This window comes from Netta rufina, assembly GCF_964035555.1.
Source record: "Netta rufina genome assembly, chromosome: 11".
Taxonomy (NCBI): Eukaryota; Metazoa; Chordata; class Aves; order Anseriformes; family Anatidae; genus Netta; species Netta rufina.
In genome coordinates, this window is record NC_140134.1 from 13,922,476 (window position 1) to 13,978,105 (window position 55,630).

Sequence of the window (55,630 nt, forward strand, 5' to 3'; positions counted from 1 at the left end):
GGCGCGCAGGGGCCGGCTGCGGGCAGCTCCATGCCGCGGGCAGCGCCGCCCGGCCCCGCTGCGAGCCCGCCTCCCAGCCAGCGGGGGGGATTAATTTTTTTATTTTTTTTTTCTTGCTGGGGGCAAGAATCAGCCGTGTCCGGAGCTGGCTCAAACGCTTCAACTTTTTTGGGGAGCAGGGGCTTTGGAAAAGAGAGGAAAAGGAGGTAATGCTGCAAGCACGGCGCGCACTGCTTGCTCCCCGGCCAGCCTGCAGGATGGCAGAGCTCAGCTGCACCCCCCTCGCAGCCTGCCCTCCTGAAACCCCAAAGATGCACATTTACCTTTGGAGGAAGCAGAAAACAATGTAAAGTTAAGACCTCGAAGAGGTGAGGGCTTGGTTTTGTTTGTTTTGAGAGAGAGGCAGCATGCACGATACTCTAACTTTCCGCAGAATTAATTTGGTTACTGCTGGAACCCAGCCACGAAACCAGGCACTGGGGAAACAAAGCAGCACTCACTCTGATGCTCCGAGTTTGTCCTTTTCACTGTCATAATGAAGTTCTGAGACCCAAATATTACACATCTGAGATATGATGAAATTCACTTTGAAATTCATCCTGATTTGACCTAACAATTACTGCAGGACTTTGAGAGCCATGAAGTAGGTAGGTTTGGGGCTTGACCTCGTTCCCAGCAGCAGTGTGCCCACCACCAAAGAGCTGTCCTACACTTAGTGTTGGGAGGACAAAATGACTGCAGTTGCAAAACAACAAATTTCAGAGCTAACACAGATGGTGAATCCACAAAGAAGGGAGGTTGGATATGGAGAAGTTAAATTGATTTAAATAAGATCATTGATTTACATTCATGAGAATGGACCTAGGGAAAAAAGGATTTGCCAGATGAGAACAATCAAGTAACCGCAGGAGGAGAGGGGACTGGTTTTCTATTTCTATATTTAGCATTATTTAGAAAAAGCAAATGTGATACAGGATTTATAAATGAAGCGCACAATACTGAAGTGAATTTACACTGAAGTGTAAATACAGGTTTGGGCATTCAGAAATCTGACAGGTCAGTGCCCTGTGCAGAGCTGCCACACACTGCAGGAATGACAAAGAACTGGAGGAAAAAAAAAAAATGTAGCAGAAGCAACAAGGGTAACACATCTCTGTGTGAACAAATACAGGCTAAATTTATAACAGTTACATAAATTTTAAAAAGATGCGCAAACTCCTTCGAAAATGTCACCTTTAAAGTCGTAACAAATGTTTTCCTCGGGCTTTTTCAAGTACAAACGTTAGACAACTGCTGATTTAAGACCAGACGCTCCACAACTTACCTTCCTGAAAAGAAGCTGTACGTCAGGTACTGCTGCACTGTATAAACAAAGTTAGCAAGTCACACAGGAAAAGCAGTGGAAAAAAAGTTATTTACACTCTTGGAAGACCCATTGCATAACTTATCCAGGCATATACAGCCACTCTCACAGTGACACCTTGGTAGCTCTAAAATATGCATAACAAGTTCTTGTAAAGGCCCACATTATACATTTAAATGAGTGAATGTTAGCAGTTTGCTGGAACAAGCTACTTTTTTAGTCCAATCCAAAGTTTCTCTTTCATAACCTCACATCATCCCCTTTTCCACCACCTAAAACTTCTGTTCCAACCTTTTTTTTTTTCTTTAAACAAATGGGGACCTGAAACCTACTGTCTTATAAACAGTTTCATGAGTTGGCCAGAGATTTTTTAACTAATAATTCTAATGCTGGCAGGCACTAGTACTATGAAATGCCTGAAACAGTGATACCTTGATACAGGGGATCACTTCAGCTAAAAGAGCATAAAGAAGCTCACTACTATTTGTTTTCCTTAAAGGACGTGCCAGGAAATTATATAAAAAAATTCACAACTCATCCAAGAACTATTCAATGGGAACAGGGCTACAACAAAAATTGTTTAAGGAACCAAACAGGTCAACAGATAATTGAATTAAAAGAAAATGAAAAGCCCAGTGAATCATTGATAAGTCATTAATTAACATTCTAATTAACAGTCAAATATTTGTATTAGTTCAATATAGACAAACTTTGCAGAGCAAAACAGGCAATGCAGAAGCCAGAAGTATAGGAAGGCGTCTGTGAGCACTAGTTATGCAGAAATATGAACAAATAAAGGACAGTAGAAGGGGAAATTCACATACAGTCAGCACACTGAACTTGGGCTGCACATGCAGTGACCCTGGGACCAGTGTAACAATGTTGAATTCAGATTTGGGGATCCCAGTAACAGAGGAATACTGTCAAAAACAAAGCAGATTCAAGGACAAGTCACAAAATTAGTACTTCTTTAATTCCCGCAGTCATAAAAGAAACAATAGGGAAGAGAATTTAAGTACCAGTTCCTTGAATCAAAAGGGGTCCTGAGGAGAACAACATTGTAGCCTGAAGTTTTCAGAGCAACCCAAAGTTCAATTGAGGTATCAAAACAACATTGCCCAGTAGGTAGAAATTCCCCAGGTCACTACGTGGGGAGGCTTACACTTGAAGAGCAACCTGGAGCACCTCCCTATACCATGGCCATCAGATTTGCTTCCACTGAGCTCAGCAAGAAACAAACACATGTAGAAATGGAGAAAACAACACACCCACCTCGGATTTACAAAGGTGCACAAATAAAAAACAGACAAATGAGATGTAATTGAATATTTACTTAAAATACAGGAAGAGAACAGCCGGGTACCCTGGTGCTTGGGGAATTTAAAACTGACTGGACAGCGCAGGTGCAAGCACCCAGAGTAACAAGCCAAATGATGTGCAGAAGTGACAGGTGTCCTCATTTCTCCCCTACTCCCCACACCACTACAAACAAAAACACCCTTCTCCCTCCCCCCTTTTACAGTAATAGGGCCAAGCCAATAGCCAAAGACACCAGACACACTTGCAGTGCTGACAATTAACTGCAGGCCTGTTGCAAGGTCTCATGACAACGACGCTCAGACATTTCTTCTCAGCCATGACTCATGTATTTTTGTTATTTAAAAACAGCTGGACATCATTTAAAAATAATCTTTTAAAGATTTGATCTACATACCATACTGTGTGGAAATGAGGCTTTCTACTTTAGGATAGCTTTTCCTTGGAAAAAAAAAAGGAACTAAGTAATGACATTTAAGTACATTTTGTTCTTTTTTTTGTATGAAAATAAGATTCAAAAAATGCAGCAAGATCTAATCCATGCATCCTTTATTCCATTACAACCACTGTGTTGCATTCTAGCAACAGGACACAAACTGCAATCAATCGCGATCAATTTATACAACAATCTGAGGCTTACAGTACATTTAAGGCCTTTAAATTTGGAAAAATTAGACCTATGCTAGTAGTGTAACAATTACATGTTTTGCATTTCTGATGCATAATCTGTGCGATTCCAGTGTCAAAGAATCAAATTACTCCTAAACTAAAAAGATCAGCTCAATGAAAATTTAGTTACATAAATTCATCAAAACATAAATGTGTAAATTTTTTGTCCTGGAAACTTTATAAAACTTTAATAGCAAAATAATATAGGGATAAAAACATATTTTAACAAAATGTATTCAATCATATACAAACCAGAATTTTGCAGTTTATTGTAGCTAGACTTAAATTAAAACTACCAATTAAGAATCTATGCACAATGTAAATTCAAATATGTACAGTACTTTTAAAAAGTCTACAGGAATGCTTTACAGAAGGAAATGTCTGTTATGGCTATTATTCAGACCATCTGAATATTAAAATGAGTTTTCTAGTAGTAAATTTACACATTTATTTTTAAACAAAAGCAATTTTGTCCATAGTTCCTTTGAGAATATTCCAGTTATGTTTATACAAGGTAATGGAGAAGTCATTACAGAGTTTAGCCCCATATAGTAGTTTGTTTATTATCAGGAAAAAGTATATTTAAATAATTTACTTGGGAAGATCAGTAAGTTAACAAAAGAACACTAAAAGGGAGGAGGAGGAACTTCATCACAATAACTTTCCAGTTACAATACCACAGCTAGAAACTTTACAAAGAAAGTACTCCCTTAGATTTAACCCATGGCTGATTGTTTAGAAGAAGCTGTAGCTCATAACAGTTATGTTCTACACACTGAGAACATTGAAAAAAAAAAGTCTTTGTAGGACAGAACTATAAACGATCAGAAGTGAGACAGAGAAAACTGATCTTCAATGAATACAGCACTAGGTAAAAAGTGTCCCCATAAGCAGCTAGTATTCCCCACTTCCTTCAGGGCAATGAAGCTAAAAATTGTTGGAATTACAGTAGTTGACCATATTGTGTGCATTAGTAGAATAGTTTCCAGATATAAAAGACAAATTTCATCAGATGTTTGATTAGAACACCCTAAATACAGGGCATTTCTTCATAGTATAAAGCTATTACAGCTATCCAGTTAAAGCATGTGCAAAAACAGGTAATTTCTTCCGTTCACAGTAACTGAGGTAAAATCAGGTAGGCTTCTTCAGGAGTTGGGAAGTTCATGAGATATGAACTGTTTTAGTCTCTCTAAGTACTGTGCATAAAGCTCTATGTCATTATGCCCAGCCCCTTCTACCCAGAGGGGCTCTACTGCTCGTGGACATCGCTCGTACATTGCCAGGCCGTGGGAGAAATCGATCACCTCGTCTTCGGTACCATGGATTACCAACACAGGAGAGGTTACCTTAGATATCTTGTCAATGCTGAGGGATGGAAAAGGAAAACAGTGCTCAGTTTGTGGCTTTAATTTTCACACAGTTAAAGAAAGCTAGCTTAACTACTAGTACACACCCTGCTTGCCACTGCACGCTTTAAATGGCTACAAAACCTTGAAAATGGGAACAAACGATATGGAACAAGGCTTACTCCCAAAATGCATGTGCAAACTGCAGCCTGTGCTACCATTATGCTGCCAGTTCTGATGGCAAGAGGCTTGAATGGGCAGCAGTGCAAATAAAGTTTGGCACCTGAAACACCAGCCAGTGGCGTACCTATCAAAGAAACCACTGCAGAAAGCTGGTGTATGGCAAATCAGATTCTATGAGACGTTACCACTGTGGACTCTTTGTATTACACATTATCACCTTCCCATGTAGCAGATTAGCAACCAGTTAACTGCATTCCAGTCACACAGACTTCATGCAAAGAGTCAGCTCATGAGGTTTGAACCTGTCTTTAACCCCCCGAACGAGGGGGGAATGAGATAAAGTAAAATAACCCATTCTTTGTACTGATTGTCTGAGTTCAAACGGCAACAGAGAAAACTGTGGGAAAACAGCAAGACACAAGGACATTTAACTGCAAACCAAACGAAACTCACACAGGATTTTGCTTCATGTCACTGATTTCTTGTCCCACTCCAAAAAGTGGCCTTAAAAGCAAGCTGTTTGAGCCACATTTTGCAGGCCAATGCACCTATTGACTGCCTGGCACAGGAGAACAAGGGCAGAGGAAAGGGAAGGGCGACAAAGACACCCCCACACCTTTGAGTTCTGACTTGAAAACACCAATTATGAAGCATACTGGTAGCACATCAGCTTCAAGGTGGTGAACAGCAGCTTCTGCCTGCCTTCTCCCAGGCATCAACCCGTACTTTCAGACAGCTGTTCCACATTGGTAGCTACCTGTAACTCCAGTCTGTATAGGCACCATGTGCTAATGTGCTCAGCTCCCCACTACTTCCACTTCTATCAACAAAAGGAGGAACTGGCCAATAATGAGACTATGCTTTGGCTCAGGACAGGGGATGAGCTGGGGGGAAAAATGAGTATCAGTAATATTTGAATTGACAGGAAGAAAATGTTATTTCTTTACACTATCTAATAACTGTTTGGATTTTTCTGTCCTGAAGAAAGAATGTGATATTAGTAAGACTAGGAACTTTACAAAGTGACCAGACTAATTGCTTAGGATGATAACAAATACAGATGCCAGCATATGCTGATTTAAAAACAGGTTTAAAGAAGATTTATCAAAATATAGTTAATTAAAAATTAAGATGTAAACTGAAGCACTAAACCTCATACAAACATCTCAGCATTCAGTACTCTACAGAACAGCCACTGGTATTCCAGTAAACAGCTGAGTGTAAACACATTTTAGTCTCTGTATCAATACTTCCTCGAAAAACAGATTTCATGTTATTTAAAATTAAAATGCAGCCTATTTCACTCCTCCTGTCTGGAATCTGAATTGTGTGCAACTGTGCTGAATACCGAAAAATATCCCAAGAACTTGGGAGATAGAACAATGCAGATTTCCTCCCCCAGTTATCATCCCCAAATTAGTACAATACCCAAATGTAATACTTCATCATGAAAATGCTACATAAACTGAAGTCTTAAGCCCATGCAGGGTCTGTCCCTGAGTTCCATGATGTGACAATACAGGTCAGCCACATACACTTACAGAGATATTTATGTATTGTTTTAGTGGCTACAAACCAAGATCTCATTTATTGTACGAAGCCAGGAAACCCCTTTCCCTGCAGTATTTAGATACTGAAACTCTTTTTCCCCACACATATTCACAGACCATTAAGCTAGATATTTGTATTTTGCAGAAAATTGGAAAGTGTCCCGTTGCCAACTCAGCAACTCATAAGGCAGCATTTACACTGCACGTTGGACTTGCTTAGTATTCTCGGCCATACCACTCTGCAGCTAGAAAAATCTACAGAGACCACATTCTCACGGAGTCCCAACATAAAATGCACATAATAGCAATTCACTGGAGGTGCACACAGAACTATTTTGTTTCCTGCTGTGAAGACAGACAGTTGAGCTGTACACATACAGAAAAACACACTGCTGTTTATTTTCACTGCTTACAGTGCAAGTGAAGTCAGACTGACAGCAATGAGCAGCTCAGTAGGTTAAGAACAAAATTCTCAAGAGCTACAGTGCATCTGTAGTCAGTGTCCCCCCCCCCCCCCTTTTTTTTTTTTAAATTGATCTGGCTGCTATCAGCTAATCACTACTAGTTTTGCGATCACAGCTATTATTAAGGTGCTGTTGTTTTCTCTAGCAGAAGCATTTGGAAATACTGGGTTTAAGGTTTGAGGATGATAAACAAGTTTGCATAAAACAATTTCAAATTCTGATTGCACCTTCAGCAATTTACATTTTTATCTTATTTGGAAGAATGCAAAACTTAGGGACTGGACAGATACTGTGACAGCTACTGTTACTTCTGGCTGTTCAGGCGTGGGTTTACAGCTATGGTTTTCACCCTCCCCCACAGTCTAATTTTAATCTGTTGTAACTGGAATAAAACAAACATGACAAATGCTACGAGCATCTCCTACTACACTCATTGCAAACATGACCTTCTGAAGCAAAGTCAGGTTTGCACAAGATTTCAGTGAATCCTCTGCTTCTTCTTCGCCCTTCCATGGACCACTTTGCTTTTTATCTGTCCTTCTCCTTACTCCCCCCAAGTCTGTATACACTGCTATAGAGACTGGCTCCCCTCTCACATTCCCAAACGTCTAACTCCCACAGATAGCTTTGTCATTGTCTTGATGCAGGACAATACTCACATAAATATCTCAATTTTCTAAACAGCAGTCCACTTCTGGCAATACTTGAAGTGTAAGTGTTCAAAGCCACAACGACAAAACATCTGTAGGAAATTAGTAAGGCTAAGCTCAAATGCTAAGATGTGCGATGTAGAATTTACCAAAGTCTTAGAAAGTCATTGGACAGTCACTTAGGCAGTTACTAGATATACATTGGCCTGCAACATGTGGCTTATTTACTGGTTGTGAGGGGAAAAAAAAGTTATGAAATCAAGAAAATATGTTTTGTCCTATCGACATTACAAAAAATGATTTTGTAAGTTTCCATGCAATAAAAGCTAAGCCCTTTCAGCAGATCAAAAAAAAAAAAAAAAAAGAAAAAAGCATTAGAATGGAATCTTTGCATCCCTGCAAACATGCAGAAATACTAAGAAAATTCCTAAAATGCCTGTTATTCCTAGAACATCTACTATTCCCAAATATTGAGATACTCCTTAACTTGGAACTGTTGCAATTTCAAGAGAGACACTAGGCTCTAAAGGCAAGTGTTTTATCTTGAAACCAATTGTACATGCTTTTCTATATGTAAAATACTCCAGAGCTTCTAAATCAAAACTGACTAAGATTTTAAGAGTGTACATTAATAATTTGTTAGTCATTAGTCTGAAGGACTTAATAGGACATTATCAGTTATTAAGGTACCTATCCAAACTTGAAGGTATAAAAATTCTGATTTTAACAACCCACAAAAAAAAAGAAAAAGAAGAGTTGTAAACACTAAGACTTATTTATGTGTTATCATGTCAGTTTGAGACTTAGAGCAGCCTGTTCACGTGGTGAATCTCTACTTTGATTTAGAAGTACGTCTCTACTTTGATTTAGAATGTGAGGTTTAAAATACAGGTCACAATTCAATAAAGTTCCCCAGAAAGTTACATGGCTAGTCCTTTTTAAACACCTAAAGAGCACTTTCAGTATAGAGCAATTATCTTTGCATCATTTATACATACCTTGGAAAAGCATCAAAACAATAGGTTTTCCTAGTGTCAGGAAAAGCTACCCGTAATCCAGACATCAAAGGAGAATGAAGGATTACTGCTGCACACTCGTACCGAGATGCCAGGTCTACTGTAGGGACAGTACCAATACTCTGACCGTACAGAATAATGTTCTCAGGACTAACGCCATACCTGCAGAGAAAATAAATATCAATTTAAAAAACATATTTTGCATCATAAAGGCAAAAGACAGAAAAAAGGTGGAGGGTGTAAAACAGATTAAAAAGAACCACAAAGCACCCCTTCCATCCATTGAACTTTAAAATCCACTCCTAAGAGACATGAGTTTACAAGCCTAAACTCTAAAATAGAACAGTGAAGTAAATATTCAGTGTATTGTACAGGCTGAAGAAAGCTATCCTCAAAGGAGGAATGTCAGTTTGTTGATCTGCACCATTTTCATGAACACCTCTTATCTTTCCATTCTGCAGCACAGCGAATTATAAATTAGACTTCTCCCTACCTAGAGTCACTTCCAGGAATCTAAATTAGGTATTCTGGAGGCTGACAACCTTTCCACCATTAAACAAAATAGTTACTCCTTTGACACTCCTTTTTTTCAACACTGCTGAAACAAAAAGACCAAATTGCCTTATTAGTGTAGCTAAAGATGCCAAAAAGCATAAGAACTTGAGAGAATAGTTTGGTTCATTTTTCAATTGATGATTGGTATGAGTAACTCATCATTTTTATTTTCCTGTTTAAAATATGATGTGGAGCTTATTTTGCAATTATAAAGATGTCGTTCCATAATTCCATCATTCCATAAAATTCAGGGTTCAAAGGGAGACTTGGACGGCTCCCAAATATTTCTATCTAGCCTGTAAGTTGTCCTAGTGTGTGTGCTCTTTCGCAGAAGCAACTAAGAAAAAGCTAAATTAATAACATCACCAATTTTAAGTATGCAAAATTTAAAGGAATTTGGAAGTAGCACAGGAGGAGGTAACAGGGTAGGGTAGGAGGAACAGTACAGTAGTATTTGGTCACTACAACTTTTAAGAAAGCTACAAATCAAAGCTATTTCTCAGCTGGTTGCAGATTATTTATCCAGGTTTCTAACTCAATTTTCTATTGCAAGCTATATAAAGAATAATTGATCGGGAAGAGAACACATTTCTATTTGAAGATAATTTGCACCGAACACATCTTTTTGCCAGTCTACACTGTCCTGCTGCCACTGCTGTGACAATGAAAATCAAAACCTACAGTTTGGCCTATAACCAATGTACCCCTGGGAAGCTTTGACAAGCTGATAAACATGTTTGACAGGGCTTGATAGTACCTGACTTTCAAGCAGTCAAATGATTGGGTACTTGCAAAAGAGAAAATAAAAATTACAGTAGAAGAATAATCCAGCCCTGACCATCTAAGTACAAACTGGCAAGATTGCCTGTTTTTATCATGAAGTAAAATGAGGCTGGATTGTAGATTCTGTGCAAGTAGAATTTTCTTAATATTTCCATGCTGCTGAGCATAAGGGTGCTTTTGGCATCTACTGTAATATGAATAAGCATCTGTATAAAAATATCTCCCTGGAGTAAAATTTTATCCTCTTGGTAACCAAGCAGCAGCTCACGTTGGTGGTCTATCACCACAGCCATGGCCTGATGTTTTTAAAGAGATGCTGTAAAGCTCTTTTAGGAGAATTTTTCCTTCTTACTGTTAGAAACAGCCCAGCACACAGTAGAGCCTGGCTGGTTTTGGTATGCATGTTAGCAGAATCTCAGAGCAAAGCCTTGTCCTCACAGACATCATTCCAGCTGCTGGGTAGTGAGCGGGTCAGAGGCATGTACCTTTGAAGGCTGAATATGGAAACTGTGCATCCAATCCGCTGACCTACCAGCTGTTGCATCACATTAAAGAGGGGCAGAAATGCATCAACATCAGGAAATAAAACAAAATGTGACCTCAACAAGAAGTAGCACTTAAGTAGGGAAAGAACAGCATTAATACTGGTAGGTTTTGCAGTACCATCTTGTGCTCCAATATCATGTTAAATCCTATTTTTAAAGGAGTCACAATCTATGGAAAGTAGAGAAAAAGATGTTTGAATGATAATCACAGGATAATAGGACAGCATAAGGTAGCCAGAGAATTCCTTTAACACAATTGCCTCAGCATTGCAATTTTCTTCAATTCTCTTTCTTTCTAGCATACCTATTGCCATAACAGCAAGCTGCTCAACCTGCAGTATAAGCTGTTTTCAGAAACAAAACACCAAAAGCAATGAATACAAAGAAAATCAATCTTACTGGCATAATACGAAATTGGAAGACAGATACCGTCTATAGCGTCACTAACAAAATCAGAGCTCTCTAAACTTACAGAAGCCTTTCTTCATCGAAGCACTACAACTAGTCAGTATTTAACTCTTCAGAAAGGCAACACGGTAATGTTAACAAAATAATTCTTAAAAGTATTAGGACTTTGAGTGGGTGCGTGTTGCAGCCTGTCATTAAGTCAAACATCTTTTCTATTTTGTACTCCTGCTAACGGACAACTAAAGGAATCTCTTGGACTGTTTCAGTCAGGGACAGTCCAACTTTCCAAGCCAGGAGAGTTCCTGTTACAGATTTATCTTTCTAAGCCCTTTCCCATTAGGCCATCGATCAGAAGGTGACACATCAAACTTCCCACAAACATCAGCAGAAACATCTACATGTAAAATTTATTGCAAGGCCAGAGGACAGCCGACAACTCGCAAGGAAGGGTCATGAATAATTGACACACGCAAGGCCCTGGGAGCTGAAGGCCGCGGCCTGGCACCGGGGCGCTTGAGGCCTCACGGAGGCTGCCCAGCCGGCAGTGACTCAGCAAGGAGGGCTTAGCTGAGGAACCAAACAGCCCAGGGATTTTGTCCTTAAAGTACAATATTCTTCTGAGAGGAGGCTGGGCTTCCCCTCGCTCCGCAAGCTCCTTTGTGATGTTCAAAGATTATTGCTGCTGGGAACAGTGATACCGAAAGTGAAATGGAAGAAAGGAGGAAGAGGAGACACAGATAAGAAGAAAGCAGCGAAACGGGGACTAAGTGACATACAAGGCAGAAAGTGAAAACAGCGAAAGCACAAAGCAGAAGACACCCTGAGCAGAGAGGAACTCTGTTAGTCTGCTCGCCTATTAAGGAAAAAGTCTTTCCAGAAGCTAAACAGCAGCTCCTAAAAATATCCTTCTGGAAAGGAGGGAGTGTTGGTCTCTGTGGAAACTGTGCTCAAGCGGAGGGATGGCGAGGCCCCAGCCGAACTGCGGGGCCCGGCACAGGCACGGCGAGGTGCCACGTGGAGATGGCCTCCCAGCAATGCCAGCACCTGCACATGCAAAACAGCCATTTGACAAGAAAATGAGGGAAAGAAAAAGAAGAAGTGAAAGTCGCTGAAGAGTGTGAAGCTACTGTCATTTAAAAGGTGTGCCTCTGCTTCCCCAGCCCGCAAACTTTTATCAGGTGGCGAAGTTCTCCAGTGCAGCCTGCTCCCAAGAACCCACACGAGTAGATTATCTGGATTACGGATTACATTTCCTAGGTGTACCAGAAAAAGAAAACAGCCATCTTCACAAGCAGCACAGCTCCAGGCACCTACAACTCGCCAGCTCAAGCCAGGTCAAGCTACTGCATCAACACACCCCACAGTTAATAGTGACACTGTTTGCTTTGTTCCCTTCCCTCCCTTTATTCCCTCAATTTATATAAATAGGCTAAAAATAAACCATTTACAGCAATTCTGGTTCCTCTCTGCTGGCATGAACCATATTCACTTAAACTGGCCATTAAGAATCCATACCCCTGACTTTTCCACTTACTCCTGCGCAGCCTAATATGAGATTCCAGTCACAGCAACAGGACTTCAGCTTTGAGTGATGCTGACAGACAGTTTACCACTGCTATTTTCACTCTGTTGCAAGAGTTAGTGGCATGCTGCTGCAGGGACTACAGAAGTGCCATACACCCCAACCCTGCCGTGCTTGTGGCCAAAGCTACAGTATCCCTGCCAGTCCTCCAAGGCACTAAATACATATTCATTAATGAGGGCAGTTCTTTTTTTTTTCAGGCTGAATCAGTGAAGTTAACCACACCTCATATTTTCAGTTTTGAAATTTTATGGTATTTGCTGTCCCAATATCCCTTACCTAAACTGGAAAGCACATAGAGCGGCGTGGATATAGCAACAGCAGCAAATCCAAGTTTTCATGCTATTAAAAACCAGTCGCAGTAGCTCCATCTAGACAGAGAACACCACAGAAGTGTTTTGACGACACAAAACCCATTCCTAATGCTGTTGAGACTTACTGTTTCACCGCTACCAGACTACGGCAGCTACTGGTGATCAAGTTCTTCCTCACAGAGTTTTTAAAGAGAAAGGGCCAGACAAAACAAGGTAATTTGCTTGTGTTCTATAAGACAGAGTATAAAACTGGGCATAAAAACCCTCTCAAGGGAAACAGCACAATGAAATAATTCACTTTAAAAACATGGAAAGGGAAACCAACATATACCAGGAGCAACAAAACTTCATGCCACACTTGGAAACAATAGTCACTTCAAGTATTTTTTTTTTCTAGAACATACATACGCTTAGATACAAGGTCTTTATAGGCTTCACTGCAAGCCTGTTCCTCTGTCTTTATACAAATCCTTTCAATTTCCCCCCAAATTAATATTTTAAACATGTACTTTCAAATGATTGTAGTGCCCCATTTTGCAAAGAACAAAGAACACACTACAAATTACTCTTACAAATTTAAATTGAAGAAATCTTTTTAAAAGAATAAGTTATCACTACAAGCTATTAAATACGAGGAAAAACTACATATGTGGCATATTTTCATTTGTCATGATGTACTTTCATTTATTTTTCAAAACACATTATCTCTAAATTGCATAATTCAGAGAAGTTTAGATTGCTTGCTAGGAAACACAAATAGGTTTTTCTTCAGCATCACTATACACTTCCATAAGATCTACAGTTTCAGAAATAAGTTTTTGTTTGATTGTTTTTTAATAATCTGGTATGAATCTGAAAATCTAATTTGGAGTACTGAAAGAAAAATTAAAAAATAAAAACCCCACATGCAGATTGCATGTCAAATATGAGATTAAACTGTGGGATATTTATGTTTAAAAACAATCAACAAGAGAGGTTTGGTCACTAAGTACTCCAGGTATTCATGTTATCAGAACAAAACACTGAATTTCACATCCTGGTTCAGCAAGTGCCACTCCTGCATCTCAGCCAAAACACCACAGAAATCATAGCAGATTTTGAGCCTAAATGCCAGCGCTGAATTGAAAAACAAAACTTTAGATCAAGGATTTTTGTGTCAACCATAACATCAACTGCAAAATGAGAAAATCAGAATTAATTCACAATTCACATGAAGCCCTGGCACACAGCTAGAGCCCCTTTGCCAATTTCTCACTCAATTTTCCTTGAATTCACATGAACATAGGTCTAAAATTCCTCACTGTTTTCATAAGCACAATAGACACTGACACTGACTCTTTAAATTATGTGATGTCTCTCTCCTCTACCTTTTTCCTGCTTGATTCTAAGCACAATGTGATCCAAGTTCACATGTAGGAGACTTTGAGTTCACGTTTTCATTGTAGTAGAAGCCAGAAAGAGTTTGGATAGTATTCTGGCTTATGAAACTGCAAGAAAGAGACAATTTGTTTTGGCATATTTCCCAGCACACTGTCACAGGAGCAGACAAGTAATTCCACAAATGTGTTCACACTCAAAATAATTTCAATGGCTGCCAGAAAAATTTAATCGAGGAATATGCCACTGTTTTATATCACTATTATTTTACTGCCACACCACAGAGTCATTTGCTTATGCTGTGGAGAAACCCCAGCACTGATCAATACACGCTAACTAATACTGGAGTTACAGGACAAGCCTACAACACCTGAAAATGCCCTCTTTAAATGTTATTTTAGAAGCTCACTACTTGCAAACACCACAGCGTAGCAGGCAACTGTGGCGCTAATCCAGTCATACAGCAGCTCTTTTTTTTTTTTTTTTTTTTTTTTTTCTTTTCTCTCCATATAAATCAGTCAACCACACAGAAGCAACTTGGCTTCCTCCAGCCACTTCCGTAGGATGATCAGCTGTGCTGCAGTAACCTACATCAAAGCATGAACTGCTACATCTGCCTCCTGGTTACTGCCCTGTGGTAATCGGCTGGTTTTAAATATTGAGAACCATGCCCACATCAAGTGCATCGGCTATGACAAACCCAGGGGATCTGCACAGTGCTGAGTGGTGAAGCCACAGCAGGTTCAGCCCTGAACAGCTAGGGCAGGTGAAGAAAGGCGATTTCATGGCATTCTCTGGCACAAGCTGTAATGAAATCACACGTTTATTGAGTTACACTGAATTGTTTGTTACCAGATCTACTTGGAGAGGAGCCCGCAACTGTAAAATTAGGGGCAAAATGTTTCAGTAGTGTCTAATCATTAACCAGATGTATTTCTAACAGCATAGTCTCAACAAGCCTGACGGCAGCAGCAGTGTAACCGCTCCCCACCTCCCAGCCTCCATCCAGCACTTCCCCACTTCCCAAGCACTGTACTGCCACAAGTGCTCGCACTGAACTGACAGAGCTGAAAATCTCTTTTTGCAGAGCTTTCCTTGCCCAGGTTAGTTCAAGTATGACATAGGATGTGGAAATGAGCACCTACACTCAAGTCAGACACAAGGATGGCTAACAACTTCCATTTATTAAGCAAATAGCTTTTGTTAGACCAACAGAAGGTGGAGGGGAGAAACAGGTGAGCTTTTTCAGCAAATGCTGCTCTTCAGGTGCTGTGTGTCATCCTCCTCTTGCCCCGTAGTACTAATTGCTCTAAAGATCACTGTTACCTCTACCAACTAACCTGCCTAACGTCCTCACACCCATATGGCAGTAGCAGCACTAGCAGAAAATCTGCTTATGCAGTACCACCGCACAGCCACAGCTTAATCCAGAGGCTAGCTCATTCCTTGACAGGGTATAATTGGTTAAACCAGTTCTGTGCAGAAAGAAAGAGAATTATGGTAGATCCCAAGTTCAACACAAGCCCATGTCATACTGTAAACACGGGACTTAAACATGCCAGATGTTCAGATAAGAGATTATTCCTGGTTCACTCAGAACCAGGGGGTTCTGGTTCTCAGCCAAATTACTGTATCTTATCTCCAGCATCTCATGGCAGAAGAGATGTGGAGAGTTCAGAGAGGAGCAGCAAGAACAACCAGGTATATAGGGGGGAAAAAAAAAAAGGCATTTGAAAAATTTAGAGAAAAAAAGATTTGTTTATTCCAAAGGAAAGAAGGCTTCAGAAATGCATGACAACAGGTTTCACATACTGAGGAGGCAGCTGCAGAGATGAAGAGGGGACCCACTCTGCCTAGTTTGAGTAGAACAAGATGGAAAGGGCAAAAAAAGTGCAGCAAAGAGGTTTAGGTTAGTTCCCCCCACACTCCCATTCCCCTTTTATATGAAGAAGCACTGTAACAGACTGCCAATGAGACAGCAGAATTTTCGTGATTTAATGTTTGCGAAAACAGGTCAACCATCCACCTACCAGGAATAGGTCAGACAATTAGTCATGGCTTGGGAATGAATGGGACACTTAAGGACTCCTCACCTCCATTTCCTGCACTTCAGTGCTCAGTGGGGTTTCCCACTAAAGATAAGACTGACGTGTTTTTTGTAAAAAAGTACAGATTACTGCATAAACCGAACGAATTTATAAAGCTCTACACAGAGTAGCTTCGGGGTGGGGGTTGATATACTATTTTGAAATAAATTCCTTAGTATGACAGTTCTCTAAATTTCTTTTTATTTTACTTCCAAATACATGAAGTTACTTTGCATTCATCTGGCTTAAGCATAGGCCCCTGAATATGTCATGTTTTGAAGTGGGAAACGCCTTCCCCTCGTTTTTTCCAGCTTCACCAGCACAAGTATGTTCCTTCTTCCCCTTTGCCACCCGTATGGTTGGAGAATTTCATACCACACCATGGCAGCACTTCCACAGGCTCGTCTTGCACCACATTTTTGAGCCATCTTCCCACCATCCTGCTGCCAGCCCAGCCACAGCTCTGCACCCTGGCAGGCAGCAGGTCCTGTCTGCAGCCCGTCTGCTGTTACTCGTAAATCAGGCTCTGTCCTCACACCCATGTATAGCTCATGATCTCACAGCAGAGACCATTTAACAAATGCAGTAAGACTGCGTCTATCCACTTGAATTTTTGGAGCGTTTTTCAGACAGAGTCAAAAGAGAAATGAATGAGAGAAAGAAATAGCTGGTGGCATGCCTCATCAACTAGGAAAGACTTCTGCAAATCTGGATTCTGGAAGAAGTCTCCTCCAAGCTAGCTGAGCAGTAGCAAGTGGGATACAGAAGACAGAATGGACAGAAAATACACACTCTGTGCTTCCTGATTTATTTATTTATTAAGGAGCTACCACGTAAGAACCCCTTTGTCTTCTCTTGCACTGAGAACTCAATTGTATTTATGACACGACACCCCCCAGTAACCTAGAATACTGAGCTGCTGTTCCATTTGTTAGGATGCTTGTTTGTCTCCACATGAACTAGCTGCTGTGTACAAACAAGGCACAGATTTGAAACTGCTGCTTCTACAGGACTGAGATTTTTTTTCCCTCCCGATAACAACTTAAGGTATGAGGAAATAAGAGTTTTCAGTAAATATACTTTGAAATTTAAGCAGAAACTCATGTAGTGGATACAGTGACGTGAGAGAACAGAGTAACTTTACGATCATTTCATATTGAAAGTTAGCAAGAAGGCCACTGATGATCAAAGCCAGACTTTTCCAGAACATCCAAAAACCATGAGCAGTGACATGACCAAGCCGTTTACTTGAACTTCTACCTTTATCATTCCACTATTTTATGACAGTAAGATAAGGCTCCAATATCAGTGTGTGTACATACAATGAGAGGGAAGGATCACCCTCCTGTCAAGCCCCATGGTTTCTTTTCTTCAGTTTGACTAGTCAAGGTCTTTATCAGTAGACAAGAGAGCAGAAGAGAACAGCAACCTGGGAAGTCAAGAACAAACTACTGCGATTCCCAGGGCACACAGTGACGTCTTCTGCTCACAGGGAAACCGTGACATAGCTTTAACTTAAAAAGACTTATTATTATACACATACTCCACACAGAACAAAAAGAGAAGCAAAAGCTAACCTACCAAACTGCTAGAGAAAGGCACAATAGCTCTGGCAGAAGAACCTAAGCCTGCTACATGTGGTATTACGACAGTTTTCTTGTTTCTCAGCCTTGTGTTTTTAAATGAGTTTGAACAATTAACAGAGCTTTCTGACCATGGTGCTCTGCAACTGAAGAGTGACTTCAAAACACTTCAAAGATCTCAACCGACCTCTCATGTGTACTCATTGTGAGGGCAGAGAGGCTAATAGCTTAGTGTGGAAGTAACTGTAAAATTTAAAAAAAAAAAACACCTTCCTCGCAGGAGGTAACAGTATTTAGGCACGAGGCATCACCCTCTGGCTTCTTAAAGAAGCCTATGAACTAGAACACAGATGTGTTTTATTCTTCTTTTAACTTGTGCCTGAGTAAAAAGGGACACACCTTGACACCCTCGTAGTACTCCTGATTTCTGAGACTGTCCTTTTTGGTGTTTATTTTATCTCCCTATGCACAGGTGCAATACAATCAAATCACTATAAACTGAAAGTCCAGTATCTAGTAATGATTAAAGTAAGAGTTAAACACATACATACAGGTGAACTTATCCTTGAACAACTTGAGAAGCCAATTATAGCTCTGAAACCAGCACTGTCTCACAAGGCAAAGGTTCTGCAGACACACACATACTGTCTACTATACTTAGTTTCTTGCTTCTCCCAAATTATTTTCTAACAGCAGTCTCGATTTACACCATTTAGTCACAAGACAGAATGGGTAGATGGCATACTAAAGTCAATCTCTCAGTCCAGTTAGTTTAAAAATAGAGTTGGAGTTACTTCAACTAAGTATTTTGCATTTAATTAAGATGCTTCATAGCAAATAAACGTGCAAGAGAGAAGTATTAAGTTTTATTTATCAAAGACAGGGAACCTTTACTGGCCACTAAAAACTATCTCCATTGACCACAGCATGAATAATTCACAAAAACTCAGCCAGCCACGTTCCATTATATACTCTTTACTGTAACCAGTGTACAAAATCTATACAGCCAGTCTCGGAGGTGCATTTAAATAACCTGATACAGCAGAGAAAATTCTGTTACCTTCTCAGAGAAAGCCAGTCTATAGCATCTTCTGGAGTGAGGAATTCATTATCCTCATCCCCAGCTTCTCTTTCTCTCATCTCTATCTTGCTATGGTATTTTTATTTCAGCCACATACTGCATACAGTATGTTTTATAGTACAGCAATACTCAAAAGCTGAAAACAGGCTGAAACAATGCAGTAAAATGCTCCCTAAAATTGTATCTTACAAGGGCTGTTGCAGAACAACTCCTTGTTGTTGTAAGAAAAAGAAAAAAAAGATTGTATCTGTGTACCTAGACACAGTATCTTTTTATATAAAGATTCCAGGTAAACCAAGTTATGTGGCAACTAACACAGAAACTGCTCTTGGAGAAGAAGTCTCCTCCGATTCCCTAGGAAACATTAAAAAAAAAAAAAAAAAAAAAAAACAAGTACAAATATTAACACTGGTTCTGTGGTCCCACAAGTTCTGTGCTTTCCTAACTGTTTCTTACATTTCAGCTGCTTCCAAACCAGAGAGCCTTGCCTTCTTCTGAGGCTGAAAGCTCAGAGCGAGCCAAGACATCCTATCCTGGCTCCCTCCCGAGCCTGGCTGCTCCAGCAGCTCATAGCACAACCCTCCTCACCGGCCAGGGAGTCAGAGGGTTTGCAAGCCTCAGAGAAGCAAATTCGGTGCTCTCCAACAGCTCCCAACGCAGTTTTGTTCAGAAGCCCTGTATTATTCTTTTAATACCCCCACCTGTTTGTTGGAGCACCTCTGTCACCTCAACCAAATCTCAAGCACTACTCTTACCCTGACTCTTGGCCACACGAGGCCCTGAATTCACTTTTGTGGCATTCCCCTCCTCTCCTCATACCTATAACACCATGCAATATAGTTTCAGGCCATCCTACTGCAGCACTAATTACCAGGAGCTGCATCTATTCAAGTCTTAAGCCTCTGACTCATGTGCTGAGATTACTTATCCAAGAACCAGTACAGTGGCTTTTGACCCCAGCTGCTGCCTGCCCCACCCGTCTGATGTTTCTACCCTTTTACCAGCTCAACTGCTCTCAAAGCAAGGAATAATTGCTGAAGCATGCAATCCAGAAGAGCCAAGACAAAAAAAAAACAAAGGCACCGGTTTGCTTTGAACATGCCAGGCTGTAGTTTCTGAAATACAGTTATTATTGTACAGGAATATAAGCTGAGCATCCTGTCCTCATGCAGGGTCACGTACAGATTCTTTCCCAAAACATATCCCTGTTATACATTTATCTTAATTCGGAAGAAACAAACAAAAATGAAAAAAAAAATCCATCCTCTCTACCGATCAGCACATAGCTCACAAAGTACAATTAAAAAGTGAACCAGTTAAAGCTGATGGCAAAAACAAACTTTGCATCAGCACTGATTTAACTGATCCCTCTTCATCAGGTATATCCATCTCAAGGAAACAAGACTGACCTTACATCGTAATTGAACTGCAAAGCTCACTTAAATCTTCATGCTTCTAAGTTTGCATAGCTGATCAGCTACACACACACACACAATGACTTAATGAAAAAAGCATCCCCTGCGTAAGGATCTTAAAACAGAAGTGTATGCAAACTCTTGTGAAGGCAATTGTCTAGATGCTCCAGAACAATGAAATGGCTTTTCAAGCTGGAATTAATCCTTTGGAGATTAATATTAGGAAGGCTAAATAGGGAAAAAAATAAAAGCAGATCACTCAAAAACTTATTTCTATAGCATAGGGTCCTAGAACTACATCCGTAGCTAGTTCTACCACTGAATTAAAATGAAACTAAATAGCTTTTTCTTGTACCTTTTTTTGTTTTTAACTCTTGCATTCTCTCACAATTATTTATTATATCTACATTTCAGACTAATGGGTATTTCATCTATAGGTTTTAGAAAGAGTCTTACGCTTTCAGGTGATAAAAGCAGAAGATCAACCCCATTAAATGACTAGCTTTGCTACAGTTAATTGATATAACTTACAAGCCACTAAACACATGGCATTGATACAGTATTTTCCTTAAGTCACTCAGACATCTGTAATTATATCCAGAAAACAAGCTGACAAAAAAAGATTCAACCATTATCTCCATAATGCTGACAGAAGAGAACAAAGAAGTCGAACAGCCTCAGCAAACTGCAGGTGCTTGTATCTGAAATCCTATTAGAGCAGACCAAGTTAAAGCCATTTTCACACTGTTCTTCAAAGATCCCTGGAAATCTGAATGCAGTCTCTCCCGCAGAGCCCCAAAGCCGAAGTCCCAAGAGGATTACACGGGAGCTGGGATGGATGAGGACTTGCAAGTACGTGAGCAGACAATCTGCATGCATTGTTTCTGCCTATCCCAAAGCATTGTTTTAGTTCTGGTAGTGACTTAAGAGTCCCTGGCAGAAAGGGGAGGAGAGGGCAGGAAGGGAGAACAGAGGATGAGGACAGCAGAGAGGTTCTGCTACAACAAAATATCAGTACCTATGCACTGGCCCAAGATTCCTAGAGAACTGACTGTAAATGGACGCATCTGTCCCTGCTAAATGAATATTTTATTGACAAGCATTATATGAAGATGACTCAGCTGGCAGTAGCATTTCTCCTGCCCTTGCATACTTGCATTAATATGCTCGTGCACTGTAGAAGAGCAAGCAAAGTTATTAAATAAGACTAGATCTCTCTCAAAGATATGCAATATCTCATGAACGTTTAAGGGCTCAATGCAGAAGCTAAGTGAAGTGTCACAGGCCATTTTTCCAGGAGAAAACACATCCTGCTTGGATAGCACTCTTAATTCTATGGAAATATTTCATGTTTCTTTGAATTACTCTGAAACCAATCCCATAGATTTAAAGAGGAAAAGCAATGCTTCCTTTTGATCTAAAAATCTAAACATTCAGCACTTCCTCTGCACTGACACGTCTTGCGAATCACAAACAGGAAGAAATCCTGCTTGGATAAATGACACTGTAACCTCTATTCTTCCCCACCCCCAGCCAAGAGCAGAAAGCAGATCAGTTCTGTATGTGCTGCAGACACTGAGCTGTACTACAGTGTGAATTTGGATGTGCCTAGGCACTTGATTTCAAAGTGGAGAATATTCACAGCCTCACAGCGAAACACCACTCCCCTGCCTTCTCTCTGTTACCCATTCTCAGACACATTTATTAAATATTCCAATAACTAACAAGAGTGCTAACTGCCAAATGGAAGAAGACAGTCATTTCATGAAACCACTCCATTACAAGAAAGTATTTTTCCAATATCTTTTAAGAAACAAGAAGATCTCAGTGTTCCTTGTTTCTCACCATTTTTGGCACTCCATTTTTGAAGTAAGGCATCAGTTCATTTCTACTTTTTTGCTGTGGGGTTCAAAATCTCATCTCAGGGCAGCCTATACAGACTTATTCCAATGGAAAAGGCACTAGGGAGGTTAAAAAGAGGATACTAACAGAAGCTTAGGAAGTGCCTTTATACATAAATGGATCTTAAACACTCATTTTATGTTGATGATAAAGATCTATGTTCTTATACTACAAAAAACCTCCTTCTGGTATCAGCTACGGGTAGCTTCTTAACTAATCTTCAAGAGGAAGTGTATTAATAGATACAGGGGTGGGAAGAAAAAAAACAGTGAGGGCCTCCTGTAGTTTACATTAAAGTACTATATAAATGGGAAGCTGCAAATGGTTCCCAGGTATCCTCAAGTTCTTCCACTGCCATTACTTGAAGACGGGCTCACTTGACTCTACCAGGCTTAAAGACCTGCTGCTCCCCAGAATCCATACATTTTTCAAGCAGCATTTAGACTTGTATGATTTTACATTTATTTTTCCTCTTGTGCACGTTCTTTTAATGAACTTTTAGCGCATTCAATGTTCAGACCCTGGTAACAATCAATATAAAGATAAGATGATTAAAAAAATATACAGCAATCACCAGGATTAACAGCACCAGATGTTCCAAAACAGCAGATCGCAGATAACTAGGTTCAGAGCTTAAAATCAAATTTCCTAGCCAAAGCCTTTATCATCACAGACCCAGGGGCTAAATCCCTCCTCCCTGTTTGTCCAGGAGCCACTGCTTGGAATTTTGAACGATTTAGCATGGACTCTGCATTCCTTCTGTGTGTTTGGTTGAAGTGGTCATGAAATCGGTGTTGTGCTCTCCAGAAACTTAACAACAGAGCACAAACTCAGCAATTTATTACATAAACGGATGTCTGCATTTAATTACATGCAAAACATTAAAATAGGTAAAATGCAGTGATGTGTAAAGTAACTAATATTAGTCTAAGAAACAGGATCAGTACTTCTAGAGATTTAGGGAGGTACTCATTTCTTCACAAATTTCCTGAACTCGCATCAGAAAACTTAGCCCTGGAACTAGGTCACAAACACTTGTTCAGTTTAAGCAGCTCTTATTTGGCATCAACTGAGCTTCTACGGAGTAAAAGGCATTTTGACCAAGTTGTGCAGATCAAGATGCTTTTACGATATTCACACAGCATGGCTGGGTATTTTGTTTTCTGCCAGCATTCTCTCTAGTTAACAGAACCAATTGTTTTTGTGCTCTGTCTGTGAAAGGTTTTTTCAAGGAGGAGGTTGACTAGCAAGAAAAGGACGCTTATCAGTTATCAGACAGCCACTCCACAAGCAGCAGAAGTACCTTGCAGTGGATCAAGGACATCTGTTAATGCAATCACTTAAGTGCATTACTCCAGCTGATGCTAAAGGTAGATACTGACCTGCTGATGCATCTTAGGAAATAAAAATAAATAAATAAATGAAACATTAAAAAATAACAAAGAGGGAGAGAGAGGAGAAGTAGCTTCCTGGACTACGATGTTTTTCAGTGTCCTATTATTTGCCTCTGTATCTGCGACGCCATTCTGGTAGACAAATCAGGTTCCCTGCTTAACTGTAGCACCACCTGAGAACAAGTGGGTATGCAGGAAAAAATGCCAGCAATTCCAGTAGGTGCCACACCAGCAGTTGCCAGGCATGGTTTATTGCTATGTCTTGCGCTGTTGGAGTTTCTATTTTTGAAACAACAGATAACACGTGTAATGTTTAGAAGAGTGGGTGTATTCATGTCAAGTTTAGCCAAACACCCATTCAGTTAGTAATATTGTGTCTGTGTAGGTTTTCTGTAGTTCACCATTTCATGACACACACTTAGAAGCTGCTGCCGGGTTGCCCTCCCAGCACGCACTTTTCATGTTTAGCTCTCCACGCAGTTACACTTTTCAAATGAATAGTGCTTCCCTTTCTCCTATCACCACAAAGGTTTCAATGAGGAGGCAAAACTGAAACATTTCATGAGAATTTAAAAAGAATATTTAAAGAAAGTTTGACCAGACTTATTCTTGACCAATTCTACAGTGGAAAGCAGAAAAGACAGTTCACATCAGAGTATTGCCCAGAAGCACTGGGAGCAGTGGAAGGCAGAGGAGGCTAACAAATGAGAAGCAATGCTTGCTACATCGAGTCCCTCCTCTCCCTTTCAAAATGCCAGTAACAAAGTGAGCTGAGTTTAAACTAACATTGCTTCCATTTTTCCAAATTAACACTCATTTTGGATTAAAAAAATGAAATGCTGTGGATGTCCAACCAAAGAGACCAATTGTGTGTTCGGCACCAGCTTGCTCAGTCTCAATAGAATAAAAGGTTAGGAAAGAAATCAGTAGACCAAGGACACTTTGCAACCCTCTCACTCTGAACAAAACTGGGTCAATATCAAGAATTTACGACAATCTTATCTTTTACGCCAAAATTCAGACAAGTTACATTCAAGTACAATCTGTTCTTTGAACCTACTGGAATCTTTGTTCTTTGTTAAAGCAAATGCAAATCGAAGTGATTCCTTTATTTGAAAGGCAAATAAATTTGTGCCTGTATTACTTCAGAGATAACAGTTCATATGTAATCAGATTAGTTTTTAGCACAAATTTTATAAAACAGGATATAGAACTAATTGTACTGGTTTTATGCACAGGAGGCTTTAGAAACAAATATAACATTACATGAAAAATTAGCAAGAGCTCAACGGAGAGCGTAGAGGGTTACTTCATCAGAGAAACAAGCGTTTGGAAGCTGGCAGAGATTCAGAAGTCAAAACTTTTCAGCAATGCTAGTCAGGGTTTAGGTCAAACACCACCTATCTTAAACTGCTGTACTGACTTCTAAAAGGGTGCTTCTTGCATCAAAACCAGGTGCCTGTAACGTATGTTAAGTCAGTGTAATTATTAACCAGCCCGAGGCAAAGGTTACACGTTCATAAACTGGTATCCGTAAAAATAGTAAAACTGGTTGAAACGCCACCCCACCTCTTCCTACAACTTGGTGCTTTTACAGTCGGTTAAGCACAGAAGCGCTGTAATTTTCTGGAGCATTAAGACACCTTCAAGCCATACTTCATTAGAAAAATATACCGACTTTTACAGTAGGGAACAACAACAACATAATACGAAGAAAATGTATACTACAACTCAACAGGTAAGCTTAGATCCATCCAAGACTTAGAGGTAGTAGAAGACAGACTGGCTCTTGAACAACTGCCTCAAGGTAGAGAACTGTCCAGGGAACACCTCCAAAATAAACATCATATTGAATTAGCTATTTCAATTAAAAAAAAAAAAAAAAACCATCGGAACATACAAATACTTTTAAGAGAAATGAACCTATGAAGAACTAACAGCATATTGGAGAAGAGTTTTCTAAATTTGCCCCTGGAGGACATGCTTCAAAACCAAGACCATTTTCTTGAAAGATGCCACTTTCCCCAGGCTGTCATGCATTCATCCTGCATGAACTCATCACTTGTTGGGAAAGATGATACAGAGACGGGACAAAGATTAAGATCTGTACAAACAAGCCAGTCCAACATTTAAAAACGCAAGTTAACTACTAAAGAATTCCTTTGAATGCAGCTTGTTTTGTATACCACAAATGCAAAACGCTTAATAGAAGTTTATCCCCATATTATTGTTGGCTTTTACTTTGCTTTGCTTCTCGTAAGACTTGCAATTTATTGTACAGTGCAATAGTTGAGACAAATGAACCCCCCAACAGCAGACCTTCCCTTTTAATTTATTATAAATAATGCTTAAGATTCATGGAATAATGATTAAATAATCTGAACCTTATCTCATCTTATCTTATACTGGAAAGAATATATAGCCATTTTTACTGCTTTGCTGATACTCAACACCATTTTTCAAGTTCTCATAGAACATCCAAAGCAAAGCTTGACAAGCTTCACAAGTCAGCAGTGAAGAATGCCCAGAAAGATTTTATAATCTGAGCAAAGCCCTTTCTAAACAACCCTCTTGCTGAAAGAGAAACACTTCAAGCCATAAAAAGCATGCTCTCCTGAGAAATGCGTTGAAGCCAATCTCCAAAAATTCGGATTCCTTGGGTCCCATTATCCATGGCTTCATATCCACTGATTTGCAGTACATGCAAAGAAGTGGACATGCAATGTCATAAAGTTAGATTTAACTCTTCTAGCATACTGGGATCCTAAGAAGTTTTGCAGTGTCCTGTACAAGAACAGGTCTGAGAACTACCAGCTGACGCCACGAGCCCTGAGAAAGGTTCCTTACCAGGCACTGCTGTACACAGCTCGTGTCACTAGCACGCCTTGGCTGATAAACAAGGCTCGCAAGAGTCAAAGTTGTTAAATTAACATTTTTTATATGTAAGCAGGATTTTCAAAGAAGGCTCAACAACAGGACTTCCTAAAAGCAGACCCAAAACTGTGTAAGCCAACCATTAATTTTAAATTAACATTTAAAAATGCATTTTCATCTTGAAAGACGTGCCTAGAAATAATTTCAACAGACTGTACCAATAAATAATATTACTTTCAGACAAGCACAATGAAGTTTTTCTAAGAAACAGGCCACACAAAAGCCACAGATGCAACACTTTGGGGTTACACGAAGTTTAAATGTTTCCCTCTGCACTCTGAGGCAAACGTCCTAACTTAAAACCTCATCTTCCACATCGCCATCAGTTTTCATCTATGAACCCACATGAAAATTTCCCTTTTTAAGGAAAAATGTTACACATTGATTTCATGATTGTAGGGGTTTTCCCATGGATATGCAAGCACTCATCAAGACACGAGCCCAAGGGAGGGAAGGCGGGTGGGAACAGAGCCGAATCCTGCTGCTCAGCACAATGTTCTGCCGATGCACGATGTGGTTTCATGGTCAGCAAATCCAACCGCAATGTTTAATGCCAATACAGGAGAAGCTTTGGTGTGCAGAACTAACATGGTGGTTAAAAAAGATATGGAATAAAGGTACAGATATACATAATGCCTGTATAACACCCATTATGCAGCTGGCCTAAACGTGCATCTTCCTGCGTTTGCAGGTACACGCACAAGTATGCCACAATAACTAATTTTTCCTCAAACCAGCCTTAGGAACATCTTTGCATTCCTTATTCAAATGTCCTTACGCCGACAGCACATATTATTCATCCCCTTCTATTAGAAGTCTTCTAGTCTTCTATTAAGAGCATCTTTAGTCCTCCGTGTTCAGAGGGAGTTTCCTGGGTTTGCAACCACGCGCATCCATTGCTCACACAACAGGCAAGGCTGGGAAGAAAAACAAACAAACAGCTCCCACACAGCCCAACAAAACACTCAGTTTGACAGCAGGAACGAAATTCAGCTTCATCATCAGATGTTGGGCTGAGCATGCAGGACTGGTATATGCCGTTCCTCTAAAAATTGGCAAGCACAGCAGCAAGATGGAGTAGGAGCGACTGGGTCACTGAAATGGCTTATTCACAGGTTCCGGTCCCTGTTATCTCCATTATCTGCTATCTGCAGATACAGAGGCAGAAGGTTTATCTGCTTATTTATTGTGTTTTAGCCCATAGCAAAACTGAGTTTAAGTTAGACAAAATAATTATTTCTTCTTCAGGTCAGTACAAACAGTCAATATAGACTCAAATTAACACAAAGAAATGCTCAAGAGCTCAAAACCCATCAAGATGTGCCCTTCCTAGACTCAAGAAAACACAAGCAGCCCCTCACCTTGCACACAGATAATGCCTTTAATTTCTCTTAAGTGCAGCGGTAACTGAAACGATCTCCTGAAGTTAATCAACAGAGAAAGAATTCTGCCCTTTTTAGGGGCTAATTGGCAAAGCAAACCTGGTATGTGCAGGAGCACGTTAGTTTCACCATATGCGTTGCTTATTTTATGACTCATTTCAAATGCTTCCAATGCAGCCTTGTAATTGATTTATTTTTGAAAAGGAGGGCAGAAGGGAGTGTTAGTTATTCATTAAATTTATTACCTGCTTTAGGAAAAAAAAACAGCAATGTTACTTGTCCATTGAATTTATTAGTGCTACATAATTTGGAGGCTGTTGTCTTTAAAGCCAACACAGAATGCAACTGAGGAATTAATTTCCTATTTCCCTTAAAAGTATCTGGGACAGGGTTTAAAGGTAAAAGTTGCCATAACCACATTACTTTCTCCACCATGCAAATGTCATCTTAAAACCAAACAAGAAATTCAGACATATGCTACGCTATTTAAGCTCCAAATGGCTAATTGCTTGGCATTTCCTTTATTCTAGTGTACTTCCACATGAGGAAGCAGCACAGAATCAAAAAATAGAAAACCAAAAAAACACCTCACCTGTTTCCTTTATTCAGTATGGAAACACAAATATCCATTTGCTAAAGAAGTCAGTTTTCTCCACAAAACCAGTTGCTGGCAGATAACCCACTCCTGCAGTGTAAGATGTTTCTCTATCTATATCCCCAGGTATCTACAATCCTGGACCGCATTACTACTTATTTCCCCTTGTTCTTCTCACTCACAAACAGTGAGCCACTGGAAACTCAGGGAAACGCTCCAAAGCAAAACTGTACCAAAGGACAAGCAAATATGGACAACCAAAGGGTTGAATTTTGGAGGGATTTTTTTGAGGTTGTGAAGGAGCGGAGATTGACTCTGGCTTCAGAGCAAAATCCAGCTCATCCTCCCAGTAGGATCACACCGAACAAACCTACATGCTACCAGAACATGCACAGCTCAGGTGGTCACCCTGTAACAGCCTCCAGCTCAGTCGTGAGAAGGAACACACTTCTCTGGCCAGAGTGAGAAGGGGAAAAAGGCTTGTCCTCCTTTCTCAAAAGGCTTCAGGCAGCTGAGCAGGAATAAAAACAGACAAGGGTCTTATTATTTTAGCATGCAGGATTTAACAGCATGGCTCTCTAGAAACCCATGTTCCATGCTCTGATGATGCAGAGAACCAGGCCCTACAACCTCCATGTGGCAAGGTAAACTAACCTCGCCAGTTCCAGCGGCTGAATTTCAGGACTATCCACACTCAGGATGACAAATAGCATTACCCTAAGGTTCTTTGGCAGCTTAGTTTTCTTCCCAAATACACTGGTTGCAAAAGATTTCTCACTGTCAAGAATATATATATATTTTTTTTAAATATGCTTTCTGACCTTACGGTCCCGACACAAGTAGGAAAATATTTAACAACAGTACTTTCTTCTACTGCAGTGACTAATCTGTGTAATGTGACACGAAAGCTTGATAAATATTTTGAGTAACTTTGAACATCAGAGCACCTGTTTTTAAACAGTTGTCGGTATTTGTCCCTGGGACATCATCTGAATTCATCTCTGCTCATTACACAGACAACGACAGGGGACTATTTTGTGTGCTTCTATTTTTGAGACAAGTTGTGTGCAGTTTTACTTGAAGTAAAACTAACCACAGCGGGTAGAATACATCACACTTCACAAAACAGCCTCCTTAAAAAGCAGTAAGCACACATTAAATAATCCTTTGCAGACACCTTACCAACGTTATTAAAAAGCTGGAAGTGGGAAATAACCTATTACAGCCAACAACAAAAAGTCCCGAATCTAAACCCATGGCTGGAATTATGAAGCTCCACTGTTGACATGCTCAGGGAACCAGGAGAGCACACGTAGGCTACAGCTGGGTGAGAGAACAGCTATATTATTATATATATTGTATTATGAAAATTATTAGCCTCAAACAACTGCAGTAAGAGGCAATACAAGGAAGTCTAGGTTAATATGATGTAGGGTGAAGGTCAATAGGCAAATTACCAGCTACCTAGGTGTGATTTCAAACTGCCTACCAGCTGATGCACCATGAATGAGGAAGCACGGTGGAACCCTGTTATTCCTGAGCTCAGCCAAGCATGGCCCATGGCCATCTCCAGAATGAACGTGGCTAATTTCACGTCAAAACCTCTATGTTTTCACTAGAATACATCCATTTTATGACAAAATATGCTGGTTTATCTGCCTTCAGTGGTAGAAAGGCGATGCAAAGATCCCCTTGGAAAATTTATATTCAAAGTAACAAAAGTTAATATATAACATCATTATGTATTCATCACTGTAAAAATATAACAGAGGGAATTTATTCTTAGTATAAGACATGTTGGGAAGGTGCAGAACATTTCACATGTCTCTTCATAATAAACAATGACTTCTGTCCTCCCAGTTCCACCAAATGTACATATGACAAATTCTTCAATTACCTGCTTCTGGAAACACGGAGTGGAAAGTAAGGACTAAGGCTAGATCTTTAGGAGGGGCTTCAAGGGAGTACACAGAATGAAAATCTTTAGGTTGAACCCAAATGCCAAAGAATTCAATCCAGAGACATCAAGCCAGGTCACACACAGCAACACAGCACTAAAGAAACAAGGCTGTTGCAGAAAAAAATAAAGTAGAAAATAACTATTTTCATAAATCAAGGAAAAAAAATGAAACCATTATTCACCTAGAAAGCTTCAGCCACTTCAGCAAATGGAGACTAACTACACTGGCACAACCTCGGAAGATTAGTTATCGCTCCAGTGTAATCCCATTAGGTGTTTCCTAATTTTGCTTAAACGAAAGCTGTAACACTTTTCCACCAATTCCTGCAAAGGAAGCAGCAATAAGGAGGGACAGATAATCAGCACCGCAATAAAAATATCCATGTAATGATAGTCGTTCATTTTTTAACATCAAATTTGAAGGAAAAGTTTTTAAAATAATTAAACATTATAAACTACCTGCCATTCATTTGTCAAAAGCCCTTGCTTTTCACAATTCAATTCCTTCCATCGTGGCAAAGTCAGATTTCTGTTGAAGCCTTATCAAAACCAGAAGTGAACCAATGCTCCTCTACGGACTGAAAGGCAAACTTAGTCGTACCTGTTCTGAGAATGAAATATTTAAATCTCTCAATTATGAAAAGCTAAAATGGAAATAGAAGGTATTAGAACAGTTTATACTGTGCACAACAAAAAACTATCAAGTGGTATGTTGTTAAACGCAACCAGAACAGCTCTTCTAACCAATTTACTAACTGTGTTTTCTTTGCCTCCTCGCAGCCTCCAGAAGATGAGCTACACTAACAGCTTCTCTCTGATACTCTAGCACAGACCTGGAGACTGTGCAGCAGCAGTGCCTTCTTTCATTTAACCAGGATTTTAAAGCCTTTCTCAAACCTTCCCCAAGTTTTTAGAGAACATACAAACTGATTTTATTACAAATAGCATGCAACCAACAGGGCAGTCACAGCTTTGTGCTTGAGCACAGTACACAAACCCTGAGTGCGTATCCCATTTTAAACACCATACGTTGTCTTCATGTAAAAATGTTAGAAAGCTCAGTCTTTCCATCTGAAATTCGGGAAGGTGGCAGGGGAAAACAAGTCATTCTGTGCAAATGCTGTACTATGACAATCAGGTATTAGGGGGAGTCAATCACACCCCAATAAAACCAACCACTTGAAACCCTCCAGGCCCTGCCAGAAAGCAGGATGAGGCAGCTTCCTTCCCTTCAAGGAGCAGAGCAGAAACACACCTGCCTGCCCAAATGTAGCACTCAAAAATGTTATCTGAAGCAATAAAGACTGAAGATTTATTGAGAAATACTTAGGTACTAGATAGAAAGTTGCTGATCAAGAGGAAATAAATACAGACTACAAGTAGACATATAGACATAGTAGACATTGGAAAGAACATCTACAAAAAAAAACAAACAACATTTCAAGGGGATAAATTTATAGGACAACGCCTTACCTAGGCTGAAAGACATTTAAGACTTAGCATTAAAACTTTGTAGTTAGTACTCATGTGACTAACAGTGAGGAAAGTTACTCTTTACAATGACTAAAAGAATGGCAAGTAGTTGACGTTGATTCTCCAAAGAGAGGTCGATAATTGAAGTAAACATAAACCTCGATGATATTACTGTTCATCATCTGTTTTACAATCATTTGTTATAGGTCTGATACCCAGCTGTGTATGTGATAGCAAGACCCTCATGTCAGTACCTTCAAAAATTGTCAAAATTTGCAGCTACAGACAGTTCATCATCATTCCTGTAACTCAGCAGCGATCTGTTTTGTCCATGTGTAGTGTAAATTCTTGTCTTACTCAGCACAACATTCAAAACAAACTGATAAATTAATATTTGCTAAATAACAGTTGTACTTTGCAGGCACAACATAAAAAAAAAAAAAAAAAGAAAAGGGAATCTAACACCTCCAACATTTTACTGATTCCTTTCTGGTGCCAGGTGGAACGCCTGGTGGATTCAGAAGAGCAACAGCTTCGCACAGACAGCACAGAGACTAAATGCTCTCTGTGGCATAGTGAACCTCTCCTATTTTAAGGCTTCACTTCTAACTACGCGTTACAGTTCACTACCGCATGACTCCAGGCCAAATGCTAGAAATTTGCATTAGGAACGAAACCACACACAAACTCTTGGAAGCTACCAATTAACTGCTACAGCAGAAACGGCACGCACAGTATGACATCTTACCTCAAAAGGCAGACTTGTATTTTTACAGCAGAATACTTCTCTTAAACGTCTGCACTTATTAAATGGGGTTAAGAAATTATCAGTCTTTTAAAGTTCATATTACTGCTTAGAGGTTTATAAGCAGGAAGATGATGGCTTCCATATAAGCTGAAAGTCACCTGAGAAGACAAGATGGATTTTTTGTCTTTTTTTTTTTTTTTTCTATACTTACATTTTACAGTATCCTATTCCTTTACTGGACACCTAAAATACTATTTCCTTTGGCTGCCAAAAATCTAAGCAATGGTAACACAACCACCCTAGCAGCACTCCCAGTGCAGCCCTATTAAGGGATTTACAAGCATGGCAGAGGAAGAGTCAGCAGATTTCAGCCCCTCAATTTAAGAAAGAACAGAACCTAGATCTTGTATAAACCACAAAAAGGACTCAAATACAAATTCATAAACTTCCTCCAGTCACACTTCAGTAGAAGGAGCCAATCCTTTCAGTGCAAGCCAGGCACCTGCTCGCATTGCCTTCTAGTTCAGGCTTCCTGGTAGGCTTGAGTGAAGGAACGCCTTGCTTCTGGATCAACACTGATCTTAAACACGTACTAAATGCCTGTCAAGATGTGAGCATCACCAACCTGATGTGAAAGTACTTCTCCAGAGCTATAAAAGCTTTTAATGAAAAAAATACCATCAACTAAATGGTGAAACGGAGAGAAAAACACAGCTACTAAATGACGAGCATTAACTAGGCTCGGCTTATTCAAAGCAGTTTCCTCCCTTAAAGCTTATTTACATCAGCCACAAGCAGTATAGTGGCCTTTAGTTATTTATTCTGCATACAGCACATCAAAGTTATTTCTTTCAATTAAAACATTATTTATACTCAAGAAACATCTGTATTTATTTATTATAAAGAGTCCTAGAATCTGGCTTAGCCACCATCCAGCCAAAAGACATGCTACAAAGGGTAACTTTCCCCCATGATCTTAGCCTGACTTGGGCAGACCAATGTCAGAAGCCATTTGGACTCCACAACTGACCGATCCCCAGATCCCTGAAAAGCCAATTATCTAAATTAGAAACAACTCCTGTCACTATTTTTGAAGCTGGCACGTATCCCCAAGATAGACATCAAATACTCAATTCTCATACGCCAAGTTCATCTACACAGCCACAGAGACAAGAACAGGAAACGTCCCTCGTTCTTTTCTCTTGCTCTACTGCAACAATTTAAGCTTCTTAAAGCTCCCTCTTTCAGGACACAAAGTCCTGCTTTAAGAACCACTTATACAACAACAGAAGTCACTTGTGGCTTCCGTGGCCAAAAGCAAGAGGCCCAGGGATGTCGGGCAGCGGCAGCCAGGAGCTCGGGGCAGCAGCCCTGCTCAGGATTTCCTGGAAGCCCTGGGCTCCGTGTTCCTACCAGCCATGCCACCTTGCCAGTCTTCTCCTTGCTGCTCCATCCCTCTGGATGCCACCTCCTTCGGCATCTCCACCTGGCAGAATCCCCAGCTCTACTTCCACCTGTCAACACTCTTCTCCTTCCACCTTGCTAACCCTCCCAATTTGATAACAGTTGTTTGGTTGCCAGAAGAGGAAGACGTGTGTCGCACAAGCTTGCATGAAACCCCAGACACGCCACAGAGTGCCAGCAGTTTCCTGGTAAGCACGAGCCTAGGTCATTGCCAAACTCAGTCAAAGCTTGGCCTCAGCAGGGTTACCTCTAAGCGTTGTAAGTGGTGGGAAAGATTTATACCAACGCAAATCTTGGACAAAAGGTTTTTTGTCCTGCAAGCTCAATCTGCAACCAGTTTGGTATCTCCTGCCCAAAACGGAGATTGGTAATGGCGAAGCAATGGCTAATGTATAACATGGCTGACTAAATCCCTAAATCTAGAAAAAGCCCATGGATGAAGGTTGGTGCATCCTTTTGACAAATGAAGCCACCCAAGAAGTTACACCTCGGAACATCTGCTGACCATCAAAGCAACTCAAAGCGTCTCCAGGCCCTTCCCCTCCACCTCTCAGCAGGTTAACCGGGCACACACCAGACTCCTTCGGAGTAAGGAGAGACACAGAAAAACCTTGTCCCCAACATCCATTTACCTTGTCCTGAGGGCCTGCCAGGCTGCATCAATGTCTGCGTACAGGTTTTTCTCAGAGGGCTTGCCAGTGCTCACCCCGTAGCCGGAGTAGTCGTAAGAGAAGACGTTGCAGTTGATGCGGGAGCCGAGGCCGATGTAGAAGCTGCACATCTGGCCCAGGTCCACGGCGTTACCGTGCGAGAAGAGCAGCGTGTACCGGCCGGTGGGGGCACACCGTACGAACATGCAGCCCAGCCTGTTATCCCGGGCCGTGCGGGAGAAGAACACTTCCACGGCGTCCAGTTCCCGCTGCGAGTACTGCCAGTCCGCCCGCTCGCTCAGGTGCAAGCTGCAGGTGCCCGATCCCGTGGGGGTCCCTGCCCCGCCGGCGGCCGCCCCGGCCTCCTGCTGCTGCTCGGGCTGCAGCACGGTGTAGGTGGGCTCCGGGGGCAGGAAGGCCAGCTTGGCAGCGATGCGGCTGGGGCACGGCGGGCAGCAGAAGAGCCAGCAGAGCTCGCCCAGAGAGAAACCGTTCATTCTGGGGCCTTGTTCTGGCATCAGAGACGCCGGAGGGAAGAAAAAAAAATAAATAAAATAAAATAAAAAAAAGAAAAGAAAACGCCACGGACCCGTGCGGGGCCCTGCCCCGGCCCAACCCGCACCTTCCTCCTGCGGCCCTCCCAGAAGGCAAACAGCCTAAAGGGGGAGGAGGGGGGAGGGCTCTTCGGGGCCGTAAAAGGCGCTTAAAAAAAAAATAAAGAGCAGCCAAAACGTGAGCACGGCCGGCCCCTAAAAGAACAAAATTTGGAAAAATAAAAAAAAAAGATTAAAAATAGCACTGAAACACCCCGCGCACCCAGCTAACGCGGCGGCGGCCGCAGCCCCCCCCGCACCGCCCCCCCTTCGGCGGCGGCGGAAAGGTCAACCCCAGCCTGGCCCAGCGGAGCGGCGGCCCCCGGAGGAGGACGAAGAGGAGGAGGAGGAGGAAGGCGAGGAGGAGGAGGAAGGAGGCGGCCAGGCGGGGGCTCAGCCGCGCGTCGCCGCGCTCCTCAGGGCCATGCCGGCGGCGGCCATGTCCCGGCGCTGCTCCCCACCGCCCCCCTCACGGGCTCCGCAGCGCTTCCGGGTTACGGGCGCGGCGCGGGGCCGCCCGCAGGTGCCGGCGGGGCTGAGGCGGGGGCCGGGCCCTGCCCACGCGGCGCCGCCCGCCGCGGCTCGCGGCCGCCCCCTAGGCCCTGACACCGCGGGGGGGGGGGGGGGGAGCCCGGCAGGTGCGCGGCGAGGGGAGGGGCCGCGAGGGAGCGGCGGCCCCTAGGCGCGGCGGGCAGAGCGGGGAGCGGGGGGACTGGCCCTTTAAGGCGGCCCCGCGCCGCGGCAGGGGTCACGTGTAGAGGGAGCGCCCCCCCCCCCCGCTCCCCGCTCTGTCCCCCTCGCCGGCCGCCCCCCGCGCGCGCATGCGCGGAGGGCCGGGGGTAGCGGGTGAGGGGCGGAGGGGAGCGGGGGCCATTTCGCTGCGGGGTGCCCTGAGGGGCGGAGGGGTGCGGGGACCCTCAGGCGTCCCTGCTCCGGGTCGCCGTGAGGAAGGGGCACCTCGGGGTCTGGGCAGCCCGTGGCTTTGAGTCTGTGTCCTAGAAAATTGGTCATGTCACGCAGGAATGCGAACGAGGCTGCCCCTCGGCTGGTAGCCTTCAGAGCGCTGCCGAGCGTGGCAAACGTCCCGGAGTGGAAAGCTTCAGGGGCCTCCTGTTTGTGTTAGATGCGGCCAAAGTTGGTCAAGAGTTTCAGGGGGGGCATGCAGAGTTGATAAGACACACAGGAAACTGCCTAAGCCTGGTTTTGGTGGAAAAACAGGCAAATAGGCCACATCCCAAACAACGCATTGAATAAATCACCAAAATATTTATGCCAAATGACAAAACCCCACGTTGGTCAGGGAGATGTGTCTCAACATACTGTTCTGGAGAACATGAGGTGCTGGATGAAAGACAAATGGACATACTCATGTTAATGCTCTGTTATTAGCAAGGGTTAGAAGTAAGCCCTTAATTAACCAGCACCACGTACTTGCTGAAGAAAAAAACCAGAACAAAACAAAACAAAAAACACCATGAAAGAAAACAAACCACCCTGTAGGGTAGCATTAGCTGCCCAAGTGAAACTATAAGGAAAATGATACCCATGTAGCTGTACTTATTGTGAAATAAGTATATATATATGTATAATATAATATTCATGTATTCGTGTACATCCAACCGCTGTCCCAACTTAATTCCTGCCATGAGCACTCACATCTTGATGGTGCTCTTTTAACGTGGTATTTCCCTGATTTGGGAAATTATTTCCCTTATTTCCCTGTTCCTCTGAGGAACAAAGTTTCAAAAACTCAACAGCAGCATTGAGCTGAGGTAATTTCATTAGCAACAAACCTGAGACTAAGTTCTCTTCTGGTTCTAATGTTTGTCAAGTCTAAGAAAGTTATTTCAAAACATGTATACAAAAGAGTCAATCATGTGCAGCGTTCCTTTGTCTTTGGAGTGTCAAAAGTAAGACCAACCCCCATCAACATCAATCTTTAGTTTTGCTGACAATGGGATTCTTAAAAAACAACTAACTTCAGTCAGCCATAATTGTGTCTGTGGTGCCTGCCAAGGTGACAGTTGTGTATCTCCAAACAGCCTGAAAGTGTGGCCTCTGGCACGGACAGCCTGTTTCCTCCAGAGGACAGAGAACATTCATTTTTTTAACCCGTGTCCCAGGCACGTCTTGCTTGGGAGGGTGAGAGGCCCAGAGGTCTGGCTGTGTCCTGAAGCACATCCTACCTGCTGACGTTGCGAGCTGGGTTCTTCCACATGGCAGAGACAGAGCCAACGTGCCCCGCATACAGAGCAGTGGACATCTGATGAAATGCTGGCAGTGGCTCCTCCTCAACGGTGTGATAGGACAATCTGGATGAAGAAAATACAGAATACATAAATGAGGAACCCCGCAAAATTCCCGGGAGATCACAAACGGCCTCAAACTCCACCTACACTGTTATGAGAGGCACCATTCATATTCTGCTGGAAGACTGATACAGCCCTGAGAAAAACCTGGGTATGCCCTGAGAAGTAATTTAGCTGATGAGATCTGAGAAGAGCCTGTTTAGTGCCGCCGCTACGTGTCCCTCTCACTGCACACACAGTGAAACCAAGATAAGAGCTGGAATTTGGGCATGTACCTACTGAAAGTAACATTTCTCAGAACCCTCTCAAAGAGAGTGTGACTTGCCTGGAGCCAGACAGCAAAGGTTGTTATATCATAAGTAGATTGCTACTCCAAAGAGTAGACAATTAAAAGGACAGTGTTTCCCAGGCACCACCCTGGTCCTTCCTTCAATCATGTTTGTAACAGTAAGATTAAAATGTCCTTTTGGAATCCAAGGGGAAGTGTCAAGAAATTAGCTCCTTGAGTGAACTAAGCTGTGCAGACCTCATCAGTTATTAGACTTTCTTCAGTGTTCTCATCATATGCTCCCATATCTGTCCATCTGTCATACAACAGAATAGTTCCTGCACTGTGGGTGCCTCCTCAAGAAAGCTAACATTTGCCAAAGTCTTGGAGGACAAAATGAAGAAAGGAGGAAGAGGGAGTGACTCAAAAGTAAATCATGCTGGTTGAGAAGGATGGAGAAGTAAGAAAAAATCAGTTCCTGAATACTGAAGCCAACGTGGCAAGCTGAAAACACAGCACCAATAAGTTTGTAGCTCAAGAAAGTAAAGTAATCAGGACTTAAAATAAGCACTCATATAGTGTGTATTCTTCATCCTGAACTGTCAGGAGACCTGCAGTGCACAAGTGCTTAAAAGAGTGAAAATTAAGACAATTTTTATCCATCCATTTGCATGGCGCTTCAGTGGCAGCCACGTCTCAAACCTTCCAAGATCCCGGGTTGTGCTGTTGGGTTGTAGAGCAGCTTGCAGAAGGGCCAGCTGAGGAAAGTTGGGCACAGGTGGCTTCACACCTCTTTCACATACACCCCTGTCCCTGGCACTGCCCAGAGCTTGGTTTGTTCTCCTAACATTTTAGACAAGTCTCAGAGCTTTCTAATTACCACAGCCCACCAGACATTCACACTGGCTGCTTCCATCACCATCATCCTGGGATGCTTTGGCTCCTCACTGGTTTCTCCCTCCTTCCTTCAGCCACCTCTTCTGCTAAAGCTCTGGCACTCTCCCTGGGATGAGAATATTTCCAGGACACACAGAGCTGCTACACTGCTTCCTATGTCATTGTGTCCAGGTACTCTGTTACAGTGGGCACAGAAAGGCAACAGACCGTTGAGCATTTCTCATGGTCAATATCTGAAACTGCTACTTGGAGAATGACCGTTTTGGATCTTTCCTTCACATGTTCCCCTTGATACTACTGCTTCAGGCCAGCAGTCTCTCTCGGGTCACCTCTCTTTTCCCTCAACCCCATACTTCCCTCTGCTCTTTCCTCTCCGTTTCATTTTGCTGCCAACAGGCGTCTGCATAGTTTTCTCTTGACCAAATACCATGAAAAAGCTCAAGAAAAACAACTATTTCTGCCTGTTACCGCAGAACTCATCTTTTTAATGATCTGTAAATAAAGATGTCCCTACTGCTGTGCCTTGTAACTGACATGACACCAAGACTCAGTGAAGTACCCTGCTTCTTCACTAAATGCTAATAGATGGCCTGCATGGGTAGAATATGCAAGCATTTAATAATAAACAAATTGTCAAACCCACAAAGAGATGGGAAGTAACCCATAGAAAAATAAATATCTGTGAGACTTTCACCATCGGCCATTAACTAAGTGGTGATGGACACGGCAAGGCGCCTCAGATGAGCAGGGGAAATCTTCAAATAGCTACCAAAAAGGTGAATAAAACAAAGGGAGCACATAGTGCTTCATTGTGTCTTGTTTCCACCGTGTCCTGCAGCCTCACCATTCCTGTTACAAGGGCAGAGCACTTCACATCCCGCTTCCTTTTCCTGAACACCAGATAGACAAAAGAATAGGCAGAGACAGGGAGACTGAAGCCAAGTAAGACACCTGGCAGCAGCGCACTGAAGATTACGTATCTTAAACATTAACCATGCCTGGCTTCCTGCTGCTGCCTGCCAACTGTGGGGCTGTTTCAGCTGCATAAATAGTCCACATCTAATACCTGCACGCCTGCAACCAGCCTCTCATTGAATGGCCACTTACAAACTCCGAACTCAGACTAGGAAGCTCCTCAATGCATTTCTGCTGATTTCCTGGGCAAATACTCCATGAAGAGTGCGAGTATTATTTCCTACTGTTTATATAAGTTAGTATCTGTGTATTCCAGACCTGTTCCAGAATGTGATAAAGCAGTAGCAAGGCTGAAAGGCAATGTCTCCACAGCTGAAGCATAAGGCAAGAGATCACGCTGGAGCCCACCAAACTGAGAGGCAGGGGAAATAAGGAAACCTTTTGCTGCCCCCTCATCATCCAGGTCACAGGCGACTTCTCTGCAGCTTCTTGGCAGAGGTGTGAAGGAAGGATCTGAAGGAGAAAAATGAATTTGCTTTGGGGAAGGAAGAGGACTCTCACAAGCACAATTGAAGCAGATGGAGTGGGAAGATGTGCGTTTGAAAAAGCCAATGCCTGGCCAACAGATGGTGGCATCAAGGGCTTACTGGAGACATACATCACTTCTGTTTTACTGAGAAGAAAAATTGTATGAAGACACACTGAGCAAGGCTTGTCAATGATGTCAAAAAGAGGTCAAAGTGACCTGTAAAATTAAGGATTAATAACAAGATGTGGATAACTTGAATTTAGAGCAGCTCTTTAGAAATACAGAGGCAGTTGCAGATTTCTTGAGTAGGAAAAATTACTGTTGCTGCCCCCAGCAGAGCGGTGCCAGGTTAGTGCTACAGCAGCACTGCAGAGGAAGTGGAGAGGAGAAGGAAGGGATGGAGCAGGGAAGGAGAGCCGGACCCTGAGCTCCAAGGGCTGGGCTTGCTCCTCTTGCCACTGCGGGGAGGAAGGGAGAGTCAGGGCAGTAACTGCAACTCCCGGGATGCGACGGATCCTCCACCCACAGAGATCAGGCTCCCTGTTGGCAGCAGCACGCTGTGTTGTTTTCCAAGATGCTGCCATAAACCAAGCAGGCACTGGGGCCGTGCCTGTTCATCCCCCCTTGGCAGTCCAACACAGCAGCCTCCCCAGCGGGTGGCTTGAGCTGGTCCTTGTGCTTGGTGTAGCCTCGAAGCTTCAGAGAGTGGTGGATGCTTCGGGTCGCTCAAGCTGCCAGGGCGCCAGACACTGGTCTCTGTACAGCCAAGAGTTTAAGATGTAACACCTAAATTTAGGCACCCTTGGTAAGCAAGATAAATATAGCCTTCAGTAGATGGCCCACGCTAATGTTTTTTCTGTTGGGTGTAGTCTTCCCTACATTGTGCCAGTGGAAAGAACTTTCATTTCTTACTTTCCTTTCTGCAGCTGAGCAAGATCGCAGCAATTTCCTGCCATGTAGACCCATGTAGCATTAAATTTACAGGTCTTTGCGGGCAAAAGTGCATCAATTACTTTACCAGAATGAATCAAAAAGGGAAAAATAGTAGAGGAAACCCACAGAGCTTGAAAGATCGATTTCTTCCAGAGGTACGAGTCTAAGATAAATGACACTATTCAGGTTTTAAAACAGCTTTCTCTAAGGTTTGCAAGAGTTTAATCAAGACCCAGCTATTCTCACATTTGCTGTGAATGCAGTATGAGAAGAATGTGGAAAGGAAAACAAAAATGTACAAACAACAAAACTTACAGGAGGGAAAGCGGGGAGGGAGGGGGGCAACTGTGATATACAAGGAGGGTTCAGAGTCTTGATTTGCAGTGACTGCATTTTATGCTTGTCACTGGCAAATTGACATTTTAAAGATATGTTCTTGACTGCTTTTTCATGTCAGTATCTTTGTTCAGGCTATATCTGGGCTGATGAAAGGAATTTCAATTAAGGACGAAATCCTTTCCTTACTGTACTGAAATGCACAGGGTGGGAGCGGAGGGAAAATGGAGCAGTGAAAGCTCCATAGAGAGTTCTTAAAGCATCTTGCTGACACAGGACGAGGTAGTTTAGGAATGCCTGGGGCAATGCACTCTGTAGCATGGTTTACAAAGAAGCAGTGTGCATTCGTCTTAGTGCCTACTGCCTGAAGCCATATATCACTCAAACAGGGGGCTAAGGGTTTAATAAATCCCAATCTAGTTTAGTCCCCAAGGGAATGGCAATCTAGACTCGTTCACGAGTGTTGGGAAGGACGGCTGCATAATCTGGCAAGAAAAGACTGATTTTTGCCCTGTGACGATAAGCAGTGTCTTGGGAAATGAAAGGGGTTGTAAATCTGCATTGCTACATTGGGAAGAACTGAGATGAAGTAGTAGTGAAAGCCGTAGGGAAAAAGAGCTTGAAGAATAGTAAGACATGGACATAAAGGCAGTGCATGAGACAGAGAGAGAGGAAAAAAAAAAAAAAAAAAAAAAAGAGAGGGAGAGAGAGAGAGAAAAACAATAGAAAACATAAAAAATGTAGAAATCAAAACTGCTTTATCTATCTGATCTGCAGTCACTGAATATTTTGGGTGCAAGGCAAATTAATTTCTGATGAGCACATTCACACAGGTGTATTTCTGTTTGCATTCATGCCCTTGCCCACCATTTTCCACCCTATCCCTTGATGAGAATTTTTATTCTGCTGGTATGTCCAGGATCCCCACTGGGGCTGTGGTAACCTTCTGAGAGCAGCCGATTCATGCCCTGCTCCCATCCATGCATTCAGCAGGTCTATAATAAATACACTGCAAAGAGTCTTTGGGATCTCTGTATGGGAGCTGTAACTAGTGCACTCGCTTCATTTGGGTCAGAAACTGGAGTAAGCACTGAAGCACTGCTACCAAATAAAATATGGACAGAGCCAGAGCTCTGTGCCGCTGTGTCTAGACCAGCAATCAAGCTATCAATTAAAAGCTAATTTGTGTATGTCTACACTAGTGCAGAGTCATTAATGTGACTGAGGTGTAGGCATCCATTTAATTCATTACAGGAGCTCAACTACTAAGATTATCTGATTTATCAACAAGAGCCAGAATTACTGTCACTGCCAGAATTACAGTGGTTTACACTCATGCAAATATTCAGGGGAGAGGCTGTCGTGTGTGCGATCCCAATCTCTGTATCTGCACAGCCCTGCCACATCTGAGCATGGTGAGGGAACAAGAGTAGGGACCTTCCCAATTCTCCGATGGTGTTATCACATTGGCTCCTGAGAAAATCAAAACTAGAATCAGAACACTGTATTTTGTGTTTCCTCATTCTCCAGAAATCACCAGAAAACATATGCTTCATTTCATCATAAACCTCCAGGGGGGTTTCAAGGTCAGTGGAGATAAAGCTTAGGCTCCCGTTCATGAGCGCTGGTCATGTAATTGAAGTAGAAAAGTACAGCGAGGCTTACGTCTGTAATAAAGCAGCAATGCTTTATTGAAGCATGTGAACCTTTCCAACTGTCATTCAGATGAAGACAGTCTTCACATACAGACTCTAAGCCATATCATTCAGCTGAAATAAGCCTATTATAATCAGCTTGAATTTCATTTTTAAAAGTACAGGCACAGAAGGGCCACGGATGTTTTTTATTTCACGTGGGAGGTATATCAATTTTTTCCTCTCAACATCACTCAAACTCAGTTTTCTCAAATCAGACAAACCAAAAAGGCCATTAGTCTGAGACCATTCCCGGACTCCCTGAAAGGGATGTAAATCTGAAAAACAGGTCACATGCTTTCACCTGGAGCATGCATTTGAGGCTAGAAAAAACATAGACCAGTCCTCAGGCACTACCTCCATTGAGGCCTTTCAGTTGGTGTGGTTTACAAAAGATCAAATCCAGTCTAGGGGAAGTTTTCTAGAAAATTCTTCTGTACTTGGTCCTGTCTAAAAAGGCAATACAATTTCATCCAAACACAGAAGCGTAAAAATGAGAAGAGAGTGGCCTTTTAGGAAGCATCCCTGTCCTACTTGAAGGCAAACCCATACCAGTCCTAAAAAAGATTTTTTTAACCTGTTCTTGAAACACTTCTCCTGAGGCAGTCTCAGGCAGCCTGCTCCATTGTGGCCCCATTCTTCCCCTTTGCTAATGCTTTCCTTAATTTCTGAACTAAGTGCTTATATTGCTTAAACCCACCACTACCTCTCCCATCTACAGGCAACATTACGAACAGTCTGTTTTCTTCTTCACAGCAGGTATTTACGTATTTATCCTTCTCTCTCTTCAGACATTTCTTCTGACTTACGCAGTTCCTTCAACTTCTCTTTGTAACTTCTGTTTCTGAATTATCCCTGTTCTTCGCCTCCCTGAAGGTGACCCACAGCTGTCCTCAAGTGCACAGCCCCAGGCTGGAAATGGACCCCCAGCTGTGGCCTAGCTCCTGCTGAGCAGAGCAGTAGGATGACCTCACAGCTTATAGGCTGTACTTTCACTGATCTATCCCAGTATGATGTTGGCTTTTTTCCCCCCTTTTTTGTTAATAGCTACATGATACTGCTGGCTCCCCATGAGCCCGCAACCCACTCTAACCCCCATGCCTTCTCAGCACTACTGCTGCTCGCTCCGTTAGCTCCTCACCCCATTTCTTTGCTGTTGCTTGTTCCTACCAACACGCAGAGCATCACAGTTGTCCTTATCAGGTTGCGTTTCTCTGCTTCTAATCCAGTCAACACACTTGGCACCTGCAGAGTTGCAAACAAATACAGCGCTGAGTACAGGGGACATGCTCGGGTCAGCCCTGCCTTTTGGGAAGCACTTAATATTCTCATTTTCAGACCCCTTCTTTTCTATGGGTGACACACACCTCCAAGGCTTTTGGCCAGCCAGGGTGACCGAGGTGGTCTCTCTGACAGCCCCTTAGGCTGGCCATGAGCAGGCAACAATTACACTTCTTTGTGGTGAAATGCCAGCCCTAGCCACGAGTCAGCCCTCCATGCCTGGACACTGAAAAATGACCAGCAGGAGCAAAGGCTCGCATTTCCCAGAAGAGATTAAACATTTAACTTCTTTTTGACTCACATTGCCAGAAGAAAATAAATAAGTATTATTTACCACCCAATGGAATAGTAACTTTTTTCCCCTTTTTTTTGCTGAACCTGCTGTGCAACATCTGCTGTTGTAACAGAGGTACTTTAGGGGAAAAGTGCTTCCTTGAAAAAGAAAAATTATTTTGGAAGTGCATAAAGCTTTTGACAGATTTGTCCCTTCTAAAATCTCATATGCTTTTGTATCTAATTAGCAATCTCTATGTATATGAACTCTCTGGCAACATAAGAAATGAATGGAGGTAGCTTAGTCATTCTTCAGCTTTGTGTGACAGGTATTTTCAAAGAGGTGGGCTGCTGATCACTTTGGCTGCAGTAGAATGGGTGTATAGATAAAAAGACACTCGTTATTTACTGGTGAAGTAGCGGTAATGAAATTAAATGACAGTGATGTGGATGCTAAACTCAGAAACAAAATAATCCAAGTTACTGCGATAGCAGATTAATGTTAAGTATGCTTTTAGATAAGGCAACATGAATGAAAAAAGAAAGACATGTAAATCAGCTTAATAGTTATTTCATAACTTCTTGCCAAACATATCTTATTAAGGGTTTGTTACTGCTTCCTTTGAGGAGAGCAATAGTATTTTCCTTCAGGGGCTACAACCCTGTGATTCTGCCAAGCTAAGCTCATTGCGATAACCTGCCAGATCCTGAACAGTTAATGAGGTAACAACAACTACATTTATATGAAAGAAAAACAATAAACAGTCAGTTCCTTTTGGTTAAAATCTTGAGGTTTTAAAAATTAATGCCAAGGTACAGATAAACCATATGGTAATTTCCTGAGGAAAGATTAGGGGCTTGTGCAGAAGATAAAACCCAAAGCATATGTTTGACTGCCTTGGCTTTCACGTACTAATCATATATATAATGACAGAGTAATTGGAACAATTCTGTGATGGTCACAATTTGCTGAGAGCTGTACTACAGCTAAGTACACATTCCTTATTCTCCCACAACAAGAACCTGGATGTCTCACTAATAAATAGAAGGGAGTTTGGTGCTCACAGTGGCTGTCAGTGGTTAAAAAAGGTTGGATTCTACAAATGCCATAGGAGATGATGCTCACAGCTCCTCAGAGTGGTCACAGCAGACAGATCTTCTTGGTGCTCCAGTTACTGAGAGGAGACACCCCCTTTCGCACAGGCTGTCTGATTCACATCAGTGAGGCTTTCAGTAGCTGCATTAATTGTCAGAGCTCCTTTCTAGACCAGGAGGCTTGCTCATGGTGTCTTGACACTGAAGTTAAGCTAGTGAAGTTCTGCTAGTGAAGGCACTGTGGAATAGGTAGACCAGGAACGGTACATAGCTCTATGCGTCTGCTAGTCCACTTACCATTGCTTTCAAGTCTAAATGTAGCCAACACCAGCTTGCAGTAAAAGTACTGCAGAGTTGGAAAGCAAAGGAGGAAAGTCTGACAAGTTCAGGAAGACCCTGGAAAACTTCCCATGTGAAACACGCTGTTTTCCTCTTCCTGCCCGTTGGTCGCATGGGGACCGGAGGAAAAAACCCCTTTGGGCTGAGTCATTCACGCTGTACCAAGAAAAATACTTGCCACTTACTCTAGGGAGTAGTGCCACAGTAGAATATGGTGAAGTGGGGCTCATTTGTTTTACACAAAACATCAGTACCTGAACTTTGCTGTTCATTTCCAAGCACCCAGCCTGGGAGGTGTCTATTTTCACAAGTTACAATTACTGTCTATATTTCAAAAGGAAACTAGTTAAAGTTCAACGTACTTCTTTAGTTGTACTGAAATGGGATTGATTTTTTTTTCTTACAGAAATTGGACAAATGTTGGCTCTGAACTGATTCAGTATTTATCCTGGCGCTTAACTTGAAACAGTCCAGTAGTTCCATTAAATGAGTAAAACTGTCCACATACACTAGGTTACTTTCCTGTTTTTCTGGACTGGGTCTCTGCAGAGCATTTAGCTTAATAAATACAACTCTAAGCATAATTTTAGACTGTCTAAAAAGAAAGTGGATTGAAAGGGTAGATCTGTGGCTTTTTTTTTTTTTTTTTTTTTTTTTTTTTTTTTTTTGAATAGAAAGCTTTCTGCTTCCCAGTTTTGGCCAAAAAGCTGTTTTTTGAGGGATGGAAAATCCACTCTGTCACAGTTCAAGCTTCCACCGTGATGGCAACATTTGCAGCTTTGTTTGCAGTAATTTTTAACAGAAGGATTATTTCTCCATCTCGGATACATTTGTTTCTTGTAAGCGCTTGCTGCAGCGCATCCGTTTGGCAGTAACCCCCTGGCTGGGGAGCCACAATCTGCTGCTTTTGCTTCACGTCTGAAGCTTTTCAAACAAAGCAAGCCCCGAGTTAAATTTATCTGAACTCACTTAGGCGCGCTTCACACAGCTGTTGTGTCACCAGAGCCTCCCGTTCCTCACACCGCTTACCGGCGTTCCTCCTGCGGAAGCCGACGACTGTCCGGGGAGGTGGAAAGGCAGCTCCACGTGTCAGCAGGAAGGCTTCTCGGCTAGGAAAGAGGGAAGGACTCCTGCTGCCAAAGCCCCGGCCTACGCCACGCGCAGTGACCCGCTTCCCCAGCCTGGGAGACTTGGCCGATCTTCACGGAAATGAGTGAAACCGGGTCAGATACCCACAGCGAAAGATCTGGCTGACGGAACAAACAGGATGGAAAAGGGGCGTAAATGATAAAGGAGCTGAGCACGGCTTGAGCTGAAATGTTCAGGGAATTCATTCAGGTGGCAAGAGGATAAAGGCTCAAGGACAAGGCTCCCTGGGGCCTTTTTTCCTTGTACACGCACTGTTTTGTTTGACCTGGGAGCCCTCTGTGCTCCTGGCGTGAGGTCACAGCACGGTGCAGCTTGGCCATGAATTCATTGCTGCCTCCACCAGCCTGAAGGGAGGCTCCTGAGTCACAGGAAGAAGGAAGCTCGGGGTTAGATGGTGGCATAGTGCTCCCTTCTCCCTCCTAGGTGGGGACAGCCTGACAGGAGAACATTAAAATGGGCTGTGCCGGTGGATAGAATCATAGAATCAATAAGGCTGGAAAAGACCTTCAAGGTCATCTGGTCCAACCATCACCCACTACACCATGTCCCTAAGCTCCATGTCCAACCTTTCCTTGAACACCTCCACGGATGGTAACTCCACCGCTTCCCTGGGCAACTTGTCCCAATGCCTGACTGCTCCTTCTGAGAAGAAATGTCTCAGAACTCCAACCTAAACCTCCCCTGATGCAACTTGAGGCCATTCCCTCTAGTGCTATCACTAGTTATCTGTGAGAAGCTGACCCCCAGCTCCCCACACCTTCCTTTCAGGCAGTTGCAGAAAGCAGTGAGGTCTCCCTGAGCCTCCTCTTCCCCAGACCAAACAACCCCAGTTCCCTCAGCTGCTCCTCACAGGACTTGTGCTCCAGGCCCTTCACCACATGTTCAGCCTTACTCTGGAGTTCAAGCATAAGGATAGATAGATAGGTACAAACTTATAAATAAATTGAGGCAACAGCACAGCCTTGATTGCATTCGCAGGCCCAAAAGTTGCCTCCAGCCTGGATTCCTCCCCCAGCATCTCAGGGAATGTGCCTGCAGAGCTCCAGCCTCCCCGCCATGAGGCCTCCATGCTGCCTGGCAGCACAGAGCACCGGGCACTGCCACCAACTCGTATTGCTTCAGCACCGTGCAGACACCCCATTTCTGTAACTCAAGGATGACTGAAATGTTAATTTCTTCTAGGAGAATGTCAGCAGCAGCACTTGCTCGGCTGCAAGAGAAGCCCCAGGGCATTCACCTGGAGGTGGATGCGGGGCCTCCTCAGGCCAGGGTCAAAGCGAGCAGCTCCACTGCTTTCAGCCCTGGTGCCTTTCCCCTGCAAGACAGAGAGCTCAGGATCTGTTCTCTGTTCGTTAGTACAGCTTGACACGGAGAAACTGACTGCACGATGGGAAGTCAGCCATGAAATAAACTGTTAATGCAAGTAAGGAAGCAGTGACAGACATCAGAGTCACTGCTGCTATGCTTATGTTTTGGCAGATGACAGGATCCCAGCAGATCATTAGCAGGGGGCAAATGCAGGAGGCCTTAGGCTAAATCTTGCCATTGCTCCCAGTAATTGCCTTTTAAGCAACTGGGAGATTGTAGGGGAAAGGTCTTGTACCGCCAGAATGAATGTTTTCTGACAGTAAAATGCTCCTGACTTATGGTCGGAAAAATGAGACCCTAAATATGCATGGTTCTGCTAATACTAACAGAGCAGCGCAGTCTTTCATTTAGAGGGTGCTCTCCTTAATTTTGTTGTAGCTCCTGCAGCCACTAAACAGATCACACTAGCTTATTATAAAGATATTTTCTTTACACGCAGATGGTATTAGAAAACATCTCTGCATATAACATCTGTAAATACACAATGGATTAGTTATATGATACGCAATAAATTAGACTTTTTTGTGTGTGTGTGTGTGCAATACCCCCAACAGGAAGCAAAGCATGTGTAGTGACTAAAAAAAATATTATTGCTTGCTTAGATAGAGCAATGCATCCTGTTGATGGGAAGGGTAAGCTTTGCCTGGAAGGGACTGTTATTGCAGCTTCAAGTCATTCAAGACTTTTTTTTTTTTTTTTAAAATAAAAAAGCACTTTCTATTCACTTCTAAGCAACAACTGTTGGCATATTTCCTTACAGAAGACACTGCTGTGTCCGGCTATTACTCAACTAGTAACATCAGACATTAAAGTTGCAGGAAACACAGTTCATCTTTTGCGTAGTTAGAAAGGAGTTGGCTTCCCCATTACCCTGGAAATTGAACTTGCTGCTGGGCAGAAAACCACAATTCACAGCGGAAAATAATAGCTGATACATGAATATCTACCTAAAGACTAATCAGCAAAACAAACAACCTACGATGAAGGTGACCTACATGACGTCATTTGGAGGAAATTAGTCATCAGTATTCTCCTGCTTCCTTTTACTTTACAATATTAAATTGCTACCCCTCCCCAGTTTAGCATGGGTTAATACAATCTGTTGTGAATAAGAGTCAAGCTGTTTTCACCAGACAAGCTGCATTTTACCAGGGCCTGATGTTGACCATGTGCCTGTTGAGTTCCCAGGGCTAGCCCTTAGCCCCAGGTGTTACTGCACTCCAAGCAGTGCTGGGGTCCTAGCAAGCACCCGCACCATACAGGAAGGGATGAGAAGATGGGAGGAGGCAGGATCAAGCTTGCTTCCTGCACGCCTTTTGGGATTTCCTACCATGTTCATTGCGTCAATGAGCACCCTTTAAAAATTTTCTTCCCCCCAAGCCAGTGGCTTAATGGCATACCATTTAGGGATGACAACAGGCTAAATATTGCATTGAGATAAGCCTCGCTAGATCTGAAATAACTGCACTGGCTCTGACTTCCAGCATAATTATGCCAATGCTCAACCAAGACCAACGTTCCCTCTCATGCCAACTGCGTGACGTACAAGCAGTAACTCTCAAAGCATATGTTTTCTTTCTTTTCCATTGAGAAACTATGCGTAAAACATTCTGCACGCCAAGCACTACAGGACATGTGTAACAAACAAACAAAAAAGGCCATGAGATGAGTCCAGGACCCACTGATGTCAAGGGAAGTTTTTGCTGTTTGTTCCACCACAACAGGGATTTGCCTGTCCTGAGCACACAGGCAGGACAGGATGGGGTGCAGTGGGTGCATGGGAGCTCTGGGGTGGTGCGGCTTGTCCTTCAAGGTGGCTAGTTGCTGCTTCTTGTCAAAAAGCCAGAGCATCTCCTGGTTGTCAGTGCACGCTGCTCTGTGTGTGTGCTTAGCTCTGAGGCTGGCAGCCCTCTCGCTTCTTTGGTTTTAATTAGGCTCTAATCTACAGCAAATTAGCTTGATTGCAGATGACCACTTTTATTAGTCAAAGAGCTAACAAGCACATTTTACTTACAGCTTCATAGCAAAAAATAAAATAAAAAAAAAAAAAAAAAAAAAGATCCAGACTCACTCCCCAGTGCCTCACACTAGGCTTCCCCACACCAACAGCATTTACTAACACGTAAGCTCTGCGGACATAGCCAGCTTTGCCCTACATCCACTACACTCCAAAGGCATGTGGCTTGCTAAACTGGAAACCACTGCCAAAACAGTCCATTTCAATGTGTAAACCAGATGAAAGGTCAGGGCGCTGCGCAGCAGACAGGCACTGACACCAGTGACGTGCAGGAGCTGGAAAAAGCATCAGCGTCCGCGGGTGAACGTGGTGACACGTCAGCCCGCTGCCTGGCTGCTTTAGCAGGTACCATCCCTCCCCCTGTGCACTGCCTTGGGCCACCCGTTATGTGGCCACCCATTTCTGTGAGCAAACAGCAACCCTGGCAGAGGTTTAGGGGTTGTCAGCCTTGGGCTTTTGCTTTCATGCTTGTTTTAACGTAGCTGTTTCAGTGAAAGCCAGCAAGCAAGCAAAGGATGAACCCGCCACCCCTCAACCCCAACCCCAAAACACTGTTGTGAAGCTTTGAGAAAAATTCTCTTTCCCTCCCACTCCCAGGAAATGACTCACTGTAAGAGAAACATTTTAAAAAAAATAAGTTTGTGTGTTAGTATAAAAATCAATTAAAAAACAAAACAAACAAACAAAAAAAGCCACTAGAGATCTGCAGCTGGCTTGACTGAGTGATACTCCTAGCAGCAGCCTTCCCTCCTCTTGCCTCTTTCTCCTTTGGCCTCCTACCCCGCAGCTGCAGCTGCTCTCATTCCAGCTGCTACTTTTTCGAGCAAACCAGTGCTACCAGAAGTCGTGAAGAGGCCAAGCTCCATCCCTTTCACCTCATCTCCTGGTGTCTGCAGCACCCGCGGCACCGCCTGGCTGATCGCACCTCCTCCTGCCCCAGCCACGGCCCCAGGATCAGGGCTGCGATTATCCCAGCACCACCGCCAGCAGGGACAGGACCTAATGGCAGCTCAAGGGGAATGGTTTTAAACTAAAACAGAGGGGAAATTTAGGTTAGATATTAGGAGGAAATTCTTCACTCTGAGGGCGGTGAGGCACTGGAACAGGTTGTCCGGAGAGGTTGTGGATGCCTCATCCATGGAGGTGTTTAAGACCAGGTTGGATGAAGCCCTGGGCAACCTGATCTAGAGGGTGGCATCCTGCCCATGGCAGGGGGTTGGGACTGGGTGGTCTTTAGGGTCCCTTCTAACCCAAGCTGTTCTATGAGTCTAGGATTCCCTCCTTGCCGCAGCACCATGGCTTGGCTGTCCCAGCAGCAGGCTGTTGTAAGCAGCCACTTACTGGTTGTACTCAGTGGACATACAGTTAAACCACTCGACTTACCGCATCCAGATAATGCAGTTATTTTCCCGGATCGCTACTCACCCAACATTTTCAGCACTGGCCGCCGCACAGACCCTGGAGGGATGACGCTGATCCGCGCACGTCTCCGCGCAGCGAGATTTGGGCGTTACTCATTCGGCCACCACTGCTCCACCCGGGCCCTGGGGAAGGAGCTGCCTGGCACTGGAAGGGAGCTTCGAGAAGAGGCCGGACCCGTGCCAGGCTTGGCAGCCCCCCAGCAGCTGGAGCAGCACCTCGGGGCACCGCGCGGTCAGGGGGTAACGAGCTCGTGGAGCATGCAGCTGGTGCGGGTCACAGCGCTGACTTCATTTCCTTCCTCATGGCTCCCTCGCCGCGCTCTGCCCGGCCATCTCGCCCAGGCCTGGCCGGTGTCCAGGCAGCACCCAAGCTGTGCGGCACCTGGTCATCACCCGAGCCTTTCTGGGTGTGTGATTTTCCCTCTCAGGAGCCACTGGGTCTCCCTGATGGCTCCCAGAGAGCATCCAGAGCTGATGGAGCAGCGAGCAGGCCCTCCCGTTATACCTGCCTGAACCGGAGACCACAGCAGTGAAAAGAGAGAGGAAGGCTTCTATCCACTTGGGCCACAAGGCTCTCTTAAAAGCTGGAGACAGGAAACATTATCTGTTAGTGACTGATGAGCATTTGTGCTGCAGCAGCTCTGGAGGCTCCCACTGACATCCTGCTCCTGTTATTCTGGGCACAGGCACCAGATTGAAAGCAGTCCTGGCCGCAAAGACTTCACAGATGAACCCACCTAGAATGTGAATAAATAGGGCCTGCCCCACCAGCAGCCCCACAGCTAAGGGACTTTGCTCTTCCCATTTAGCCAGGACCCTAGGGGCCACGAGCTTCTGGGCCCATTGCATCTATCTGTGCAGCCTGCCCAGCCTCATACGAGTCCCATGTACCCAGCCCTGGCCACAGAGGATGCTCCTGAGTACCTGGAAGGTCAGCAGCAAAGCAGGGGGAAACCCAGTTGCTTTCAGCCCTGCTTTCCCTCCCTAATAGCTCCTCATTTGATTTATGTTTTTTATGCTCAGCCTCTCTATCTTCACGTAATCCTGTTATTTCCACAAATAACCAAACCAGACCCACCAGGGCTGGGTGGGAGATGAAGGGCCGTATCTTGGGGTGCAGGTCTGCAGCACAGCCCAGGGCTGCTGAGATCCAGACCGTGCTGCCTGCTGGCCAGCATCACTTGTTGTGCTTCACCAGCCACCAAGTCTGTTACTACTTAGGAAACTGCTCACTCCATTTTTCACTAAATAACTCTTGTTGGTAGTGATGGCACTGCAGAGTTATTTCACTGTAGTGAGGCTGCTGGCAACATCCTCAAAAGCTGAAAAAAAATTCACATTAAATCCAGGCGCCAACTCCAGTGACTTTTCTGGGAAAATACAGGGCAAAGACAGGAGTTTTGATTTAGGTTCCCCTAGATCTTCCTCCTCATACTTACATCATTTATACCCTCTTGAACCTGTACAAGGGTCTAAAAGAGAGAATTAGTTTTTCAGAAGTTTATTTGTATTTCATGTCTCTGTCTAAACATCTTATGTTGCTACTTCATTTATGATAAAAATGGCAAAAGATAGATATATAAATCCATCAGTATCCACTGATGCCATCAGCAACCAATCACACTTTGGTTTAACTTCAAAATTGCTGGAACAGGGCAGGTGCAAAAGCTTTGCTTGGATGATGCTAGGCTTGTGTAATACTTAGGAGAGAAAAGGGGAAGGGAAACAGGGGAGATAAGTAAGCCACGTATATGATATTCCTGAGAATTTTCTGTTTCCTTGTGTTTGAATGGCAGGAAAACATGTTTTGTCATAGCAATTTTCTGGGATTTCCAAACTCGAAGATGAAGCTCCCAGAATCTGCAAATCCATCAGCCTATGCAGCACTTCCAGCTGTTGAAAGGGAAGGACTGAGATCATTGCTAGGAGGTGGAAACTGCGCTGCTGTGCCTTGGCTGAAGTGCACGTGATGAAGAGATGCTCGCTCTGCTCGACTTGCCAAGCCAACGCAGTACACGTGCCTGCTGGACTCTGCCACCTAGAAGCCAGCCGCGACCATTGGACCTGTGTGGTGCCAACGTGGGTCTGACAGCAGCAAGGGCTGACAGGGGCCAGGAGCCTAGTGGGGGCGTGCATGGGCTCCCCCCACCTCCTGCCCGTGCACGTGTGCTACCTGGTCCTAGCATTCCTCTCTGGCCTGGACCAGGGCAGGAACCTCTTGCAGCAGACCTGGGAGGAACCCGCAGCCTGAGGTCAGCGTGGGAGCCCAGGGGCATGGCTTGCATGAGACCAGGATTCCAAATTTACATATTTTCAGCGTGAAACGGAAGAAGCCCAGCCTGGTTTGGCTCCCCAAACCAGGAGAGGAACAAACAGAAATGCCACTGATAACCGCTGAAGAAAAAACACAATGCACACCTAAGAGCAAAGCTGAGCACTGAAACACGCTGTAACAGCCTGCTCCTGCCGATAAAGCTTTCAGCAGCTTTGGAGCAGAGTACAAGTGGTGGGATCACCAAAATGCTGTCACGTAGCAACAGCATTAACAGCAGAACCTGAGTGTACAGCTTCAAGTGACAAACTGCACCGTGCTTGGATGCTGCTGTGCCCAGCAGTGCTGTGCCACCCACTCAGAGCACAGCCAAGGGAAAGGCCCTAGGTGGTGAATTTGGAGGTGAGAACACAATTTTTTATTTTAAGGCATATGTGAGTCCCCACTGAAGCCTAAAGCATTTTGTCAGAGGGGGATCAGCTTCAGCAAGTGCTGAGGCCTCTGCAGAAGCCATCATCCTGAAGCTTTTAACCAGCTTCCACCTCCATGAAACCGGGCTACTCATGGGGCAAAGAAGCAAAGCAGCTTGGGTGGTTCCCAAATGGGGAACGGTTGAGACGCGTACAGCAGGAGACACAAGCCTTTGCCCTCTTGTAGGGTCAATGCACAGCAGTAAGTACAGCTGAAAGATGCTTCAGGTCCCCTTCAGACCGAGTCATCACCTCCACAGAGGATCTAAGTACATACAAGTACAACACTGGTGTGAAGCACAGTGAGGCACAGCCAGCCCAAAACAAGAATTTTGGGTATGAGCAAGAGAAATAGACCATGAGAAGGTGCAAGGAAAGCACGCACAGAACAGTGAAATGGCAAATGACTCTGCATTTGGTTTTACTTACTCAAATCCTGAATGCTACTTTTGAGTCTCTTGGAGTGGCAGTAAGTGGTGACCCATCCTCTGTGTTTATTCACAGCCAGAAAAACAGCAAAAATTCATTGTATCGGATGTTGCTACAACTGCATTTGGAAGGATGGGTCATGTTAGTGTTGAACACAACACGTTCCTTGTTCTTTTGTACCCTGTGATGCTCAGAAAAAGGATTAAAAAAAAAAAAAAGAATAAAGATCTGTTGTTGGGTGGTTGGGCA

General features: G+C 43.2%; 1 protein-coding gene across 1 annotated transcript; it reads right to left on the reverse strand.

Moving 5' to 3' along the window:
* Positions 1–3,315: 3,315 nt before the first annotated feature.
* On the reverse strand, positions 3,316–35,842 carry ABHD17C (abhydrolase domain containing 17C, depalmitoylase). The gene is made up of 3 exons (XM_084293210.1): positions 34,776–35,842; positions 8,544–8,723; positions 3,316–4,717 (listed from the first exon to the last, which is right to left on the reverse strand). Exons 1-3 carry the CDS (start codon positions 35,309–35,311, stop codon positions 4,498–4,500), a joined length of 936 nt encoding a protein of 311 aa, XP_084149336.1. The 5' UTR covers positions 35,312–35,842; the 3' UTR covers positions 3,316–4,497.
* Between the last annotated feature and the right edge of the window lie 19,788 nt (positions 35,843–55,630).

Excerpts from the sequence above, each read along its gene's own strand:
- ABHD17C (XM_084293210.1), bottom strand. The coding sequence starts at position 35,311 with ATGCCAGAACAAGGCCCCAGAATGAACGGTTTCTCTCTGGGCGAGCTC. Across the intron at positions 8,724-34,775 it reads TGGCAGGCCCTCAGGACAAG|GTATGGCGTTAGTCCTGAGA; the intron begins GTAAATGGATGT and ends TTTTCTCTGCAG. Across the intron at positions 4,718-8,543 it reads TGTTTTGATGCTTTTCCAAG|CATTGACAAGATATCTAAGG; the intron begins GTATGTATAAAT and ends TCCATCCCTCAG.